This window comes from Ostrinia nubilalis, chromosome 9 (genome assembly GCF_963855985.1).
Source record: "Ostrinia nubilalis chromosome 9, ilOstNubi1.1, whole genome shotgun sequence".
Taxonomy (NCBI): Eukaryota; Metazoa; Arthropoda; class Insecta; order Lepidoptera; family Crambidae; genus Ostrinia; species Ostrinia nubilalis.
The window spans coordinates 15136604-15208692 of NC_087096.1; the positions used below are offsets into that span (position 1 = coordinate 15136604).

Genomic DNA, 72089 nt, shown 5'->3' on the forward strand with positions numbered 1-72089 from the left:
TATTGACGTGTTTACCGCGCGGTCAACCGTGCCACATGCATATGGACGGCGTGTACTATTGCGCCGGCAGCGACGGTTGCGTCGGACGGGACGGCGAATGGGCACGCGCCGGCTCCTCCGGTTCCTCTTGTTTCTTGTTTTGGACGAATCTGTAATTAAATTAGGATTAGGCCCAGTTTTATTACAAGCTTTTATTTACTTTCACATGTCTGGTGTAGGCAAATCATAGTCAAAATAACTAATTGTTAAATTTTGCTACTAATGGTTAAAAAATGTACTAAAGTCAAGCTAACCATTGTTTGAAAAACATTTTTCTCTGATATTTATCCACTTGTCATTTGACATCTGTCAGATTTGACTATTGGTTATTTTAACTATGATTAAAAAAACTGGGCCTAATGGTCTTGCCAGATCAGTGTTTTTCAACCTTTACCATGAGACGACCCTCCTAGTATGAAAAAATATTTTGCGACCCCCCGACCGTGTCTTGCGATCCCCCAGGAGGTCGCGACCCACAGGTTAAAAAACATTGATGTAGATGGAAGAGCAGTCACCCGCTATAAAAGGGTCATGGGTTCGATTCCCCACCTTAGGCAAAGATTTTTTAAGTTATGATGCGACTTTTAACGCTCAAAAAATTTAATAACTTGTATACATCGTCTGTGGACTCGGTGGTCTTTTAAGTACAAACGCGAGATGTAGCCCATTATCGATGGAAAGGGGCTACACTAGACGACCATATGGTCATCAAAACCCCTACATGCCTAGCGGCAGAGGCTACTGACTTAAAGACATTATGGGTGGTCTCTCAAGAGACCACGTCAAGGCCACACTGAGTGACACCAGTCGCCCTACGTATCTGTATTAAACTGACCTGTAAACATCGTCAGTAGTCTGCAAAGTCCCCAGCCCAAGATGTAGCCTTCGGCCAATAGGCGGCGGCGCGGCGCTGGGCGACCACCAGTCCACCACGCGGCCCACCACGGGCACGCGCCGAAGGAGCCCTTCCTGCCATAGCCGCTCGGCTCACAATTGAAGCATCCACCAACTAACCTCAAATATCCGTAGTCACCAAAGTACAATCGATCGATGGGGTGCAATACTGAGTAACCATCTTTTGACCAACCTCCTACTTAGGTACTTAGTGGTGTCGCAAAGTCGCAACAGTAACTAGAGTAATCTTCAAAATACACACTAAGTGAGCATATTTTGACCACGTTCTTACCTACTTACCACCAGTCGTTCTACCTGTCTCCTTTCGGAATATGTATGCAACTAGTCTGGTCCGTGAGCACGTAGAATTTTGTCCAATGACCCCAAGCTACCCATCCTTATCGCTCGCGCGTAATTATGTTGCTGTCGCGCTCGCACACTCACTGCGGGCGCCCGTCGCACAGTCGCGACAGCAATATAATTACGCGCGAGTGAGCTTGGGGTCATTGGACAAAATTCTACGTGCTCACAGATCGGGCTTTATCGACTGACCTGTATACATCGTCCGTAGTCTGCAAAGTCCCCAGCCCAAGGTGCAGTCTTCGGCCAATAGGCGGCGGCGCGGCGCTGGGCGACCACCAGTCCACCACGCGGCCCACCACGGGCACGCGCCGAAGGAGCCCTTCCTGCCATAGCCACTCGGCTCACAATTGAAGCACACTTTTTTTGAACAACTTGATACATCTGTAGGTTTCAAAATGCCGAGTGCGTGGTATAGCTTACTTGGCAGTACCATAATTGGACTACCCTCCTTGCTACTTAATGATTTCGCAACCAAACTGATGATTCGTAGTCTCCAAAAGACAAGCGCGAGATGTAGCCTATAATCGATGGGAGGGGGTCACACTAGGCGACCTTATTTTGAGTACCTATTTTATGGTGTAGCTATCAGCCTGAGACATCATCTGTGGTCTGTTTTGTCCCATTATTCAACATTGTGAAGGTATCTAACCTGTACACGTCGTCAGTAGTCTGCAAAGTCCCCAGCCCAAGGTGCAGTCTTCGGCCAATAGGCGGCGGCGCGGCGCTGGGCGACCACCAGTCCACCACGCGGCCCACCACGGGCACGCGCCGAAGGAGCCCTTCCTGCCATAGCCACTCGGCTCACAATTGAAGCACTCTCCTTATTTACTACATTACTTACTTTTTTTGAACAACTTGATACATCTGTAGGTTTCAAAATGTCGAGTGCGTGGTATAGCTTACTTGGCAGTACCATAACTTGCTACTTAATGGTTTCGCAACCAAACTGATCATTCGTAGTCTCCAAAAGACAAGCGCGAGATGTAGCCTATAATCGATGGGAGGGGGTCACACTAGGCGACCTTATTTTGAGTACCTACTTTGTGGTGTAGCTATCAGCCTGTAGACATCATCTGTGGTCTGTTTCGTCCCATTATTCAACATTGTGAAGGTAACTAACCTGTAAACATCGTCCGTAGTCTGCAAAGTCCCCAGCCCAAGATGTAGCATTCGGCCAATAGGCGGCGGCGCGGCGCTGGGCGACCACCAGTCCACCACGCGGCCCACCACGGGCCGCGCGCCGAAGGAGCCCTTCCCGCCATAGCCACTTGGCTCACAATTGAAGCATTCTTCTTACTACTTACTCAGTGTTCGCATTAAACCTCAAACATCCGTAGTGTCCAAAGTAAGAAAGAAGTGTGAACGGGACCAGGCAATCGATCAATAGCTTGATCTACTCACGCACTATGTATGCAACTAACCTGTATTCATCGTCAGTGGCCAGTAAAATATCAAGTTCGACGCCTGCAAATGTACCATCCTAGACTGCATCCCACTTAACATCAGGTGCGATTGTGGTCAAATACCTGCCTTGTTATGCATAAAAAAAATGATCAGAGGAGTAAAATACTGGGTGGCCATCTTTTGACCTTCTTACGTGTCGTAACGGTAATTAGTCTCCAAAATACAAAGGCGAAGCGTAGCCTATAATCGATGGGCGGGGGCCCACACAAGGCGACCATATTTTGACCACCTTCTACCTACTGTGGCGCAGTATACTGATCTGTCGATAGTCCGCAATGTTTCGAGCGCGAGGTGTAGCCTACAATCGATATTTTAGGTTGTACACTGGGCGACCACCAGTCGCCCTAATTATCTGTATTAAACTGACCTGTACACATCGTCAGTAGTCTGCAAAGTCCCCAGCCCAAGGTGTAGCCTCCGCCCAATAGGCGGCGGCGCGGCGCTGGGCGACCACCAGTCCACCACGCGGCCCACCACGGGCACGCGCCGAAGGAGCCCTTCTGCCATATCGGGACTATTCCCACCTCTCGTTCCCACCACTGCAACTCCTGTGTAGCCAGGATCTACAGCTTGACCGCCACAAAAACCCAACCAATGAAGGTCAAGTTTGTCCCGGGGGAAAGTTAAACTGTCATTGGACCCGCAACGAAATTAATCAGAAGAACATAGGAGGAGTTCGAAATTAAGGTTCGACTTCCCTCCATTGCAAAGCGGATGACAGGTGACAAACAAAGGTTTCTGCCATAGGCACTCGGCTCACAATTGAAGCATCCACCAACTAACCTCAAATATCCGTAGTCACCAAAGTACAATCGATCGATGGGGTGCAATACTGAGTAACCATCTTTTGACCAACCTCCTACTTAGGTACTTAGTGGTGTCGCAAAGTCGCAACAGTAACTAGAGTAATCTTCAAAATACATACTAAGTGAGCATATTTTGACCACGTTCTTACCTACTTACTGGTATAGCAATCAACCTGTGCGACCACCAGTCGTTCTACCTGTCTCCTTTCGGAATATGTATGCAACTATAGTCTGGTCTGTGAGCACGTAGAATTTTGTCCAATGACCCCAAGCTACTCATCCTTGTCGCTCGCGCGTAATCATGTTGCTGTCGCGCTCGCACACTCACTGCGGGCGCCCGTCGCACAGTCGCGACAGCAATATAATTACGCGCGAGCGATAAGGATGGGTAGCTAGGGGTCATTGGACAAAATTCTACGTGCTCACGGACCGGGCTTTAGAGTAGTCTTCAAAATACACACTAGGCGACCATATTTTGACCACGTTCCTACCTACTTACTGGAGGAGCAATCAACCTGTACACGAGACCAGCTCAAGGTTAAATTGGGCGACTACCAGTCGTTCTACCTGTCTCCTTTCGGAACATGTATGCTACTATTTATCAACTGACCTGTACACATCGTCAGTAGTCTGCAAAGTCCCCAGCCCAAGGTGTAGTCTTCGGCCAATAGGCGGCGGCGCGGCGCTGGGCGACCACCAGTCCACCACGCGGCCCACCACGGGCACGCGTCGAAGGAGCCCTTCCTGCCATAGCCTCTTGGCTGACAATTGAAGCACTCTCCTTTACTACTTAGTGTTTGCATCCAACCTCAAATATCCGTAGTGTCTTAAAAGTACAAGTGAGAGGTGTGAACTGTGAACGGTACCAGTAGTCTATTAAGCTTTATCTACTCACGTACGATCGACAGCACATTTAGCTAAACACAGTGGCGTCTTATCTCGTTGTAATACAGGCTATTTTGCAACAAAAATGATACAATGGAAGCGCCCACCTTACTGTTGTCGAACAACTTTATACATCTGTAGGTTACAAAATGTGGAGCGCGGGGTGTAGCTTACTGCCAGTGGGCGTTACCGAAATTGGACCATCCTCCTTTTTACTTAGTGGTCTTGCAATCAAATTGTATACATAAGTCTCTAAAATTCGAGCGCGAGGTGGTAATATCGATGGGGTATAATCGATGGGCCCCTGTCACACTAGACAGTACATGGTCGAAACCCCTACATGCCTAGAGGCGTAGGCTGCTGACCTTATATCGTCGATAGTCCGCAATGTGTCAACCACGATGTGTAGCCTACAATTGATGACTAAGGTGGTACACTGAGCGACCACCAGTTGTCCTATCTATCTAACCTCTTACTAAGTATACACTAACCTGTAAACATCGTCAGTAGTCTGCAAAGTCCCCAGCCCAAGGTGTAGTCTTCGGCCAATAGGCGGCGGCGCGGCGCTGGGCGACCACCAGTCCACCACGCGGCCCACCACGGGCACGCGCCGAAGGAGCCCTTCCTGCCATAGCCACTCGGCTCACAATTTACACCATCTACTTACTCAGTGTTCGCATGCATCCATAGTGTCCAAAGTAAGAAAGAAGTGTGAACGGGACCAGGCAATCGATCAATAGCTTGATCTACTCACGCACTATGTATGCAACTAACCTGTATTCATCGTTAGTGGCCAGTAAAATATCAAGTTCGACGCCTGCAAATGTACCATCCTAGACTGCATCCCACTTAACATCAGGTGCGATTGTGGTCAAATACCTGCCTTGTTATGCATAAAAAATGATCAGAGGAGTAAAATACTGGGTGGCCATCTTGTGACTACCTTCTTACGTGTCGTAACAGTAACTAGTCTTCAAAATACAAGGGCGAAGCGTAGCCTATAATCGATGGGCGGGGGCCCACACAAGGCGACCATATTTTGACCACCTTCTACCTACTGTGGCGCAGTATACTGATCTGTCGATAGTCCGCAATGTTTCGAGCGCGAGGTGTAGCCTACAATCGATATTTTAGGTGGTACACTGGGCGACCACCAGTCGCCCTACTTATCTGTATTAAACTGACCTGTAAACATCGTCAGTAGTCTGCAAAGTCCCCAGCCCAAGATGTAGTCTTCGGCCAATAGGCGGCGGCGCGGCGCTGGGCGACCACCAGTCCACCACGCGGCCCACCACGGGCACGCGTCGAAGAAGCCCTTCCTGCCATAGTCGTTCCGCACTTTCGCGCTCCAAATCCGCTTGCGCTGCTTCGATTCCTGGGGACAGTTTTGGATTGGATAAGAATGTTACTTTAAGAACGGTTGAAAGTAATGTTAGAGTCTGGTATGTTATGTGGCGCCATCTATAGCGCTACTTTGTATGTCCGAGTATTAAAATCAGTTTATTTGCAAATTCATTTTATTTAGTTTTTAGACTATACTTCACATTCAAAGCTTCGATATTCATCTTAGCACCACTTACACATATCTGGTGGACTCATCGTTTCAGAACTACGCATTCTCGCACTTATCATAATTATCATCTTGTGGAGAAGCAGCCTAAATTTTAACTCTATAAGAGATACATTGTTGATATAGGCACATCATGTTGATAATTCCATTGATTTTTACCTGTAAATAAAGTTGAAATTACAGTAAATTAAGACCTTATGATACGTGAATATGATAAGTCTGTGTCGGCCGACACCATGCTAAATGCGTCCTTAAGCTGAGGGGATAAGGTTAAAATCACCTTTCTTGACGACCTCGCTCATCTCGCGCCCGGCTGTCGTCTGTATCAGCCGTCAACATGCCGAATGCGTCATTATGCTAAGGGAATAAAGTTCAAATCACCTTGAATACCTCGCTCCAGTAGTTTCTCTACGTCCGTGTCAGCCATCACCATGCCGAATGCGTCCTTATGCTAAGTAAATAAGATTTAAATCACCTTTCTTGACCTTGCTCATCTCGTGCCCAGCCGTCGCTAAAGCTAGAGTAGTTCCTCTAAGTCCGTATCAGCCGTCACTATACTAAATGCGTCCTTATTCTAAGTAAATAAGTTTCAATTCACCTTTCTTGACGACTTCGCTCATGTCTGTGAGCACGCGCGACCTCTCCTCCACGTCGCGGCCGGCCGTCGCCACCAGCTCTAACAGCTCCTCTATGTATATCAGCTGGCATGCCGAATGCGTCCTTATACTGAGGGAACAAGGTTCATAATATCCTTAAAATCCTCGCTCCAGTAGTTACTCTAGGTCCGTGTCAGTTGTCACTATACTAAATTCGTCCTTATGCTAAGTGGATAAGGTTCTATTCACCTTTCTTGACGACCTCGCTATCTCGCGCGCGGCTGTCGCTACAAATTCCAGCAGTTCCTCTATGTCCGTATCAGCTTTAACCATGCTAAATGCGTCCTTATGCTAAGGGAATAAGGTTCAAATCACCTTGAATACCTCGCTCCAGTAGGTTCTCTGTCCGTATCAGCTGTTACCATGCCGAATGCGACTTCAAGCTAAAGAGATAAGGTTCAAATCACCTTTCTTGACCTTGCTCATTGCTCATCTCGTGCCCGGCCGTCGCTAGAAGTTTCTCTGTGTCCGTGTCATGCCGAAAGCGTCCTTATGCTAAGTAAATAAGGTTCAAATCACCTTTCTTGACGACCTCGCTATCTCGCGCGCGGCTGTCGCTACAAATTCCTCCTTCCTCTATGTCCGTATCAGCTGTCACCATGCCGAATTCATCCTTATACTGAGGGGATACGGTTCAATTTACCTTTCTTGACGACCTCGCTAATTTCGGTGAGCGCGCGCGAGCAGTGTCAGCCGTCACCATGCCAAAATCGTCCTTATGCTGAGTGAATAAGGTTCAATTCACCTTTCTTGACGACCTCGCATCTCGCGCGCGGCTGTCGCTTCAAGCTCCAATAGTTCCTCTATGTCCGTATATACTGTCACCATACTAAATTCATCCTTATGCTGAGTGAATAAGGTTCAATTCACCTTTCTTGACGACTTCGCTCATGTCTGTGAGCACGCGCGACCTCTCCTCCACGTCGCGGCCGGCCGTCGCCACCAGCTCTAGTAGTTCCTCTATGTCCGTATCAGCTGTGACCATGCCGAATCTGTAAATATAGAAAAACATATTTGTTTGTCAGTTACATTATAAAAAAGCAATTATACATATCGAATCTTTAGGCTGGGTTGCACCATCTTACATTAACTTTTACAAACTTCAAAAATCTGTCAAACTCCGTTTAAAAACACCGATTATTATTATAGTTACGGTTAAAGTTAGGTGATGCAAATCGGCCTTAGTCTTCACTACAAGAGAACCTCGCCAATTTACCAGATGGAAGTGGCGGGTTCAGTCTTAAATTTTTAGCATTTAAGAGAACAATCTTACTTTTTTTAACTTTAAAAAATCTACTGCTTCATGTGGTAATTGAACCCACGATCTTAGTAATGTATAGTGCATAAGTTAGTAATAAATAAGATTTGCAAAAAGTTGGTAAAACTGGGCAATACTATCGGGAATATTGGTGCCGTTTATCACCCGTAGAGTACATAACTGTCGGTTGAGGGAATTGAGGTCTGGAAACAATATTGACAATATTCCCGACAATATTCAGTTCACCTGACACAAGCCATTTTATTTTCTTTTTATTTAAAGCCATGCCATCCTCCCCGTCTCCACAAGAGAAGGCGCCGTCTGACTCCCGTAAAGTGTCAACCAAATGTCGGTTGAGGGCATTAAGGTCATAGCTTGGAGGCAATATTGGCAATATTCAGCTCACCTGACACAAGCCATGCCGTCTTCCCCGTCCCCACAAGAGAAGGCTCCGCCTGACTCCCGTAGAGTGTCAACCAACCGTCGGTTCCCTCAACCGTTGAGGTCCTAACTGGAGGCAATATTGCCAATATTGCAATATTCCTAGCAATATTGGCATATTCAGCTCACCTGACACACGCCATGCCATCCTCCCCGTCCCCACAAGAGAAGGCTCCGTCTGACTCCCGTAGAGTGTCAACCAGCTGTTGCTTAAGGGAATTAAGGTCCTAGCCTGAAGGCAATATTGGCAATATTCCCAGTAATATTGGCAATATTCCCAGCAATATTGGCAATATTCATCTCACCTGACACACGCCATGCCGTCTTCACCGTCCCCACAAGAGAAGGCTCCGTCTGACTCCCGTAGAGTGTCAACCAGCTGTCGGTTGAGGGCATTGAGGTCCTAGCCTGGAGGCAATATTGGCAATATTCATCTCACCTGACACACGCCATGCCGTCTTCCCCGTCCCCACAAGAGAAGGCTCCGTCTGACTCCCGTAGAGTGTCAACCAGCTGTCGTTTAAGGAAGTTGAGGTCCTAGTCTAGAGGCACTATTGCCAATATTCATCTCACCTGACACACGCCATGCCATCCTCACCGTCTCCACAAGAGAAGGCTCCGTCTGACTCCCGTAGAGTGTCAACCAGCTGTTGCTTAAGGGAATTAAGGTCCTAGCCTGAAGGCAATATTGGCAATATTCCCAGCAATATTGGCAATATTTCAAGCAATATTGGCAATATTCAGCTCACCTGACACACGCCATGCCGTCTTCCCCGTCCCCACAAGAGAAGGCTCCGTCTGACTCGCGTAGAGTGTCAACCAGGCATTGAGGTCATAGCCTGGAGGCAATATTGGCAATATTCCCAGCAATATTGGCAATATTTCAAGCAATATTGGCAATATTCAGCTCACCTGACACAAGCCATGCCGTCTTCCCCGTCCCCACAAGAGAAGGCGCCGTCTGACTCGCGTAGAGTGTCAACCAGCTGTCGTTTAAGGAAGTTGAGGTCCTAGCCTGGACACAATACTGGCAATATTCCCAGCAATATTGGCAATATTCATCTCACCTGACACACGCCATGCCGTCTTCCCCGTCCCCACAAGAGAAGGCTCCGTCTGACTCGCGTAGAGTGTCAACCAACTGTCGGTTGAGGGCATTGAGGTCATCTGGCGACGCTTCCTCCCAGCCTGGAGGCACGAACCGGACTCCGCCTAGACCTGGTACGAGAATATGGACGGTATTGTCACTGAATACAGTTCAAATTGATCTGACAATATGTGAATAGATAGACACCAGTGGTAAAAGGTTAAATTATTTTTATTAATCCTATGTTGAATGCATAAAGTTCAAATTGATGCAACATCAATTGTCCAGTCCAGTGTTTATTCAACCACAAAGAGATAATAATTGTAATAATAAAAACAATTTATTGTACACCACAAATACAAAACAAGAAATAATAAATACACAGTGACAGATAAGAAGATGACAGTAAGAATTAATTTATCGTCTAAAATCGATACAACACTACGATAAACTTTATCGTGGCACGTACCTGACCTACACTGGTTGAAGATCAAATATTTTTCCTTATTTTTTGACGACCTTAAGATGATAGCTAGATAAAACAAACTTGTAAAAAGTTAAAGATGAGGGCCGATGAGGCTTACGTCCACAACTGACTGTCATTAGCTAAAGGCCGCTACCAACCGGTCATTATACACTCGGCATCAAATAAACCGCACCTCCCGCGACAAGCACTTTCAATCGTATGCATCCCCACCAATATTGGCACCATTTAAAAGCCTAGTTCTAAACTTCATTTCATTAAAGGATAGGTTTTTACTTTACCCCAAAAATGTGTCTTTAGAAGGATCTAGAGTCACTTAATAAAAAAATAGGTAGTTACGCTTGAGCCAACTTTTATGGCTATAAAACTGTTAAGGTGCAATTAATCGCTATCCATCTGTTAAAGAGGACACGTGTGATGATTATTTGGTTTTATAACCATAAAATTTGGTCTAATTGATCCCAGAGGTAAGCCCAAAGTGAGGTCTTTTTTCAATTCACATTTATGGTATATGTTAATCATTTATTAAGAAATTAAATGTGTTCTTCTTTAAGGATATTTATTGGGCTTTCAAATAACACCAATATTGTTGGGGCACCATGAAGAAAATCTTTGAAGTTGGCGTCGTGGAAGGTGCGGTTTATTTGATGTTGAGTGTAGAAACCATGTTGTAGGCCTATGTTCAGCAGTGGACGTCTATTTTTGAAATGATGATAGCTAAAACAATTAACCACTTACCAGCCCAGCCGGGTACATGCACCAACTTCAAGTACGGATGCTCGTTAACCCTTTGGTGGAAGGGGTCTCTGAGGGACACGGTCGCGTGTAGCACGTGTAGTTGTGCTTCTAACTCGCCGGCCCAGGCTTCAACTTTGTCTTCTTCAAGCAAAGAGCCTTCTAAAGGACAGTACCGGAGGACTATGCCGTGGGATTCTGTTTCGCATACTTCTATGCTTAGCTGCGGAATAAGGGTTAATGTTTAGCTGTTGTACAGAAGCTTATGTTGAAGTTTGTATTTTGGTAAAATCTAAGTAAATAAAAATGTGGTGCAATTAATTTTTAGTTTATCATGTCTTCGTTTTTCTGGCATTAAAGTAAGTATTTAGTAGTAATTGCATGAGAGTTGAATACAAACTTTTATGAAAATTTGATTTATGACATTCTATGGCTGGGTTGCACCATCTTACTTTGAATTTAACAAACGTCAAAAATCTGTCCACATCCATACAAAAAATGACGGTTATCTTCAAAGTTACGGTCAAAGATATAGATAGGTGGTGCAATTCAGCCTAACTGGGCATAACGACACTGATACTAATTCAAATTAAAAAAAACTTTAATCTTAAAAAACTGCGTCAAAAACAGATGCGAAGCCCAGTTAATGTCGACGTCAAACTTACAATGCACCTCTTTTAATTTCGGGGGCTAAAATATACAACCCGTTCCAGTTAACTGCGCACCAGGCGGCTATGACGCCACATCAACGCTCTGGTACGGACAGTCGCGGCAGTAATATAATTACGCGCGAGCGATAAGGATAGGTAGCTTGGGGTCATTGGAAGAAATTCTACGTGCTCACAGACCGGACTTTAGGTATGTGGGTAAGTCGCATTCCAGCGAGGTGCGCAATTAACTCGATCGGATTGTAATTTAGAACAAGGTAATTTCATGTGTTGCCTGAAAAATATAATTGTAAGTGACATACCATCTCAGCCTCTCTCTGCAGCACTTGTCCAAGCCAGGAGTTGAGCTTGTCGTAGTACGGCGGCGGCTTCTCCACGTCTGGCGGCGCAAACTGGAAGGCTACACACGCGGACGCTTGGCTCACTGCTTCCTGGAATATGGTTGTTATTTACTATCACGTAAGGTACAAAGTGGATTGATGGATTTGCTTGCTGTTTATTATGGGAATGTGAATTCTATTTAGTATTGTGTAAGCAACAAAGTAGATAAGTGGATAGATGAAGCTTGGCTCATAGCTTCTTATTAAGGGTGGGTTGCACCATCCTACTTTAACTTTGGCAAACGTCAAATAACTGTCAAACTCTATACAAAAAGCACCGGTTATCGTCATAGTTACCGTTAAAGTTAGGCGGTGCAACTCAGCCTAAGTCCCAGAACAGACGGTGAAACGCAACTGCAACACATGACGCGCGTTTCAAACCGGTTTCAAACTGGTCGCGTCATAAATGTGGTATCTCAACGGACGCTATGGCAGAAACTTAGATGCAACTCAAAAGTAACTAGCAGTTGCAGTTTCGTTGCAGTTGCGTTTCACCGTCTGTTCTGGAGCTAAGAGTAAAAAATCTGAATGTTCTAATATTTTTGTCATCTATGGCCAATGGGCCGCAGTCCAATGCAAGGTTCCTAATGACAGGTGACAGTTCGGGAGTACAATAATGTCACGATAATCTTGCGATTTTATGGCATAAGTAATTTTGCTGTAAAATAATTACTGTGGAAATATTTTAAAATATCCAGTGTTTACTTACTACTATGTCTACATTTGGAGGCTCATCGCCGCCGGGTCGATCGCTCTGTAAAAAAACATAGTTAATTAAATTAAAAAATATTTTACGTCAATCTGCTGAAGGATCAAATTTAAAAATTTGGGCACATTTACAAATTAAAACTCGTATCATTTAATTCTTGAAACGGTGAGAGATTCATAGGTGATAAGAAAAAGAGAATATTTACAAACGTCATTTACCAATAGTCTTAACTATGCCTGCGGGGCAGACCGAAACGCGGCGTTCAAACGCTGCGACTTTTAGAGCCCCTACACAGTTGCATTTGTCTAGCGTAGGCGTTTAGCATAAAGCGGAACGCGATGTTTAAACACTGCGCCAAACATGACCTACAACTACTTACAAGCGTCCTCGAATAAGACAAAAATGACTATCACTTACCAATAGCCTAAGTTGCGCCTACACCACCGTATGTTCGGCGCGGGCCGATCTAAACGCGGCGTTCAACCGCTGCGACTTTTACAAGCGTCTTCAAACATGATATTACCAATAGCCTGCTCATGTGGCACATCCCTATCGAAACGCGGTGACAGATGATTTTAAGTGTACTTAAACAAGACATAAATGATTATTACTTACCAACAGCCTAAGCTGCGCCTACACCACCGTATGTTCGGCGCGGGCCGATCTAAACGCGGCGTTCAACCGCTGCGACTTTTACAAGCGTCTTCAAACATGATATTACCAATAGCCTGCTCATGTGGCACATCCCTATCGAAACGCGGTGACAGATGATTTTAAGTGTACTTAAACAAGACATAAATGATTATTACTTACCAACAGCCTAAGCTGCGCCTACACCACCGTATGTTCGGCGCGGGCCGATCTAAACGCGGCGTTCAACCGCTGCGACTTTTACAAGCGTCTTCAAACATGATATTACCAATAGCCTGCTCCTGTGACACAGCCCTATCGAAACGCGGTGACAGATGATTTTAAGTGTACTCAAACAAGACATAAATGATTATTACTTACCAACAGCCTCAGCTGCGCCTACACCACCGTATGCGCGGCGCGGGCGGATCTAAACGCGGCGTTCAACCGCTGCGTCAGCCGGCACTTACCAAAGACAGAGTAATACTCTGCTTTCAAACGCTGTGACGTATAGGAGCGTGCTCTAAAGAATATAGATGACCTAAACTGAACTGTCCCACCAAAGTCATTGACAGAGGGGCGCCACCATCGTTCACCTTTATAGTTTCCAACATAGCAAAAATCGGAACCAGCGACCCGGTATTGACGGTGGCGCCCCGCTGTTAATGTCACGCATAGGACAGTTCAGTATATTGGGTCTATACAATAAACGTCACTTACCAATAGCCTAAGCTGCGCCTGCGACACCACCGTATGCGCGGCGCGTGCGGATCTAAACGCGGCGTTCAAACGCTGCGTGAGCCGGCGCGCGCCCGCCGCTCGGATGCACGTCCATAACGGTAGCGCCGGCAGACGCCCGCCGCCGCCTGACAGCCCTGCCAGGGCTGCTAGCGCGCCTTCCCTGCTGCCCACCTGGGATATAAAGGATGTTAGAACAGTTTTCCACCAAAAGCAAAAATGTGTGTAAAGCCTGGTCCGTGAGCACGTAGAATCCCGTCCAATGCTAACTGCAATATCGCTCGCGCGTAATTATACAGGGTGTTAGGTAAATGGGTATATGAGCCGACACTAGCCCATGTTAACATGGGCATATAAATGGTATGGTGAAGTCAGAAAATTGATACCTTCATTTAAATTATTTTAATTTTCATAAAAATCTGATTTTATAAAATTCATTTTGTATGAAAATTTAAAAAATTAAAATGGTGATATCAAATTCCTGACTTCACCATACCATTTATATGCCCATGTTAACATGGGCTAGTGTCGGCTCATATACCCATTTACCTAACACCCTGTATTGCTGTCGCGACTGTGCGACGCGCGCCCGCAGTGAGTGTGCGAGCGCGGCAGCAACATAATTACGTGCGAGCGACAAGGATGGGTAGCTTGGGGTCATTGGACGGGATTCTACGTGCTCACGGACCAGGCTTTAGTACATCTATCAACTCGCCACTACACACTGCGCCCAACAATAAACAAATATCCTTGGACATTTTTACACTGCGCCGCTAGCCCCAAACTAAGCAATGCTTGTACTATGGGTACTAGACAACGGATATAAACATACTTACATACTTTTTTTTTGTAAATACATACTTAATATACATAGGAAACGCCCAGACCCGTCACATATATTAAAATTCATCATTTAAATTTCTGCCCGGCCGGGAATCGAACCCGGGACCTCTCGGCATAGTCGTCCGTTCTGAACCACTACACTAAACGGCCGACAGATGGCGCTGATACGGCATCCTCGACTGCATCTTTAATTCCGCATCGCGGTATCGGAGTTTTCTACCCTGCCTATAGTCTGGTCCGTGAGCACGTAGAATTTTGTCCAATGACCCCAAGCTACCCATCGTTATTGCTCGCGCGTAATTATATTGCTGTCGCGACTGTGCGACGGGCGCCCGCAGTGAGTGTGCGAGCGCGATAGCAACATAATTACGCGCGAGCAATAAGGATGGGTAGCTTTAAAATTCTACGTGCTCACGGACCGGGCTTTAGTATAAATAGAAAAACCAAGATAGTAACACTGGATCTAGGTGAACCACCACACCTTAGAAATAAAATACAGTCCAATAAATAAGTGTGCAAAAACTTACCGAACTAACAGCTTTTGAGTGATCGTTGGCAGTGATCGCTTCTGGTATTTTGTAAAATGTCTGTGTAAGATTTGTTAAGGAATATTATATGATATAACAACATCATTGTCGATTATACAATCCTGCTTTAAAACATTTACATGCAAATATTCGGGTTTTTCGTGAATTAAAACTTAGCTTGATTTCTAATAAGTGATTTATTATAAAGGATACAACAGTAGGCAGTCCAGGTATTCCAAACCAAGGCCCTGGAGTTAGTGTGACTGAATCTGCTATGCTGAAACTCTGTGAAGAAAATCACGTACTTTTCATTAGTATTCGTTTAGTAAACAATTTATATTGTTTATAATAGGTGTTTTGCTCTTTATTTTGCCTTTATAGGCAAAATAAATATTGAGTGAAAAAAAAAATGTTTTTTTTTACTATCGCGACTCGGTTACTATAAAACTTGCTAAGATTTTAAAGAATATAAGAACTTCTTATAAAACAACCGCAAAAACATTCAAAAAGAAAGATTACTACTTTACTTAGTACCCAATAATTTTTATTACTGCAATGTTTTTTTTTTATAAGGATTTTATAAACGTTTATTGAATGAAACGTGCAATGAATTGGTGAAAACAGTAAAATAAAAGTAGGTAGAGTTAGTCATAAAAACTCTGTCGATTATTATAACAGATTCTACTATGATCAAGACACAGCATCAATATTTTTATTTGAATTACAATAGATGTGTTAACACCATTAATCAATTGACGTACTTTTTAAAACTGTCAAAACGATACTCCCATAGATTTTGTATGGCAATACAAGCAAGGGACGTCACTATTTTGTCAACTCAATTAAACTACTTTTTTCAATAACTACTAGTAGAGTATTTTAAAGTTAATTTTTAAGGTTAGAAAATCTTTTTAAAAAAGTTGTGATTTCGAATTATTGGGGAATGGTGTCAAATAGTCTATTAAATAACATTAAAAAGTTCTTCCTCACCTGATCTCTTCCACTAGCAGCGGGCAAAGCCAAAGCATGGCCCCTCACATGCAAATGCAGGTTCCTCCTAGTGCAAATGGCCCCCAAAGTGGCGAGCGGTGACCCCCAGCCTAACGGGGGGGCACCCACCTCGCCCAGCACTAGTAGGGGCGTCTTGTTGGCCGCTACATCTTCGTCGCATAGGCGCTCTAGAGCTTCGATGTCCATGCCCTTGCCTGAATAAAAAAAATAGTTTTTTTAAGCATGACAAGGCCCGCAATGGCGCAATGGCGCAATCGCACCTGGTGTTAATTGAGATTAAAGTTAATGTCAAAGACGGTAGACTGTTTTTGTAAAAACTTTAGAGCTGTCTATGTCTCTAGTCATTTATAACAAAATTACAAAACAGAAAGTAAACTGATAATTTGAACTAAAATAGAGAAACACGGGTCTCAACGCAACATTTTTTTATATGACACTTTTTATGTAACATTAACATAAACTCATAAAAATGTTGCGTTGAGACCCGTGTTTCTCTATTTTAGTTGAAATGGATCTTAAATTAAACCTATACATATTTGGTTTAGAAGATCTAAATTTATGAATTCCCTAGGAATTTTATATTAAACTGAGATAATATCCATTACTTTTTTATTCATCTTACGCCATTTATGTAAGGAAGAAAACTAAAAAGTCAGTACAGCGATTATAATTTTTTTGTTCAAAACTCTATTACAACTACACAAGAAGCCACAATGTTTTTCTAATCATATCCACATAAAATTAACAAGAAGCTATTGTTTTGTCGAACAGCCGAGTGGCGAGCGCGATAAACGAATGAGGTCATAGCGAAAATGCCAATTTGTTCTAAATGTACAGTCACTGGTAAAATTATGTAAGCCACTTATGGTGACTACTCTCATGATTGTGTGACTACCTCAAAAATGGCGCCAACAACCAGATATTTTATTGCTGAAATAAATTAGGATTGATCTGCCCATAAAAACCGGATAAGTGCGAGTCGGACTGATAGACAAAGGGTTTTGATGTTGAAACCCTTCGCCTATGAATTTGACTCGAGAGTTGAAATGGTTCTTCATGGTTGAATTAATTCGATCGACTGTACTTACACAAATCAGCGTCATGAATTTATGCTTGCCCATAATAGGTTTTAATCAAACTATTAACTATGAGTTCATTTTAAAAGTACTAACAATAAAACGAAATTTTTAAATATCAAGTTCAACAGTCTATAAATTACACTAGATGAAAGTGAAAAAGTCTTTCTGCTTTGTATTGTGAACATCAAGATCATTATTGTAAACATACTCCTGACAGGCAAGTCTTGATGCAAAATGATTGCCAATGAAGATTCAACTTTGTCTTAAATGTTATTAAAAATGTTCAAAATCAAATACGTAAGCCTAAGACCAATTTATAAACAAGTTTTCTATCTACATACCATCAGCATTGACCGGCACAGGCCTGACACAGGCTAGCGGCAGGCCCAGTTGCCTGCAGAGGTGCTGCACTATGCCCAGTGGACTGGCCACACAGCTGTATATGCAGGGCAGCCGGTTTGTGAACGCCAGCGCTGAAATAAATAGTTTTTATTATTATGTGTTTTATTACTACTGAGAAAAGTAGAGGTATACTGCAGTCTGCTTAGCCTGAGATAAGGTATAGGTACTGCTTATTATAGTCTGAGGTTGTGTATGGATTGGGTAGTCTATTCTTTGATTATATCATTTTTATTTGGCTATTGGAGTAGATATAAACATACATAAGGCCCAGTCTCAACCAAGGAAGAGCAAAGTGGAGAAATGACGTGGAATTGTGTAAAACCTCTGGTTTTCAATAACCAATCAGATTTCATTCTGTCAATTTAATTCAATCTCAATGACATCTGATTGGTTATACAATTACATTTCTCGAAACTCCGGAAACGAATTCGAATCTCGAAACCGGGCCATATAGTAAATTAAGAGCTTGATTCAATTATTTTATCTATTTAATGAGCAAGAGAAAAAAATCAAAATATTTTGAAATAACAACAAAACAATTTATGTAATTAAAAAAATTCAAATATTATCCAATAGCATACCTCCGTCCTCCAAATAGCGAGGGTATCTGTGGTGCAGGAGCATCCGTGTGACTCGAACCAGGCCCTCCAAGTGCTCGTGGTGATAGAACGCATTGTAATCCGCCAGTCTGTAATGCAAGTACAAAAAATAATAATAATAATAATAAAATGTTTTATTTGACAAAAAGGGCGACATCACATTAAAATTGAACAAAAAACAAACAAAAAACATGATTAAAACTATTTTTTAAATACTGTTGAATGAGAAACCAAGTATGAATTACATAATATTGCTATTTAGTTAGCACAAAATGTAATTATGTACTAACAAAATCTGAAATGACTTGGTTCAGAGACCATTATAGTCTTGGCAAAGAGATGTTATAATGTTATTGCAAAAATAACATTTATTTGGTATCAAATGATACATGACATTGTTTATCCTACTATCCTACTAATATTATAAATGCGAAAGTTTGGATGTTATGATGTCTGGATGTTTGGATGTCTGGATGTCTGGATGTTTGTTACTTTTTCACACAAAAACTACTGAACGGATTTTGTTAAAACTTTACAGTATTACTGTTTATAACCCAGATTAACATATAGGCTATAATTTATGACAATCTGTGACAAACTAAATTTCACGCGGGTGAAACCGTGGGCAAAAGCTAGTAACAAAATAATGCAAAAAGTACTTTTTCTCGCTATAACAACAGTTAGTTAATTATTTACCTACTTTAAATTATCTATTTTATTGCTTCATGCAGGCTTGTAGAAGATAAATTCAAACAATTTGTGCATTCACACATTTATGTTGTTAATAGTGTAAGAAATCATCAACTAGATCAATCATTTTCAAAACCAATTTATGTTAACTAATGATATAATATCACACATGTAAACATGTGAAAAATGCAGAATTATACTTAAATGTCTTGGTTCAGTCACATTTGTAAATATTTACAGAAAACATGATGTGAAAACTTCAAAGGAATGGTAAACAGACAAAACACATATTATAGCAAACAAAATTTACAGTCCACATAATGAGCCTTACAACTATAGTAATAAAGGCCATACAATTAAATGTTTATCTGAGAATTCATCAATTATAGCTAGTAATGTTAATGAAATTAATTTTATCATAGAAATGTGATGTGAACAGTGTTTTAGAAACATTCCAATACAATTTGCTATAGTTTTACAACAATTAGCTGTACCTAATAGTCACACTCATAAATAGTGAGTCCATAATCACTAATCTTATCCACTTAATTAAAACTCAAGGTAAACTGATTACGGACACCAATAAAAGTGAATGCATCATATCTATGGCTATAAAAGCTACATACAACATTTATTACCTGAACATGTGCGCCATCCAGCGAGTGGTCTCACTCGCTATGTGTGCGCCGAGTCTCGCTGCGTGAGACCGATCCAGCCTCCCAAACAACGCGGATATACTATGAGACAGAATCGTCGCTCTCGTCACAGCATCCGTAGGCAGCAACGGAGGCTCCATAGTCTCACAATTAGTGTCAGTCTTCAACACCAGATCCTCTAAAACCTTCAAAATCTCATCCATTGGCATTTCATCGGGCTCGAAGAACCCCGCACTGATTTTACGCGGTTCCGGCTTTTTTTCCTCTTCCGCCACATCTTGGGCGTTCACGCCGGCCTCGAGCCGGCCTACCACTTCTGAAACCTGGAATTCTAGCCCGCCAAACGGACGCCGGCCCTAAAATACAAGCGCAGAATTAGTATCGCAAAAGTACACATTATAACAGTTGGAAACTTAGGTTTTTACCTCTTCAGGGGAAGCCTCGCTTTTCGGGCTTTGTTTGTTGGATTCGGAATCTGAAGCTGGTGTATCTCCCATGCTGCGTGGCGAATTTATTGCAATTTTATTACACCAACATGAAAATCTGTAAACGTCACTTTTTCAATGTTTTGACGTGGGTGGCTGAACTGAAGGAATGAAACCATAGAGAAAAGCATAGAGAAAAGTAATACATAGGAAATAGAGAACCCTCTCTGTCAAATTTTTGAACCTACTAATTGACAGCCTGGTGTTAAATTCCCTGTACTTAACCTACGTACGTAACGCTCACATACATACATAGTACACGCACACATACATACATAAAGTCCACGCACACATACACACAGTTCACGCACACATAGGCCCTCATAACCTTCAAAGAATTATTGTTTTTATGATGTACAATGTAGAATTTTTTCAAATCCATTATTTTGAAAATATTTATCTTTATGGTGTACGTATTGTATTATTTTCAAAACAATGGATTTGGAAAAATTCTACATTGCACATGGAAATGCAAATAAGTAAACAAAAACTTTTGAATTTAATAATTTTACTTTATTTATGAACACACATAATATTATACACCAAAAGCGTCTTTTCGCAAAGTTTTCAACAACACTAAAAAGCATTTGCACATTGAGAAAACTCAGATCACTTGTGAACATAACAGAAAGTTTCTTCGCGATTCACGAAGGAACGAACAAAACTCCGATGAACCAGAACAGCAGCAGGTACGAAGGAATGAACTTGAATTTGACTCGACGACTCTTCAATACTTTAATAGGGCCACAGAACACTTAAATGATGGCTAAGAAAACAAGAATGCATTTAACATAACAAAAACAACACCGGCCATTTTGGAGGAAAAACAAAGTTGCCATATGTTAAATAGTAATTTCTACTACTCTATTATGTAAATTGTAACAAAAAATGTCACCGTTCAGTTTTAAATTAAAACAAATTAATTTCATTTAAAAAAAGTTTTCAAATTGTAATTAACAATATTCTCAAATATATTTTAATTAAGAAAAAAATGAAAATATGAAGGAAACAGGAGCAGCGACATCTAGAGCGTTTTAGGGTAGTTAAAAAGTATTTGAATTTATTCACCGATGTCGCTGTTTGGAAGCAAGTTTCACTTCGATGACCGTTGTATGGAAGTTTCCGCACCCTGGAGAAAAGTAATATAGTTCCAAAATACTGGACTGTCCTGTCGATGACATTGACAGTGGGGCGCCACCGTCAATACCGGATCGCTGTTTCAGATTTTTGCCATGTTGGAAACAATATAGTTGAACGATGGTAGCGCCCCCCTGTCATTGAGTTTGGTGGGACAGTTCAGCGTGGGTCATCTATACATAATGAAACGAATGAAAGGAAGGAAGGGATGCTCCGAACTCCGAATGAAGGGAATTATTGCTTCCAAAGATAATGTAAAATAATGTAGCCGTCGTCACACTCAACAAAAACATGTCAACATTCAACAAAATTGTCTACAAAAAAATGTTGAATGTTGACTTTTAGCGATTGTAGAATAAAACACGCATTGGAGACCCGACTTTTTTTTGTGTATGTTCCGAGACTGGTTCCAGTTTGTAACCATCAACAAACCCTATCAAAACGCTCTCTCCGCTGAGCTCCGATTACGGTAATTTTTAACGTCAACAATCCAGACACGCTTCTCGATTCTGCGATACGATTGGTCAAAACAGCTGACGTACGCTTTTGAACGACCAATCGTATCGCAGAATCGAGAAGCGTGTCTGGATTGTAGACGTTAAAAGTTACCGTAATCGGAGCTCTGGAATATCCGAATGAAATAATCCATAGACTAGAGAGAGAAGACTTTCAGTGACATTGACAGATTAGCAAGTGGCGTCGATCTGTCCACAGATTAGAGAGTATGTCTAAAGACAGATAGGAAACGGCCCTAGTATTGGATAAACGATAAACAAACTGGTACCGAGCTAGATTGTCCAGTAGGTGGCGCTGAATACAATATGGCGTCTGCCGCCCACAGATTAAATATACCTGTCATACTTTTTTATGATCCGTTCCTTTTCATGTATTGCGGTTAAAAATAAAACTATTGAAGTATCAAATGAAACTTTATTGATGAAATATAACATGAAATATTTTGTTTACGAAAATCAATAAGCATTAAAACTATTGGATTTTAAAAGATTACAGTTACTGTTGTGATTACAGTAGGTACATTGTTTTAGTTTTTACATAATGTACTCACGGCTTGACATTTGTATGTATTTCATACAAAATAAGTTGCGTTATGACTTATAGTAAAATAGTTTTTAATGTTCTCCATAAATTCACACGTTCACTCTCACTTTGGTTCTGTCCAATCCAATAGCCACTGTAAGCAGGCCAGATCTACACGTTTCTCACCACCTGTAAAATATATGAAATATTTGTAAATTAAGAGCAAAAAGATGCGCATGTCACCGTAAGACTGTAATCTCCTACATCATCTACATTCTACACTAATATTATAAAGAGTACAGCAGATGAACAAGTGATCTGTCTTATCTACCATACCTATCTTACTGTCTGTTTTGTTTCTAGATTTGCACTACTTTGTTAAATAAAATTAATTTACCTTGTCAAATGTGTACTTGTCAATCAATTACATGTACATTCACAGAATCTGGATTCCACCAATCTGTAATTAAATAATTAACTTTTATTTGATCCTAGTCGAAAAGCGTCAGAGGATAGTGTTAGAATCATTTTGAGGGTGTTTTAAATTTTAAAGGTACTTACCAAATGTTCTTATCAACAGAAGTTAATATTCATTTAATACAAATCTTCCTAATTTAATGCATTTATGTCATGGCATAACTTGCAAATGAAATGAGTTCATCGTTTGTAATCAAGCATTCTTGGTCTGGTTTTATTGCTTATATAGGTTTCTTCTAAACTTATTTGAATAGGAAGTAAAGGTTGGTTCATCTGGATTTTAAGTAACAGTTGACAATAATGATCAGCACCGGTGATTCCATAGCAAGCACTGTTATTGTAATTGCAGCTTAACACCTTATAAGTTCGATATTAACCTGAAACAAATAGGTACTTAGATTCACTGTATAAAACACGTATCATCATTCACTGTGTCCTGCAATCTATGCCTGCAATGTACCTACGTGTATTGTATTTTGGGTCCAAACTCCAAAGTATGTTGTTACTCCATGAAACGATCCATATTTAGTTTCCATTGATTTAAATGGAGTTATGAATGATATTGTAATGAAGATTTAATCCTTTGTGTGGTTCAATACTTGATAAAACATGATGTTGCTGCAAGCTGCAATAACCTTTCTCGAGTGGATATCTTACTTGAGAGAAATTTCTTCTTAAAACAAACATCAATCCAACTGGCAATCCATGCACATGTAGTTCTTATTAATATTGATTGAGAAATTATTGATTTTAGAAAAAAATTGTTTAAAGAAAAACACGTTTTTTCGATGAAAATTTTTGACGTTTTTTTTTTTAATAATGTCACAGTTGTAGACTTGAGACGGAACTAAATTGATTAAAGTGAAAATTACGACTTTGAATTAATATACTTTTAAATAAACATTTCATTTATAGAATGCAAATAGATTCAATAAAATAATTTATAAATAAAAGTTGAAGTTGTAATTCGAAAATGTTTACTAACTTGATTCCAGACACGCAAAAGACCATTGCCATTGTCGCATAAAGGACAACTATAAAAAAAGTCACTTCCTCTCGGAACTGTCAAAAAAATTCACTCTTTATGGAGCTGTCAAACTCTATGGCGTTTCCACCCCGTGGATCTGTCATTTTCAGTCGATCGAAGATCGGTCACTGAAACCGAATTATAACATTAAAACTTAGCGAAAATGTCGTTAGTGAAAATATTTTCTCTTTCCACTCGAGGTATTTTTTTAATTTATGTTGTATTTACTGTTTCTAGTGATATCATTGATTAGAAACCGCAAAATCATTGTTACGCAACCCGTTGTTTATAACCTAAACTGCGTATTTACCAGCTGATTTCATATTTATTAAAAGAATATGAATAAAATATTCTTTAATCTACAATTCCTACTATACATTAACGTCTAATAAACTGTTCAAATTCTTTTAAATGAGAAATAAGTTGCTACTTTCTATGATTGTCAAAACCTATCTCATAACTCCAAAAATGTTTTAGCTCGTGTAGCTTGCACTAGCAACATACTGGCCCGCCATGCCAGCTCAGGAGAGGGCCGTGTAGAGAAGGTATACCCACAAGAACTGCCGGGCTACAAATATGTGAATGCCGAGGATCCCAACATGAATTTCAAAGAGATGACTGACAGAGCTGCCCAGACTATGTTTTGGACTGAGCTGGTCAGAGGGTTTGCTGTAACTCTAGCCCATATATTCAAGGTAAAGTTAGTTTATAAGTTTCAACCAAGACCTTTATAACTCTGGACAATAAATCAAAATCTGTACCACATAGGTTACAAAACCTATGTGGTACAGATAAGAATTACCTAAACCTTACTAAAGGTTTAGGTAATTCTTATTTAGACTGGTCAGTGCATAGTAAATGAATAATACAAGACAAGATCATAACACTGGTCCTAAAAACCAATTTGACATTGTTTTTTTTTTTATTCTTGTAAGAGGTCAGACATCCAAGGGAATCTTTCTATGGAGCTAATACACAGTGATTAAAGATTATGTTCTCCTTTTTAATTACTATCACTTTGTTACTCAGAAATAGATTTCATGAGTGTCTTGAGATTATTCAAAGTTAATTTAATGAATTTTCAGGAACCAGCAACAATCAACTACCCATTTGAGAAGGGACCCTTGTCACCCCGTTTCCGTGGCGAGCATGCCCTCCGTCGATACCCCTCTGGGGAGGAGAGGTGCATTGCTTGCAAACTCTGTGAAGCTATTTGCCCTGCTCAGGTAAGATTGACAATTTTTTTTTCTAATTTAATCGTCCAAACTGAGGATAATTCTGACAAGAAAGTTTATTAGGTATTAGTCTCTTACAAAAGTTATTCAGTATAGTTCTTGCAACTCACGAAGGCGAGTGAGCTTTACTTGTGTGTGTATGTGTACATGCACGTAATGATAGTGTAATGTCTGTGGTAATGTCATGTAAAGTCTATCAAAACTTTTGAAAAATGAACTGTAGTGAGCTACCACACTCATGTAAAGCTCACTCACCTTTGTGAATTGCAAAAACTAAGTTTGTTACAGTATTGAATAAGATAAGAACCCCTCAGCTAAGTAAGCTCTTATGCTTGTTTTGGGAGTAGTAGTAATGAGTTAGAGTAACTTAACATTGTGTTAGGAGTAAAAGGAATGAGTTGACAGGGATCTACATGATCATTGTTTCTTTCTTCTGAGTTCTTTTGTTTATTGTAATTTGTCCATTCTAGGCTATCACAATCGAAGCTGAAGAGAGAAAAGATGGCTCACGACGAACAACACGCTACGACATTGATATGACTAAGTGCATCTACTGTGGATTCTGTCAGGTAAAGGACATTGGGAACTTTAATATGAGAAAATGCCCCACGGCGGACAAAGATGAAACATATTTTATTTCAAAGCTTTATACTTGTAGGTATATTCACTTAAAGCGCTATGTTGTGAGAAATGGGAATTCTGAGATATGACGAGTCTAAGTTGAAAATATATTTGTCTAAAATGATTTGATATTTTTACATGTTATGTTGTTTGGCATTGCAGAGTAACCAATAAAAGTAAATAAAATAATATAAATAAATAAACAATATAAATAAAATAATATAAATAAATAAAATATTATAAATACTTAAATTAATATTAGACAACATCTCATAATATTACTCCAACCCAAAATAAGTAGCTAAGGCATTTGTGTTATGGAAATCGGGAACGACGAACCACAACACACCCAAACCAGAGACAATGTGAAAAGATCGTTTTCTATATTGTCCCGGCCGGGAACCGAACCCGGGACCTCAGGATTGGCCCGGCACACCTTGAAAACCGGTGTGTGCGGCTCTCCGCCACGGAGGTCGTCAAAAATGTTATCTAAATGTAAAATAAAATAAAATATTAAAACTTCATTTTCTCAATATTCCCATATAAGAGAGAAAAAAAAAATGCACGGAAATTCATTGGATATTAGTATGTATCATCTGTGATAGGTTTCGTTTGTGTCCGCTACTTTTCGAAAAGTGGGGCAAAAAGTTCCCAATGTCAATTGTCGTGAGAATTACTATTAAACATGAATTGCTTTATTCCTTGTTCAATAGTATGACAGTCGCGCGTCCTTTCATTGGCCTATGATCGCCATCGCTGACGCGATCTGCAAGCGTTGGTTTGGCAGTAGCTTAAATAATCTTGGTTTGTTATACAGCATCACAGTCAATCATTGGGAGGTTGACTTGTAGTTTCTGACTGTTTCTTCTCATCTTTGCCCCTTACCGAACTAAAAAGAAAACTTATTAGGAAGTAATTAATTTTCTTTTGAGTTCTGCAACATGGCAATTTGTGTTTTCATTCAGATGAGGTATCTTGATTCTTGTCTTGTCACCAGAAGGAATTCCTATGATTTCTCCTTTCATCTGGTAGTAAGTAATTAAATATAATTCTTCTCTTTCCATTGTAGGAGGCTTGCCCTGTCGACGCGATTGTCGAAGGACCCAACTTTGAGTTCTCCACCGAGACCCACGAAGAACTCCTATACAACAAGGAGAAACTTCTGTCCAACGGTGACAAGTGGGAAAGTGAAATCGCTACCAACATCAGAGCAGACCATCTTTACCGCTAAATCCTCTTCAATTGTTAGTGTAAATAACATTTCGAGACCTATTTTGGGGACAGAAATTGATGCAATCGATGTAAATAATACTAAGCTGTCTGGATACAGTCACTAACTATGAAATGTTCACAAAATAGATCTCGAAATTAGGAATAAATAAATTATTATCATTTGTGATAAAATATATAAATACCATCTCAGTTAGTAGTAGTTTTAGTTGATCTGTAATAAAATCCTGTAAATGATCATAAAAATTGCTTTATTATTAATTTGAAATATAAATGAGGTAGTTAATAATACATAATTTAATTTATGACAAATCAATAAATTAATGCTAAGAAAGATTGATTTATATGTTGAATTGCATAGATCAAAGAAAATTAACATAGCAAATAAAATTTTCTTTTTTATAAATACAATACATTTATTCAGTCTTTAATACATACACAAGTCATAAAAGTACTAACATAGATAAATATCTTTTCAATAAAATATTACTGTAACCAGGATTCCAGCTGGATATATGATAAAACTTAAGTGCATCTGCTGGGCTTTGTCTGTTTGTCTGCACTTTTTATTTGATTGTTGATTACATACAATAGACGTCATATTCCGCAATGTGCGACGTTGCCTTAATTTATGTAAAGTAGTTTATTACGTCCAATAATGGAAACAAGTTATTCGTCGTTTGTTACGTCACGATCTCTAAAAATAATAAGCAGCAGATTCACTACGTCTAAAAGGCAACAATAAATATCACCAGTCTACTTAATTATATGACATACAAATACATAAGTCTTAAAGGAGACCTCATCTGAGTGGCGGTAGCAGTTTTTAGTCATTAACGCCATAGAATCGTTAAAATTACGTGATAAACAGAATGTAAGGGATAAGTTGGCAATAACTTTAAATTAAATTTATGGTGCCCCTCACAAAAATAAAATAAAATAGAAGAATTTTGTAGAATATTTCAAAATAGTAATGGTAATTTGCACCTAATTTAAATTTGAAACCTCGCCTAATTAATGTAGTTTTTTAAATCTCAGAATTTATGCCAATTTGTCCTTTACACCCTGTATGCAATAATCAAGCTGTTAAATACTATCATTGGTTTCACAGAAGATCTTATAAATGGTCTAATAATTAATGTAAAATTGAGCTGCATTAGTTTGTATGGTTTCCTCCGAGTATTTTGTAGCTGTATCTCTCTAAGTCTTCCATCACACAGTCTATGCTTCGGTCGGCATCTATGGTCAGCACTTCACAGCCAATGTCTGGAGAACTCAGCCAACTTTCGTATGCATCATGGACCTATGTAAGGATATTTTAATTAAATAATAATAATTATTTGTTTACTTACAATTTCATTGCACACAATATCAAAGTACAAAATTCAAACTAATATGGCATTCTCTTCCAGTCAACATTATATTAGTATATCTACAGGTATACCTGTAGGATTACAAGATAATTTTAAAGACTGGCCATAGAGTATATACTCGTACTTGGATAAACATTAAATTATTTATTCTTAGATGGCAGGCATTGTTTTAGGTAGAGTTAGGATGTTTTATACTACTGGTGAAGGTCGCGGGAGGCGCCTGGATGCGAGCGGCGCAGGACCGGTCTTTGTGGAAATCCTTGGGAGAGGCCTTTGTCCAGCAGTGGACGTCTTTCGGCTGAAACGAACGAACGAACGATACTACAGATCTTACCCTACATGTGTCAGTCCCTTGATAGATGACTCCAAGCTTAATAATTATTGTGAAGGTGCCTATCCAATGTAAATAAGAAATAAAAAGGTAGCAAACCTGTTGTAGATAATCCAGGGGCACTTCCGATTCCTCTGCTCTGCCTCGTCTCATCATTCTCTCCCAGACCACTTGTGGTGAACTCTTCAGATACACTGGAAAATGGTAAGCATAAACATAAAATTTTTAAGGAAGTACTAAAATGGAACTGTTCTGAATCTTACTTTAACAGGTATCAGGTCTCTGTCAAACTCCATAAAAACACTGGTTGTGATTATAGTTACTATTAAGGTTCGGTTAAACCAACGCGATCAGCCGGCGTGCAGCGATGGCGATCAATGCATTTTAGTCTGGACGCCATCACTGCACGCCGACTGATCGCGTTGGTTTGAACCTTTAAGATGGTGTAACTCAGCCTTAAATGCTTTGGACTTGACTTAAGCAATAAAGTCTCGGGGCAATAATAGAAATAGTTTTCTTGTTAACCAACTTCTAGGTTAAATCATCAACACATATGGAAATCTTTTTAGAATAGTTACCTATCAGATCCAAGCTAATATCCAGATTCTTCTCTACGTATGTGTACCACTCGTTTAGAACCTGGAATTCCGCATCATGGAGAATGTCGTGCCTTCTTGCATTCTCGACGAAACAAAACCTACTATTCTGAACAGATCTGAAATTTTGGAATTAAAATGTTATTAGATACAGTCAAATTAGCAGCCTTGAGGGAAACCTATCAGACTCAGTATTTATCTGCTAGTATTGAGATGGTAAATAGTTAAGAATGGCATCTACAGTTATAAAATGAACTTCTATGGTCCAATATGATGTCAATAAAAATAATTTGTAGAACATTAAACATATTATGATGATGAGTTTGATAACGAGTCTACTTTTTGTATAAAATTTCATTATTTCAGGGAGAAACATCACTAAAGTCTATAAATGCAATCAAAAGTATTATTTTACCTTTCAAACATCTTGACAGTAATATTAGGGCTGGCCGGGGGGCTGGTCTGGATCTTGAGCCTGGAGAGATGGACATAGTGTTGGAACGGGAAGGTCCACTTCTGCAGATCGCTGTACACGAGGCCCAGTAAGTTGTGGCCGCTGACGTCTCGCCACTCGTTCAGAGGTTCCTGAAATTCAGTTATTGCTACTGAATAAAAAGTAGAATATATTCATAAATATTTCGATAGGTCAATTTGTTACAAAACATTACTGCTCAAAGTAGAATGAGAAGAAAAACAATATGAATAAGAGGAAAGTCGTGACCTAGGCCTTAACTTTCTGTAATAACCCTCCTTTTGCTTTGCCGTACTAGGGTAAAAATAGATGTCAACTGAGGGTATTAGACAAATTGACCATTAAAATAGGCAACAGGTTATTAAGGTTTAATGCTAGATTCGGTGCCAGCATTCGTTTGTAATTATCAATGTTATTTAGCTAACCTTCCTAGCAAGTCCTAGTACAAGTCATTCAAAAACGTGTATGTTGGAAGAGTTAAAGTACTGTGATGCGTAGAAAGGTCAGGTGTCTCAATAAACCAGCAAATACCTGGCACGTCTATTTATAAAAGGGAAATAATGCTGAAAGTTGGTTACTTACCGCATGTTTTTCAACATTAGGATACTTGTCGAAAAACTTGATGCACGTCGACTTTCCAGAGCCTATATTGCCTTCTATGGATACTCTGAACGGTCGTTTAGTCAGGACACGGGCTGCGTTCGTCATACCCCTCATATTAGACATTTTTGCTGACTTGAAAAAAAACAACCCAAGTCGAAGTTCACAAACAGGTGATCACAATCACTGAATTTGATTCTTACAGATAAACTTATTGCGAAAATCCTCTTGTGATTATTTTTAACACATTTTTAACCTCTTGCTGTTTTAAAAATTGAAATTATTATTGAAACGAAAATATTTTTTGAGGTGAAATTGCGCGAATAATTACCGCCAAAAATATGGTTACGTCAATGCACAGATTAGAGAGTATGTCTAAACGTCAATGTCAGTCATTTGTCTGTCACTGTCACTACTGTCAAAACTTTGTTTTTTTTAATTGATCAATGGATTTGATTATTAGGCCTTTAGATCTATAAAATATAAATAATTATTTTTTGAAAAACTGGACCGCAATTTTTGATGATGAAATAATGGTTTAATTATCATCATTGCAGTTGTCACTGTGTCTCTCTAGGTCTTTCTAATTTACCAGAGGCAAATGAAGGATTTGGTATAAAAATAATATTGTGTACAATTCCAAAATAGGTCCCAGTAAGAATATTATAATTTATTAAAATATTTTGCAATTACTATAGTTAGCGAGTAAGTGAATTTGTTTAAGTTTAAAAAGGCGTTTGCGCCTGAAAACCCTCCTCGACAGACACTCTGGCTAAACGGATTGAGAAAGCCTGATACGGCCTGATTATGATGTTCGTGTATTGAATTTTGTCGGACAATCGCCTTTTACGACATAAATTCTACTCTGCAGGAACCAAAAATGCATAAAAGAAAATAATGATCATTAGTTAAGTAAGGTGATTCGGGCAAAATGGTGCGCGACGATATTCAGCTCCCATGGGCTGGAGACATTTAGCTGAAGAAATGGTTTTTCAAAGAAATTCTTTGGATAGAAGATAGAATCGGGCGTAAGTAAGTAGGTATCAAACCTATCATTGGATATCTCTAAACTGAAGCACTTACAGGGCAGATATGTACCATCCTAGACTGCATCCCACTTAACATCAGGTGCGATTGTGGTCAAATACCTGCCTTGTTATGAATAAAAAAAAAAATAATAATAATAATATCATTGGATATTTTTAACCGTCTCTGTGGTCTAGGGGTAAGACCACCTGCTTCAGACGCAGAGGTCCCGGGTTCGATTCCCAGTGGGGGCAGATTTTTCTGTTCAGTTTGGTTGGTGGTAGGGCTTGTTCTAAGTCCGCCTGGCTAGCTACCAGAAGAATAATCCAATCCACACTACCGGCTTTCAGAAATATCCGGCAGTTTTCACGCGGTTAGTGATGCGCCGTATAAATGACAACTGTCGGCGGGACTCGAACACCAATTACTGGGACACGGCGATCCGGAATCACGCTTCAATTTAAATGAACCTGCCAGTCCCAACACTCCCAACCAATGACGTGCCGTCTGCCTTAATGAATCTTATTTATTTCAGCTATGGCGGATAAATTTGCGCGATGTCTTTTAATCTCAGTGATGTTGGTGGATTTTTGAACCACTTTAGTAGTTTAGACGTGACTGTAAAACAAAACTTAGAGGATCCATTCGATACGCATCTGCTTTAGACAAAACATTATGACGAATTCAATTTTGTGACTGTTTCGCTTTAATATATTTAATTTTAATAAAATTAGATTCGAGATCACTTCACTTCACTACATTTCAAAGAATCGGTTACTTAGTATGCACGAGTGTGCATTATCAGAAGATGTGTTATGTATGGTGTAGGTAAGTAAGTATGTACTTTTGAAATTTTATTTCATTTTTTATTGGAATCTTTTTGCAATTTAAAGCTACAATACTCATATACACTACGCTATTCTAAAACTCCACGAGTAGGTAAATAATCATCATAATTGGCCTCGGAGTTAAAAGTAAGATTGAATAATTATGTAAACGTAACGTAAACGAACTAAAGTCGCTGACATAGCCCAACGGATTAACAAACTGAAGTGCCAATGGGCAGGGCATATAGTACGCAGAACTGACGGCCGATAGGGCATCAAGTTTCTGGAGTGGAAGTTACGTAGGTATCGGAAAGCGCAGCGTAGGACCTCCAACCACAAGGTGGACCGACGATCTCATAAATGTAGCGGGAAGGCGCTGGATGCAAGTCGTTACCAACCGGCCATTGTGGATTTTTTTTATGCATAACAAGGAAATCATTGGGGGAGGCCTATGTTCAGCAGTAGACATCCTATGGCTGAATCTGAAATGATGATGATGAATAAATAGGTCTAAGCTTTACCTACATAAGTAATTTGCGGGAAAACCAAAAATTCAGAAACGCATTCAATCCCGACGTCATCGCTTCCGCCACATGGTTATATTTAAGTTATGCCTGGCCTCGCTACTCTGCTATTCAGCCTTTTTATTTTACACGCCACAATGCAATTTCCATATTAATATTTTCCTCGTTCCCTCATTAAATAATGGAATAATGAGTGCATTGTATTTGTCATTGCCGCGGCAGCTTCCGAAGCCCGCAGGTTGCTATTGTCTGGAGTTTGCCTCGTTGGGAGAGCTAACTTTGCGGGGTTCTGCGGACAACGGGAATAATCCCATGTCTAGTTCGCGTCTCTACTGCAACTCCTGCACCTATAGCCAAGATCTAGTTAAATCAATCCAAGTTCCATTACATCGACTCTAAACTCCTGTACCTACACACACAGAGACAGTCTACAGATTGGCTGCCAATTAAACCCCAGTAAGTAGTGAAAGTTGACGTGAGTACCTATATCGCGAAGCTTCCCGAACGCTACCCAGCTGAGTTAGATTCGACGATTGACCTATTTCTCGAAGTTGGCCCTACCTAACTGGACTGTTTGTCCCAGGTATACATAATTGTCAACAACTTCGAGTGTAGTCTCCAACCTTCGAATATTTAATTCAATTTCTCGTTCCTGCTGCTGCAACTTCTGTGTAACCAGGATCTACTTACAGAAGGATGATTAATTCCGGAGAATCTTGGGATAAAGGAAGAGTTCGTATAGTATCGACTTAACTTTTCCTTGCCTCCTGGGTTCTTTGCTCAGTTAGACGTTAGTAACACTTCGGATAGACTCTCCCCAAAGAATTTTATATTGATTGACCACGTCGTTATTGTTGTGGGTTGCACACAGTTGACTACGAAACTTATGTCCACAGAGCACGTAATATACTCATGTCTTTGATTAAAAAAGCTATCAATCGTAATTGTTAAGTAAGTAATTGAATTTCTATAGTCAAATCATAACTTGCAAAATCGCAACAGATTTTACAGAAGGCTATTCCTGTAAAGCCAGGATCTACTAATTAATCTACTATATAAAAATAAGTCGGGTTTTCCTCCCTGACGCTATAACTCCAGAACGCACGAACCGATTTCCACGGTTTTGCATTCGTTGGAAAGGTCTCGGGCTCCGTGAGGTTAAAGGGGGTAAAACGGGATCCACGCGTACGAAGTCGCGGGCGGCCGCTAGTTATTATTATAACTTTAGACGTTTTTGATTTTGAGTTTTGTTACCTTTATTTGAGGGTCTTGTTTGTATCGCTGATTTAGTTAAGTCTTCGTTAAAATATATCTCAGCACAAAGATACCGCGTGCCAGACATTCACAGCGAATATTGTTTAATTAAAAACATCGCAGACGGAACACTCCTAACAAAAGCTCTCTTTTCATAAAAACCTTGGAAATAGTATTCTGGTACAAAGCCCGTGGCAATGTTTTCGGATGAATGGCCGTTGACACCGCATTGTGCGAAAGAGACAATGCGAGTGAATGATTGTCGTACTCGCGTTTGTGTTGTTCCAATTAGTAGTTGGTGTTTTCGCATATTTGCCGGTTTTAGTGCGAAATACGAATCGCGGATATAACTGGATATTTGGGACGTAACAACGTAACGTTTACCTACCATTGTTTTGATGGAAACAAAGGAATGGTGCTTTGTGCGAGTATTATTGCGAGCATTGAGGGAAGAATAAGCTTTTGTGACTTATTTTGATTATACGGCGCCTAAAAAGAAAGACAAATGTGCTTAAGCACGAACGTAGGGACTGATGTCCTGAAAATTTTTCTTTTTCATACTAGCATACCATGCGAATTAGAGGTCAAAATCTGAGTTTTAGCGACATTACGTTACTCCGCGACACCATTTACCTAATTGAATTGACTATGGTGAGATTTGTACCTACATTTAAACACCATAGCAAACAAGCACATTACACAAGACAGCTAGATACATAAATACTACGTGTATGTGTATTCGTTTTGAGGTGCAAACCCATCGGAGTGCAGGCATATGATCGCGTTAGTTTCGTCCGCGTTATCCCAATTAGCTCGTGGCTGCTCTGCGAAGCTGATTGTCGGCTGTGTGACTGGGCTCTCTATTTATTACATAATTGCAATTATACCTACCTACATCATGATGACTTTCCAAGTGTACGTAATACCATACACTATTTTTTCATCAATGTTGGGTAGTTACGTGGTAGAGTCACCCACGCACGATTTTCGCCTTGAGCAATTTGATTTTTTCTATTTAATTATTTTTTTTGAGACGCGACTTGCGAACTAGTGACTTTTGTTTCTAAATAACGATTCGTATTCTGCCCCCCTTTGACAAGGTAAGATACGTGACTGATTTATTCGCAATCGCTTCAAGAAGTAAAAAACTAAAAAGTCGAATTTCTGAACTAAACGTTATTATGAAAGTTTTTTGTCGCAGGCTAATTGACGAAAGAAAACCGTATCTACACTAATACACTAATATTATAAAGAGGAAAACTTTGTTTGTTTGGTTGTAATGAATAGGCTCAAAAACTACTGGACCGTTTTTAAAAATTCCTTCACCATTCGATAGCTACATTATCCACGAGTAACATAGGCTAAATTTTATTTTGGAAAAAATAGGGTTCGTAAAATATGTAGATAATGTAGTCCACGCGCGCGAAGCCGCGGGCGGAAAGCTATCTTTAATAAATGTGGGAAGAGTTCAGTACGGTACCAATAGATGGCGTTAGCTGTAAAGTTACGTCTCGGTGGCATGGTAGTAATTCAATAAAAAGTATCATGTGTTCTCGCGACGTAAAGTTAGAGTTAGCACAAAAGGTTAAAGGTAAATTCGTACAGAAGGGTAGGAATCCTTGATTTTTTGTTTCCGACAGCTCTTGCTCTGCATGATCAAAGCATGATCCATATTTGAGTTAATAACTCTCCATAAATTATCATGTTTGAAAATTCACAAAAGTTACCGGAGGCAAATTTTTCACGCCCTTTTATGTTCGGAGTTGGAAAGTACTTTTTTTCCTCGTTTTTTCCGCATGGATAAATCAATTTGTATGCCAGACATCAGGAACGAACGATATTCTAATGATCGGTGTTTTAATTTAATACACACATAATAATATTTAATAAACAATATTGGGCTGTAAAGAATATTATTTTAAAATTAGCAGGTAGGTATTAACGACAGCATCTTGACTAGAACTTTTATAATGGTTTTAATTTAAATTTGTACACTATTTTTTACCTAAGTATCCGTACCCTTACCATAAGTAAATACGATACAGTAGTACAGTTCTTGTAGTTCTCTTTGAAAAGGTAGGTAGTAGCTAGGGCCCTTGCGCTTCACCTACTCATCTTGGCGGGGAGTGCCCCCAAGATATTGAGCCATAAAAAAGTAGGAACCCAACAAATAGAAAAACAAGCTCTTTCTTTTAAACGAATGCAGATAGTCTGACGGCCGCATTCGTTCACATTGTGGCTTTCTAAATTCTATTAAAAATACGTTTACCCGGCACTTTCCGCCAAGTCACCGCTGAAATGGGATTGTAAAAAATTCATAACGCTCCTTGCTAGTCCAACCTTCGTCCTTCTGGACAGGTACTGAGCGCTATTTTTGTTTTGTTAGTGACGTGTCAGATGCATTTTTATCGATATTGACATTTTAGGAGTGCATCTCGAGGAAAAGCATGACCAAACTCGAAGAGATTCGAGTAAGTGGGTTATGGGGACTGAATTAGTGTGAAACTATTTAACTTTGATGATAGGCAATATACATAATTATGTAATAGCACAGAATAAGTAATAGTACAGGTACAGAAGGATTACTCCGCAAGACGATTTAAATAAATGCGAGTCTTGCTACGACTAGAGATGGGTAGTGGGTAAAAACCCATTTCACCCGATTGGGTTAAAACTGGGTGATTTGGGTAAAAACCCGGTTTTTACCCATTATCACCCATTCGGGTGGGTGAAAACAAAAATAGCGTTTTTTTAAGTGAGAAGTTGTATTTGTTGCTAAGGGGGCGTTCTAGTGTTACGTAATGCAATCGGGAGGGAGAGGAGGTCTTGAAAAACGTTACAATGCGTTACAGTGACGGAAGGGCGGTTCGATTTCAAGTTTTTAAGCAGAAGTACTTTGTAGTTGGTGTTGTTATTTGTAACTTTATACCGTAATGTCATCAAAGAGAGAGTTTGGCATCTTTGGCACCCCCCCCCCCCCCAGTGGACGTCATTAATTGGCTGAAACGAACGAACGCATTCTGAGCAGTAGTCATGGTAGGTTAGGTTCCTATACTATCCTAAGAATATTATTGATTACCTACATGGCCAACATACCTTTCAGCATCTTTGGGAAGCGAAAAAAGAGATAAATCCGGTAGATTTCTTTTCGAATTTAAACACCCGAACGCCGCACAATAATATTTCTTTCTCTTTATGTCCATTTTTAAATAATACTTCGAATCATAGAATTAGGTACTACAGCGCACGCCAGCGTCCTGACGGGCGCGCGCGTGACACTCGACTGATATAATACCCGCCGGCGGGGCGCTTCGCTGTAGGTAATTATCGGATGTACCGCGCGGAGTGAGCCAGGCCTGGTAATAGTAACAGTAATTTTCAAATAAAAATTCACAATTGTCGAAACCCTGGTAACTTGAACTGTACTTGTCCCCCTATAGATAAAGTCAGTTGGTACACACCCTCTTAATCAATAGAACCAGAAAGCTCACTTGGGTCTTTAAGTCTCTGAGACAGGTCATGACAAATAAATTAAACAACAAAATCTACATAGCCCTAGCTCAGTCAGTACTTACATATTGTATCCCAATCTGGGGTGGTGCAGGCAAAACCCACGCTCTTGAATTAGAAAGAGCTCAGAGATCCCTCATCAAGGTCATGTATTCTAAACCTTACCGTTTTCCTACGGATAAATTATATCAAATTAGCGGTCTACTTACAATTAGGAAACTTTATATTTTGAACCTTGTACTGAAATGCCATAAATCTTTAACTCATGTCGACCTTACCCACAAGAGAAGGAAAGATGCTGTTGCGCCTGCCCCCACAATACGTACAGTTTTTGCCACAAGGCAATATTTGAGCCAGTCTGCCTTTGTTTACAATAAAATTAATAAATTACTGAATATTTACCCAATGATAACTCATACTTGCAAGGAAACCTTAACTAAATGGTTATATTCACTTAATTATGAGGAGGTTGAAAACCTACTAGTACGAATTATTTAAACAAATTTCACCACTAAAACCTGACTGTAAAACTCACCATCACGATCCCTGTATGCAGTACATACATTTATACTGATCCCAAGGAACCCACTCCGTAGGGCATACAGGACAGACTCGTGACAAGACACATAGTATTTGAACATGTTCATATTATTCATGCTTTAACGAATACATATACTACACATTCACACCTTCACACTCACATTTACACATTCACACTTACACACTCACACTCACACTCCTACACACAACCACACATAACGAGCATTATCCTATTCTTTTCTTTTTTAATATACTATCATTAAGCGTAAATCTTTCTATGTCAATGAAAGAGAGTCAGTAATCAACCATAACTTATTACAATATACTGCTGTAATTTTCTTACATACCAAAGTAAATGCTTACTTAGTGAACTAATACTCCTAGAATTAATTAGAGATATCCTAATGGGAAGTAGCGAGTTATTCCCAATACAAGTGTCTCTGACTACTTACCGGGAAGAATAGGTAGGTAATAACTCTGTATACAAGTATATTTGGAAATAAATGAATTTTTATTATTTTTATTAGGGTAGTATTTAAACGAGTGACTGTAAATTTATGTTGTAAGTGTCAAAAATAATTAATGTGGGCTAAAGAATTACTAATCACGAATTACTAATTACTAATTATCGAATCACGCTTGAGATATAGTATTAAGTTTTGGGGAAATAGCTATAGATACAATATAAAAAAAGCTTTCATTATTCAAAAAAGGGCAATTAGAACAATGGTGCGCATAAGTCAGCAGCAGTCGTGTCGAGAATATTTCAAAAATCTTAACATTTTAACAGTGCCATGTCTGTATATACTAGTCCTTCTTACTGACCTTGTCAAGCATCCAGACAGATATGAATCCGTGGAGGAGAGAGTCACGCGTCATGACACTAGGCGAGGGAATATTTTAAATCACTTACACCCAAAATTAGAGATAGTCAAGCACAGTGTAAGCTACCAAGCGGTTAGACTCTTCAACAAATTGCCAAATAATTTAAAGAAAATAAATAATGTTAATATATTTAAAAAAGGATTGAGGGCTTACCTGCTGGATAATAGTTTTTATAGTGTGGAGGATTTTTGTAAAATGGTGTAACTTTAATTTGACTTATTTTATTAATTTATTGTTGTGACATTATTGAAATTAATTTGAATTTAATGTGAACTAGATTTAACTAAAAAACAAAATGTGACATGTATAAGATAATATTTTTGATTGTTTTTTTTTATTTGCAAGTATAATATTGCTATTAATTATTGACATGGTTAATTTTGACATTGGTATAGATTCTGATTAATTGTAATTTTGCATGCTTATTTATTATGCTTATTTTATTATTGTACCTATTTCCAACACAATGTAATATTGTTTTTAAATGGAATAAACTTATGACTTATGACTTATGACTAAGTGAGCGACTGAGTGCGAGTAACGAAAAATCAAAAGAATAGCAACTTACAAAAAAAAATTGAGTTCATTAAAATACAAAATGAGAAGCTTCATATTTGAGCGACCTAATATTTGATTGAGTGTCAACGTTAGGTCCTGCATTTTTTTCAATATTTGGCAAATGCTTTTTTTATACTGAGCGGTATTTTGAACTTTAATGAAGTGTTTCGAATGCAAAAACTACTTTGAAAAATACTATTATGAGCAGCGTATTATGAGCTCACATTTAAATAAAAAACGATCTTATGAAATAAATATCTGACGGAACACTATTCTAGTAGCGAAAAAAATAAATCATTAAAATTTAAGGGTAGGTAATCAAATGAAACAATGTATTACGAAAAATGAAATAAATTTGTATTTTCTTAAATCGAATCAACAAAAAAAAAACAAAATAAAATAAGTCGCTTCTGTCGACCCAAAAAAAAGTAATCTTATTAATAAGGTTCATTGGTACCTATGAGGATTGAGGAGCTCTACCTACTCATCGTCACTGTATGATAAGTGCTGGCTTGGACTTAGCGGGCCGGCCTCGTTTTCTTTTTTGTCCAATAGGTATCAGTTTTGCTTCCAGTGGCGGTGTTGTTAGTTTGAGCCGAATTGCTAGACCCAAAACGTGTTTGCATACATATTTTGTTAAGGCGATTAGAGTCCTCAATGACCTTGGGCGTTTGACCTTCACGCCGCGAGCAACACCCGCGTACCCCGCACCAAAAACTCCGATTTGACACCGATCAAAAATACACGGGCATAGGTAGATACAGAATAGAAGCTCTTTCTTCATACATTACTGCCTATTATTTTAAACTTAAATTGATGAACCTTGATGTCGGTGTCATTTAACTCAGGCGTAAAGGTATTTAATAAAAATAACAAAATCCATGAACATTTTGTACGGGATAAAATTTTATTTTATTTTTTGTAAATTTTCTAATGCTTTTGTCGGTTCAGTCGTTCTCGAAATTTGAACAAACCCGACTTTATTACAAGCTTTTATTTAGCTTGCAATTTATGATGTATGTAGGTAATTACATAAATGTTTGTTCGGGTGGAATCTTGCAAGCTGAATTAGTTAGACCAACTTCCTGACGACAACTAGGCTAGATGACAAAATTTCAATTATTTGTCCGTCAGACAGATAATTAGAAAATATTTGACTCATATTTTTTATTTTCTTTCATAATTAAATAATAACAGTGCTACATCGAGTTGAAATGGCGCGATACGTAACGCTTGAGTAGAATTTTTACTCAAATGTGACGTCACGCGACATTTCAACTCGCCCTTTCAGGACGACCTAACACAATCGTGCACGTTATTTCAAAAAATTCCCGCGACTTTTCTAACCAACTTTTCGGGCCCAATACGCTAGCCAACGATCGTGCAACAGTCTGTTTATGAATTAAACGCATAGGTGCGAGAGAGAAGGCAGTCTGTGTTCTTTGACACCGAGGTAAAGATGTCGACCTCTTTTGTTGAGCGGAGTGGTCAGCGTTAGTACTAATTATTTCGTGATTAATTCAACTATTTTACTAGAATTTTGGTTTTAATATTTTGTTTAGTTAGTAATGTAATTCGGTAAATAATATTTTTGGCATTATTTATTTTGCAGTGGGAAATATTACATCTCAAAATTTTGTTTGCACGATAGTGATGATCCGACTCAAACCCAACATTCGGTGCCATACTTTGTATGGCGGTGAACTATTATATTTTAATGCTTTTAATTAAATTTCGGCTTTTAGGAACAGAATTAACGGGTGAATTGTTGTTTGAATTTGAATTTGAATTTGAAAAAAAATTCAGCTTATTGGGTATGTCAATTATTCCGAAATTGAAGAGATGGAACATGATGAAGGCAATGTAGAACTCTTGGTTTGCCATTGATGCCTACTGATGAGCCTCAATTACCTCCAAGACCAGGTCCATTGTCAGTTACTGTGCCAATAGCTCTCTAAAAGTCGTCGGAAAGCCATGTGACTGGCCAAAGGGTCTTGATACAGATGCCATTGAACCAGAGGGATAATTACTATCCAGAACTATTGTCAGTAGTAGTAGTCTCCTTTGACCTACAGTGAAGGCTTTTGACGATATGTTTTTTGAACATGCAGCTGTTTCTACCAATAATTATCCGCAAAACGGGAAAAGTATTGAATACCCCAGTAAAAAAGTTCAAAAAGTAGTTTGAATTAATTTCTTCATGGGATGTATTCCGTCCCCATGCATTCACGTGTATTGGCGTCGAATAGAATGAGATAAGCTTTAGTTGATGACAAATTTTTCAGAGATCTTTTTTCAGTTTTAGTGTGGCTTTTCATGTAGTAAACAGTGATGAAGCTCCTGCAGTAGGAAAACCAGAATTGAGTTTTGGAAGGAAGGGCATGCTGTGCTTACTCAAGTCTAGAATGCTTGAGACAAAGTAGAAAGCCAACATTGTTTTTTATTCCGTAGACGAGCAAATGGATTTCATTCTCTGGGACATGTTCACATGGTATTTGACATTAAAAAAAACAAAGCCACATTCACAGCAAGAAAAATAAGGACATCAAGCAAGAATCCCAAATATTCATTAGTAATGACATTGTTATTGTAAAATGTATGGATAATGGATAACAAACCCGTCTTAGTAGCATCCAATTTTACATCAGGAGAGGATTTTTTCCTCATCAAGAGATGTAATAAAAATCTACTAGTGCCTACCGTTTTAGCTATTTTAAAATGATTTGCAATTTAAATCAGATATATTACTTAAAGTTCCTTCTCCTTTTAAGAGTATTAACAATATATGTTTCTAAATACTTTATTGTTTTTTAGGTTTTTAACTTCAAAACCTGACACCGTCACTTTTGTGCAGTAAATTAATTTAAGCCTGAGCGTCACGATCGTGCTGGGTCCCCCCACGCAGAGGGGGGCGAGGGGGATTTTTAAAATTATTTTTTTGGAGTACCTTAATACAATAATACAACATGTTATGTAGTCAAAAATGTTAATTTTAAAAAATCTGAAATCCGGCCTGAAAGGGTACTGTAATTATTCGATTATGGAAAAAATTAAAAATTACAGGTGTTATTTTTAATTGTGGTATTTTCGCGAAGAAACATATTGAAAATCTAATAAAATTCTAATAAGTATGAAAAATATAAATTGCTTTCTTCACGTAAATCGATTAAGTTACAGATTCTGACTAGCTCCTAATTTGGATACTGATTGCAAAGGCCTAGTAAATAAATAACGTAATAATTTTTCTACTTGTATTTATCTAGTGCAGTTGTTTTGGAGTCAATTATAGTTTTTTTACACTAATAGATTCTATTCAGGTAGAAAATAGCGTCTGAGCGCGTCATAATTCAATTGTATCATCTGACTGCACGTACTCTATGAACAATTCTGACATAAAATCTATTGTCGAACAAAAGCTGGGTTGCACCATCTTATTTCAACTTTGACAAGCGTCAAAAGTCTGTCTAACTCCATACAAAAAACACCGGTTTTCGCCAAAGCTACGGTCAAAGTTAGGTCACGTCAGGTGGTGCAACTCAGCCAAAGAAAAAATTCATTTTGATCGCTAATGTCAGTTTGCAGCGAGTGACACAACCTCCGCGTCTGAAGGCCAGCGGCCGACCATAGATAAGAATAAGTACTACGTATAGATAGCCGTCTCAAGGTTTTGATAGAAAGAGGCGCCATCTAGTTCTCAAGCTCCGTACTCGCTTCTGCTTGTAACACGGTGCTTTCGTCGTTCATGGTTCGTATCCAGATATTATTCCAAATATTATTTTGAGGCGCAGTTTTATTTCGGTAGATTTTTTTCCAAAACAATGCAACAGTGCATTAATTTGGAAAAAAAATCTACCAAAATAAAACTGCACATAACCAATTGCTAAACAAGGTAAAAGAAATAAAAAACAAATATGTAAATCATTTAAAACTTTTATTTTTACTTTTATGTGATACAAAATATCTGTGCGCTAACATTTTCATAGGACAATTTTCATCAAAAACTATATTTTTACCATTTAATATATTATTTATTTCTTTACACCAGTCATTTATCATCAAGGAAATTCCTTTACATATTATAAGTTCTTTAACTTTTTCTTTATGACTTTCGCATGTCACAAAATTTAATGTTACAAGAGAAGTGGTTACCAATTTTATATATTCGGATATTTGATCCGATTCACACTGTGTTGATAAAATTAACAATGTGATTTCTTCTATATGCAATAGGCATTCCAGCAAATGTTTATTGGGATAGTGAAGATTGCATTTTTCTGAATATTTTTTCATAGTTATAAATTTTGAATAGATTTCTTCACCATCCCCTTCTAAATCACTTTTACACATTTCACAATAACCAATATTTTTATAAATTGTTTTAATAACCCAACCACTACAATAAGCAGCTGCTGCGCATTTTTCGATGTTTAACGGATTTTGGCTTTTTATTAAATTATCAATGTTGGTTAGATCCATGTTTATGTGATCAAAATTTATTATTATATTTTTAGGTAAGGGCCTAACAATGTTTTCATAAAAAAGGTATTTGAGATTTTGTAAACAATAGCCATCATCACTTTCGCAATTAGCCCCAATTGATTTAGGCGACACCATATTATTTATTAAAAGCGCTTTATAAGAAGCCTCAAATGCCGGCACTGTAGGCATTATATTTCGATGCCCATGAGCCCTTATTGCACCAAAAAAATTTTCTAAAGGGTCTTGATTGAAATTGCGCAGCAGTAACGATTTGAGCCCAATGGAATGTAATTTTTTTGTTATTTGCTGGAATGCTTCTATAGTTTTAATCCAACTTCTTAAAGATGGAACCACCCCTGAGCGTGCTCCACCAACAAATTGCATGGATTTTAATATTGGTAGACTTTTATACCACAACTTATGATGTGGTGACTTTGGCGAGACCGCAGATCGGTAAACTTTACCCTTTTCAATTCTGTTGTAACTACCGTTTACGGAATCGAACAAATTGTCGAAAAATAATAAAATTTCTGCAGTATCTTGAGCTTCTTTTGGGATTCTGCCAGTTCCTATAAACAAACACATTATATAGTTACATACAAGTATAAAATATATTTACATACTTGTTTTAAATAAAATTATTATAAGGTAGTCCAGATAGTGTCGTGCACCAAATTAATTTTAATTTATTAATTCGTTAATCAAATTAATTGTAGTCAAGTCCAATGTATTCAATGCATTTTTGTAAAATTAAATCCTTATGTTAAAGTCAGTTAAAAACGAATCTAGACATTATGAAATCATGGAATATTTCCAAGCAGATGACATGAAACTCTTGCAGTAGAAACTAAGTTATAAATTATAATATTCGTGACTATGATGACTGGCATAAAAGGCAAGTACAAATAAATGTTTACCTGCTGTAAATCCCATGGCAACGCTGACAGTTTTACTAAAAAGTTCCGTGCAGTATTTAACCTTCATTTTAGGTATTAAATTAGGAATTACATGGCGCGCGGTAAGTTTAGGAATTAAGCGCATGCCTTTATAGCTTGGGCCCTTTTTGTATAGAGCTTCTAAATGGGCCCATTTTGCCGTGCGCTTTTTCCCATTCAGAGTAAATTCCAAATTTTTTGTAATCAGATTGTTTCTTATTCCTTTTAAAAGATGAGGGGGGTCGTATAGTGGGTAAATTTTGTGTTCGTTGATTTCAAAAAACCCCCCTTTAAATTCTTGATTCTGCCTTATATAATGACCTTTGGTGTCATTTATTAGTGAATTTATGGCAGCCATATTAGTGGATCCCTGGTCGCACGTTGTCGAAATGACTTTGAGTCCGGTTGCTAAAACGTTTTCAATTACTGTTTTTAATTGCCTTTTGAGCTTCTCCGTTTTTGTGGATCCAGTACAAAAGCTATAAGCGACAGGCTGCTTAAATTTTTTGAATACTCCTCTGACCATAAATACCAACACGTGATCAGCAAATTTTCTTTCGCGTTCGAATCCGTCGTCCTCAAAACCTTTTATTTTATCGGTATGTTTATCAAATGCAACATGGGCAGCAATGGCCATTTCGTCAAATATTATAGAGCAATATCTATGCTTACTAGGCATTTTTTCTACCCTTTTCTTTAAATTATTAAAGATAATATCATTTATCCCAGGCATTAAATATGTTTTCGTCATTAATTTGTTCAAGGTAGTTTTTTTCGGCAGAACACATATTTGGCTCAGCAAGCGATATGCCTTTGGACTAGGTTTATATAATGATAATGCCAATATCTTTTCATCTAATGTGAAACGATGTCCTTTGGGGTGTTTTGTAGATTGTCTTATTTGCATATCAAAAAATGTTTTTGCTGCTGGTGACAAGTCTTTTGTAACATATTGATAAGCTTTGGAACGGGTCAATTTCTTGGCTATTTGTAACTTCTCTATTAGTCCCGCTTTTGCTTTTTTGCATCGTCTGAGTTCCGCTTGTGTTTTGGCGACTGCTTTATATAGATCTTGTTCAAATTGGTTCTTGAACATATGGCCTAAAATTAAGAAATGGTAAGAGTTAGTTTAATATAACCACATTATTATGTATAAAAAGAAAAATATATATTTTCCTTACTTCTAATAACACCACTGTGAGTCCTTGTGCTTGGCTGCTTGCTTGCTGCTTGCTGGTCATCCATTGTCATGGGCGGAGGCCTTTTAGAAGTTGGTTGTGGTGCACCTGAAAAGAAACACATTTTATAATTTACTTCATTCTGGTTCAAATGAGCATGGTATCTTGAAAGATAATAAGAACCTCTTCTTCTCTAATTAATTCTGGTGCTCAAATTCACAAAATTTCATACAAATAATCCGGCCAGATATTTGATTATGAGATTAGAGTTATGCAATAAAGATTTTGAATTTGAGTTTAACTAAGATTAAAACAAAGAGGCAAGATACGGCTTATGCGTCTCGTAAATGTCGAGTTCGAATGGCGTCCCAGGATGGCATTTTTGACAGGTAACAATCGGCCTTACCTACACATTACACGCACGGAGAGCCTTTTTGTAATGTTTTTACCCGACTGCGCCAGAAGTATGGTTATGTTTTTTTTAAATAAGCTCATACATGTGTCGTCTAAAATCATCCATAAGAGTTTATCCCGGCTCAGCGGCTGGGCATCAGTTTTCATTTATAAAATAAAACAAAACTTACTTCTAGTAACACCAGTGTAAATCATAGTGCTTGTGCTTGGCTGCTGGTCATCCATTGTCATGGGCTGAGGCCTTTTAGAAGTTGGTTGTGGTGCACCTGAAAAGAAATACATTTTATAATTTACTTCCTTCTGGTTCAAATGAGCATGGTATTTTGAAAGATTATAATAACCTCTTAAGACCTGATTCTGGTGCTCAAATTCACAAAATTTCATACAAATAAACCGGCCAGATATTGAGATTATGGGATTAGAATTACGCAATAAATATTTTTAATTTAAATTTGAGTTTTACCCAAGATTAAAACAAAGAGGTAAGATACGGCTTATGCTTCTTGTAAATGTGAAACTCGAATGGCATCCCAGGATGCCATTTTTGACAGGTAACAATCGGTGTTTTAGATGACCTAAACTGAACTGGCCCACCAAACTCATTGACAGGGGGACGCCACCATCGTTCAACTTTATAGTTTCCTGCTGCTTTTACACTGCGCGGAAATTAGAAAAGTCAAGTTAATGTGAACACACACCAAACAGCGGGGTGGGGATGAAAATCATTTATTTTTCATCCCCACCTCACTGTTCGGTGTGTGTTCACATTGACTTGACTAATTTCCGCGTAGTGTAAAAGCATCATCCAGCATGGAAAAAGTCGGAACCAGCTATCCGGTATTGACGGTGGCGCCCCGCTGTCAATGTCACGGATAGGACAGTTAAGTATATTGGGTCTATACCTACGCATTACACGCACGGAGAGCCTTTTTGTAATGTTTTTACCCGACTACGCCAGAAGGAGGGTTATGTTTTTTTTTAAATAATAATAACTCATACATGTGTCGTCTAAAATGAGTTTATCACGACGCGCATCCTAGCCCGGCTGGGCATCAGTTTTCATTTATAAAATAAAACAAAACTTACTTCTAGTAACACCAGTGTAAGTCATAGTGCTCGTGCTTGGCTGCTGGTCATCCATTGTCATGGGCTGAGGCCTTTTAGAAGTTGGTTGTGGTGCACCTGAAAAGAAATAAATTTTATAATTTACTTCATTCTGGTTCAAATGAGCATGGTATTTTGAAAGATTATAATAACCTCTTAAGACCTGATTCTGGTGCTCAAATTCACAAAATTTCATACAAATAATCCGGCCAGATATTTGATTATGGCATTAGTTTTACATAAGATTAAAACAAGGGAAGATACACTTATACGTCTCGTCACGCTCGAATGGCGTCCCAGGATAGCATTTTTGACAGGTAACAATCAATCTTACCCACACATTACACGCCTTTTTGTATTGTTTAAATATGAACAATTTAAGAACTAAAAAGAAAGACCACGGCATCACTTTTCATTTTAATACAATGAAAAAAAAACATGATGTCAGTGCCTTGTTTTCACGTCCACTGCTGGACAAAGCCCTCCTCCAAGGTCCAGCATAATTTTTTATATTATGCAATATAAAATTTCAGTGTCCTAGTTACAATAGGCTCAATCAATGCTGGGTTATTATTTATTCCGATTTTTGCCACTTGACATTTTGTCCATTGTTTCATTTTTGTTATAATCTTACCCCCTTATTAATAAAAAGTTACACAGTTGTTGAACACTGTTTTAAAATGATATTTCCATACTAAACGTCACTTTAAAAAACTGTTCAACGAGCGTGTAAGTTTTATTAGTAAGGGGGTTAATAATTAAAAGTTCTGTAAACTCTTATAACTGTTTATGAACTCATACTGATTTGTAAATAAACTATAGGTACAATACCATTTAATGTTTTGCTGTTTTATAAAAGAGAACACTAATCATATTTACTTACTAGTATTAGGACCACAATAGATCTCTTTATATGTGGGTGGCTGCTGCTCACACACGTCCATAGGCTCTGCTGTGTAACTGGATGGGACATCTAAAAAATAAAGACAAATTTAATATTTCATCCGTCATAAGAATAAAAAATTGCTCGACTTGGAGATATGTAGAACAACATACATGGTGACATTGCAAGATGTTGCCTTAGTATATTAGGAATGTCAGGACTTAATTTATGCGAAAGAAGAAAACCACGCTCCAGTCTACAGTGGTTGCGGGTTCCAATCCTGCAAGGCCATAATTTTGGTACAAATGTCAATCCATAATTATTATGGCTTTTATACATTATAAACATAGTAGGAACTTATTTATGTTAGTAGTTAGTGTCACAAAATTTATGTACCCTATTTTTATAGGGAACTTAGGTAAATGTGTTAGGTACAACTAGTTTATTACAAAATTAACAACTAAGATTTTGGAAGAATGGTGTATAATGTAGGTAATGATAACCTGTGTCTTAGTTTAATTACAAGTAATTAATTAAAAGTTAATAATTACGGATGTATTTTTACACAAATTCACATGCCAGCTGCGCTGGTGAGATAAATTGCACATCTCTTTAACATAAGACCACTTTTAAATTTAGTACCACACTATCTCGGTGAATAAAATTTTAGAATGTGTGAAAAAATTATTACATAGGTAATAATTATTATTGTCCTATATGTATATGTATAACTAACTAAAATACCTGGAAGATGCAGTGTTGGAATTGCCAGTTTGCTCAATCTGTTTTTCGGGTAATGATATATTTTATTAAAATGAAGATGGCAAATTCTTCTGTTGGCAAATATATGTTTGTCATCCTCTCCATCAATACCAGCATTTTTCACCCATGTGCGAAACTTTTCCAACTCTTTCAATGGATTCGGAAAGCTATGAAGAATGGCACCTGCAAAATGAGATTTAAGTTAATGTCAAATTGTAATCTTTCTCAGTTATAGTTTGTTGTAACACCTGAAGCTTGGCGCAAATGGGCTATTGACCAAAGCCACCGGTGGCCATCAACATATTAAAATACAAGTTATTTTTAAATTGAATTTTCTTTTATTATGTCTCCGTAACAATTTGTGCACTCCATTAGTTTAGAGTATTATATTATTGAGTGGCATTGTAAACTAATAGTGGGTTAGGTAAGATTACAAATTGTAGTCTAACTGCGCCAGATTATAATCTGGCATGAGTTCACAATTTATTTTTTGGTGGCATAAACATTTTTTTTAATTTTATCATCACGGATTGCAATAAATTTATACTCTCACAAGTTTGAAGGTTGTTTGTTGTTAAGACTTTAGTTGTACTTTATTTAGATACCTATTCATTCTACATCATCAGATTAAGATGAGATTGAATAGTAGGTAGGTACAAGTTTTATTAAAGTAATAAATTTTTATGGCACTTGGCAGCTAAGTAAAGCATAAGGTTGGTTATTTGTAGGTAACCATTTATTACTGTTACAAGTATTTATTTACTAACCATTTTGAAGTGATGATTTGCATGAAGAAACACAGCAGATCTTCTGAGGCATGGTTGTGGTCACACAAGCACATAAACAAAAGTAAAAGTTCACTTTCTCAGAGTCACTATCTCAACACGACACGTAGGTATAACAGAGTCACTATCTCAGTCACTTTCTCAACACACACAAGACCTGAAGTTAGAACGGAGGAGCATTAGCTCGACTCAACGTTTTACTATCAAGGATCGCGAATGCAAAGAGAAAGAAATCCAATAAGAAAACGGAGCGCGCAACAGCAACGATCAAGTTTTCAAATTAGAATGTCAGATTTGACGTTCAAGTGGTTAACCGACATATTATGGAAGCGTTCACACGATTCAAGACTTTTTAAAACCAATTTTAATTTTTCTTGATTATAAAGTTTTAAGAGACTATAAAATATTTTATAGAGTTCTATTTCAATTAAATAACTTTTAATAATAAAACATTGTATAACAAATTAATATTTTTATAAACGTAAACGCATTTTAAGGTCAAAAAAGTACGGGGTCAGGCGGATAGATGGCGCTTGCGAGCCTCGATTTGATACGTATTAAGAAAGACGAACTAGCATGCGGCCGACTGCCGCCCGCACCCCGCGAAGGCCCCCTCAACAGCAAAACGTTCGGAATTTATCAAAAGTAAAATTTATGAATGAAAGTAATGTTCGATTGAAAAATGCAACGTGTCATTTAAAGATTAAAGAATTCCTAATCTATTCGTGCAAAAATCTTTTAAATTAACATAGCCGTTTTGGAGGAGTAGGGAATTTAAGTAAAAAATCGATGTCCCGTATTTATTTTTTTAATCCAAAACAAAGAGACGTAGCGAAAATTCAAACGTCACAAATGTAGTCCTTGAACTGTTGTATAACATATATTTTTTTCAACTATTTCTATCCAGCAGTAAAAGAGGAGTAGGCTTTACAAAATGCCCATTTGGCGCGGATTGAGGACTCTAATCGCCTTAAAAATTCGGGACAGTCGCCCCGCCCCCATTCGAATTCGCGCGCTGTAACAATCTGTAGTTTTCATTAATAAAGCGTATCAAAATAAAAAACATGAGACCTCAAATATAATATCAGTAACCAATAATCATTAATAAAGCAGCTCACAAAACTTTGCTTAGAATTAACTTTTTTGTAGTTCGTTCAGTAAAACCTTAATTAGAAAAATCTAATGTATCTTCATATTAAAGTTGCCCTCTCTGTATTTCTAGTCGCTCACTTAGTAATTTAGTCGCCCGGATAGTATTTTTATGTCTGAAATGTAATAATCAAAACCCACATTTTGTAAGCTCGTTCTGGATTTTATTATTGATCAATATTCGTCGTTAGTTTGGTAAATTTTTCGCTTACTCAAATTCATACCGCTCAAGGTATTAAAACAGTATGCCATCATCAGTCGCAAAGTTTTTTTTTAGTCGCTCGTTTTATAATTCCCCTTTTTATTATTATTATGTAATAATGAAATAAGGAAATATTGTTTTCTAGAGTATGCTAGTCGATGATTTACTTACTCTACATTTTTTTAAATAACTACAGGCTGATTTAGTAGGCATACCATAACTTAAACTGCTGTTTTTGTAATTAATTCTTAATGAACATTGATTATTACTTTACCTACAGTTCCGCTTTGACAGTATTCCATAAATTTTTCATCCATTAATTGTTTGTTTTATGTTTCTTGGTTCTCATTTACCCTGAATGAAAATAAGTTGGACAGTTTTGACATCGATATAATGTGATGAGTCCCATCTCTACTTATTTTCTTCTTACGCATTATTTACGGAACGAATGGCGGCGCAACGAAAGTTCAGCCATAGATTAAAAACGGAAAATCATTCTGATACAAAAGTGTCGGTCTATACCTTCCATTAAATTAATTGAATTTTTAATTCAATTAAATAAATAGGTAGTATGCATTCAATGCTACATACAATACCTTTATTTTACACAGCACAGCACTGCAGAGATTTTTTAAAGGACCTAATCATGTTTAAAAAGATTTCTTTAAAGAATGAAATGCTACTATGTATTTTATAAGTTTGTACTTATTAGTTTTCCAACTGTACCTTTACTTGACTTTGTGAAACTTTCGTAACAGAATAGTTTCATTTCTAAAGGCAATCATCATGTTGCTGGCAAACTGGAAATCACATTGGAAAAAGTATTCCGGCTTTCCCGCCAAAATGACTTTTTTTATTAGCCACAGGTGGCACAGACATCAATGTTTATAATGCCGCGTTGTTAAGATTGGCGCGGACTCGTTCACGTTTCGAACCGCAAACATTAAGCATTTGAAACGTACGGAACGTAATCGGCAGCGCGGGTGCCATAAAGGCAATGTTGCGGCCGATTTTCAATAATCCCTGTACGGTCACGGGGCCAATCGGCCGGGAAACGAATGTACACCACACATTTAATAGCTCTAGGACAATGCCACAAATGTCAAAGAATACAAGCAGTTTAAAGGTACATTGCAGTAAAATATAATGCGCACAAATAATACACCTGAAGATATTAAGGTGAGAGTAGAAAAACTAAGAAATCAGAGATTAAGTAGGTACTGTCAAAATTCTATAGGCATTCAAAAGCTGTAATATGAGTGAGAGGCTTATTAATAGTTAAGTATTACGACACATCTTGTTGTGTCCGATGGAATGGTTGAAATGGTTCCCTTCATAGCTTCAGGCTGATTTTGATCACTTTAATTTAGAGAGCTTTTCAATAAGCCCCCATAAGTGGTGAGGGTGCACTTGTACAATTAATAATATCATGTTTATTGCAGAACAGCAGCTTTTACCAAAGCACACGTCATGCCAGTTGGCCTTGATAATAGCTGTCGTCTTTTTCTCCACATCGTGGCCAACCTACCCGGGCCCACCAGCAATTGCTGCGAACCGATCGTTTTATTTTCACATCGCTTGTTATCCGCTTTGACTAGGTAAAGGTGGATGTTTGGAATGGCTTCCGTAACGGTTTTTGTCAGTTACGACCAAAAACTGGTTTTAACAATGTGGAATTCAAAAAGGTTTCAGTGAGTTGTGGTTAAGCATTAAACGCTTGTTCCTATAATAGCAAAAGCTGAAAAAGAATCGAGTTGATGGAAAAAATGCTGTGCTCATGATCAAACGTGTCGCTGTGCTTTGATTGTTATTAAGTAGTAATAGTTGTGGTAGGTGCTATTTTAACTAGAGTAACATTTTCAAGGAAAAAAAAGGTTAAAAAATACTCAAAGATAGATGCTGTAAAGAAGTAAAATAGAGGACATAAAAATATTACAAAGAATTGAAAAGTATTACTTACAGGACCTCATGCCTCTCGCCGAGTTAAAATTTCAATTTCTTCGTTTCCAGTAGAAAAGTGACGACTGCAATCTGGAGTTAATCTTCATCGTTTCTACATCTGTAAAAGAATAAAAATTACCATCTACAAATCTTTTCATCAAAACGCGAAGGTCCAAGCAATCAATGAGTTAAATTTTATTTTTCGCGCGCCCGCATTTCTCGCCGGCGCGGGCGGCCATATTTTTCGTTCGGAAACCGATTTACGTCGTCGTTTCCGACCGTTTATTTGTCCGGTCGCCGGGCGCGTGATTAACTTGTAAAAAACCGGCCGATACCGATCTTACCGGTTTATTTGCCGGAATTGTGCCGGAATGTCCATTTCGTTTGCTACAATGATTGTTAAGGGACTGTGGCAGTGTTTTAACGACTTTATCAAGTTTCTAACACAAAAAATCAATACTGAAGCGCTGCTATGCGTAATACATAATACTAACAGAACCGTTAATGGTTTTGTCCTACTCTGTGGTGTTTAGCATTTCCAGCCATTTTGCTCGTCAAGTCTGTCAGCTGTCCATTCCAGGTGATCCACCTACGTATACGGTACGGCCATTGCAGGTGATCCTTCTGCATTGTAGGTATTCCTACGATGAATTTCTGCCAATAACAAGATTAAATTCTATTCCATTGTCTTTATGTGTCAAATAGATGTTTCTTACAGTTTGTACTTAATATTAATTTAACAAAGTAATGTTAATTACGCTAAAATCATCTCAAAATTACACTACCTTATTTTGTACATAATTTAATAGGAACAGGCAGCTACTACCCATCACGGCGTCGAACCGCCATAAGCCTTCCACAGGGTCTCGATAATTAAATATACTCTAATGGAGGGTCCTAAGTAGATTTCAATGGGAACGATACGTTGATAATCTAATAGACTTCACATCAGCTACCCGTTTTAATGCGCCGTCTTGTAAGCACCGCTGACATGTGGTGTTGCGCAAGGAGGTATTTTATGCCCTTACGTATTAATCATTCAAATTTGATGTACTATCGGCAAAAGTGTTAACTACCCATTGCCGGTCATGTCGTCTCTTTCTATCGCATTTGATGAGGCGAGAGCAAAAACGGAAATGGATAGTTAACACTGTGGCCGATAGTACTGTAACTGGAATGTGTAATTCGTAATTACCAAGCATCATAAAATGCAACCTGAAAAACGAGGGTACCTATGTCATCATAAGCTGAAACCATTTTAGAGATAAATTTTTAAATAGCAATACCTACTTCATCATCATCATGTCAACCACAGGACGTCTACTGCTGAAAATAGGCCTCCCCCAAAAAACACAAAAATAAATGACAGAAGTTAACTTTCACCTCATATCTTTGGATAAGTTGAAAACTCTTTTGGAAGTAATTTCATCTTCGTGGAAGCGACTAACAAATTTAAGTTTCCTACTTTGCATTTTTGGTGGGATAGTTGATTAGATCGCATGTAAAATAAATGTAGACCCAATATGACGGTGCTCGGCGCTGGATTTACATATTAATGCTGTTACAAAGGCCCGTGAGTCGTTCAAACAACATATGGTTAATGCAAAACGGTTGAATTTCCCATCAATAGTTTATTGATGTTGTTACATCTCAATATCCAGTAATGAACGACTATTTGGGTACCTACGAGTGTTGATCTTCCGTAGAACCTAGAATTTTACTCAAAATTATTATGTTCTGATTATGGAGGAACTGATGATGAACTAACATCACATCTGTTTTGGTTTTAGCTCAAAGTTCTTTGATAGCATAAGCTACATGACGTATTGTGCCTTTCTCTTAATTTCTACTCGGCCGTCCGCGACTTCGTACGCGTGGATCCCGTTTTACCCCCTTAGGAGTGGAGTTTCGAAAAATCCTTTCTTAGCAGATGCCTACGTCATAACATCTACCTGCATGCCAAATTTCAGTCAGATCCGTTCAGTGGATTGGGCTGTGCGTTGATAGATCTTTTCTCTAGATAATTTTAGATTGTGTAATATGCCACTAAGTTTATAGTTATTGCAATAAACTGACTTTTGAGCAAATAATCAGAAGGCGTCGTAATATCTTAAGATCCCTTCCTCAATGGGTGTGACTATGTATAATATTTATGTATTTAAAAAAAAAAGTATATAAGTAGTATATCCGTTAAGCTAGCACCCATAACACAAGCATTAAGTTGCTTACTTTGGGGCTAGCTGGCGCTGTGTGAAATTGTCCAAAGATTTATTTATTTATTTATTTATAATGGAGGGGAAACGATTATGGCTATTTGTCTCAACAGCCAACAAAAACTCAGCAAATCTTTGTTGACGATATCACCCCATCTGTTCATCTTAATATCCCTCACTCAATATGGAGCGATATTCGCCGTAATATCGTGGCCAATATCGCGCGTGTCGATTTCACGCCGGTGCGGAGTCGGCCGCCCGTGAACCTCACGGCCAGTGGGCACTCACCCTATATGATATGGTGAGGAATTCACTCATAACACTATTAGATAGTTATTCTTTTTCGTCCTCGTATATTCCTCACCAAAAGTATGTTATAATTTTGAGTTAGGTACTCATGCCCGTTTTCACCATCAATCCCTAATTTTTAAGTGATTCCTATGGTAACACATAACAGGAATTTTGTTTTCATAGGGGTCACTTATTAGAGATTGACGGTGTAATCGGGAATACTAATGTCGCGTTCGTCGCGGAGTTTCATAATTAAGTAAAGGTGACCGGAAAATATAGAACCTAGTTGATTTGTCGACGTAAAAAGGGAGTTCATTACAACCGACGACGAATTAAAAAATGTGTGTCTCTCTTAGGAGTTGATTCGAAAACTTTCAAAATAGAGCCATAATACTAAAGTCCAAGCCAAGGGGCGATAAGGACACACCACCAACATTTTAAATATTAATTTATTATGCACCTTTGTTTTTCATATTTCACCGTCACCAATAACATGTCCCTACCCAACACCCTTATTAATTTAGCTCCCGCAAAATGCTAAAAACAAAGCCGACCTAAAATAATAACACCATTAACACCATGTTTATTTCAAGTTCAAACAACTTCGGAGGCGTTTTTTTTGTCAAAAATAAACATAGCCCTTGAAGTAAATAACTTTTAATTAGGTATTCATACACATAAACCCAGTGGCACGTTTTTTAACACATTCGCACGCCAATGTCCTTAGCTAAATTTGGTCACGTACAACATATGTAATTGTCGACCCGGAAAACGCGGTGATTCGGGAACCTTGGCTGGATTACGAATTATGAAGGGGACTAAGGGCTTACTCATTATTTAGTCCCTGACAGGCTTTTAAGGAAATACCTCTATTCGTTTTTACTGTAAATTTTTGTCTCAGGGGCCTCTTTCTTCTTTGATTTTAGTAATTTGCATTCCATGTCGAAAGGGCATTTATCAGCAGGGTAAATGGGCATAAGATATGGAATGGAAAATATCTGACAGAAGACTAATCTGAAACTTTCAGGTATCGGAATAACTGGCCGTAAGGCTATTCTCTTTACCACTAAGCACCTCTATAAAGCTAGCATCGACAGTTTTCTCGTCAATGGAATCCCATAGAAGTCAAGGTTCAAGTCAATGTCATAATTATTTTACGCAATGAAGCGCATGTCAGTTGTAGCAACTTTTATTAAAACTATATTTCGGTGACAAGGGTTTTAAGACAGTAATCCTGCGGTGGTAGACCACCAGTCTCAATAGCATATTATTATACGTAATAAGCACCTCTGTTGCTGAATCGGCCTTCTACCCTGCCCGTAGCCCCGGGAGTGTAGTCAATTTTGTATTTAATCAGGCTAAGTTTGTTTACATGCCCAAATAATACAAGTTGAATAATATGGAAACTTGACAACTTAATGTGGAAAGCGGACGCTTGGATTTTAAGAAAATGTTGACCTTTTCCTTGTTTCGGGTGGAGAGAGTATTATATGTCGCAACTTGACCTTTTGATTTGGCTTCTTCGTGCACGTGTGCACACGAATAAAATATCCAATTTGAAATCATATGACCCCAAAGATAGGGTCATGTAGAGAAATGAAATTGGGCACATAGTACGCAAACTGGCGGTCGATGATGGGGCAGCAAGGTTCTGGAGTGGAGGCCACGTAACGGTAAGCGCAGTGTGTGACGTCCACACACAACGAACTCATAAAGGTAGAACGGGACTATTCCCACGGCTGCAACTCCTGTGTAGCCAGGATCTACACCTTGGCCGCCAATAAAAACCCAACCAGTGAAGGTCAAGTTTGTCCCGGGGGAAAGTTAAACTGTCATTGGACCCGCAACGGAATTAATCAGAATAACATAGGAGGAGTTCGAACTTAAGGTTCGTTCGACTTCCCTCCATTGCAAAGCGGAATAAAGGTAGCAGGAAGGTGCTGGATGCAGGCCGCTACCAACCAGTTAATGTGGATATCATTGGGGGAGGCTTAAGTTCAGCAGTGGACGTCAATGGCTGAAATGAAATGATGAGCCTCTCGCTTAGGGTTGCCAGGTCCAAAAACACAAAAGCCGGACTCTGTGCGTCATTTGGCCGGACATTTTACCCTAAAAGCCGGACATGTGACTGGGGGGGGGGGGGTGCAATTAGTGTCATAGCACATATGTGAGTACTATCATCGTACATACATCGTGATGCGTGTGCTTCATATTGGCATTGAAGTATAAATAAATATTATTCTGTGGCTCAACACTTTCGCCTGGCGCGACGCACCAAATAAAAAAGCCTAACAAAAGCCGGACAGGCCGGACAAGACCGTAAAAAGCCAAACATGTCCGGCTAAAGCCGGACGCCTGGCAACCCTACAGTCTCGCTACGTCTTAAAGGACATTGTCAGAAACCGCCTAAAAACCGCCCAAAAACATTAACCCATCATAATTATTTTCTATTTTTTTTAATACATTAAGCACCCTTTCATTCTAATGGACACTTAAGCATTGAAAAATTAAATAGGTAAATAAGTCTTTTAACGTTTATTCTATAATACTATTACAACTTCCGGACGTTTTGGTGCGTGGCATGGTCTAAAACCTATCAAGTTCCATAATTTTTGCCGATAAAATCTGTACGAGGCATTACCGTACTTTATTGCTGGGAGTCCATGTATAGTGATGTTCCTGCGGCCATCATAGACAATAAAATATCGATTTTGAAAATAAAATAAATCGATTAAACTGCTTTGAAGACTAGATTTGCGTTAAAAGCTAAAAAGATATTGACACTATTACAAGAAGCTATCTAAAGTGTCCAACTGGTCGAAGGTCGTAAATAAAATAAAAATAATTAGGACCATAAACTGATATTCATGGTATCATAACTGTAAAAGTGTCAGAATCCGATGTTGAATCCAATGCCATTTGAAGTGAGAGAAACATATATCAACCTAGTATAGTTGCCAGTCTCTCATAATCTATGACAATGAGGGTTTTCGCGATTGAAAAATCCGCCAGATGGCAATACGTAGACGTGAGGTCCAAATGCTGCATGATTGGTTATTTTTGACATGACATTGACAGATATGTCAAAATCCACCAATCATGCAGCATTTGGACCTCGCGTCTACGTATTGCCATCTCGCGGGTTTTTCAATCGCGAAAACCCTCATTCATAGCACATGTATAATAATAGACCAAATGAACTTTTATAGATTGCGAAAGAGAAGATAAAGATTTTATTATTTTATTAAAATCTTGCCACGAGGTAGTTTTTCAGTAGAAACCAGGATTGGATAATCGCTACAGGCAAGTATCAGAACATTTTATAAATATTTTTAATCGATTATATCCTTGTGAATCGTTTTAATAAATTGTCATTTTACTTTTTCAATTAAAACTTTTTCAATCCCTAGTCTTGTCAAACTGTCATAATGTCAACAAATTATAAATGTCACGTCAGTTGACTCAATTTCAGTCTTCTGTGCGTTTATTGTATTTTTATTTCAATAAAATAGTGCTAAAGGGTTAGTACTGAAAGTGAAAGCCTTTTTTCAGAAAGAAAACCAATGTGGTGCCCTTATTATTCATACTGTTTGAAAGTTACAAGTCAGTGATACAGAGTTGCCGCCATTATAACTCCGTGGTGATACCATACCAAAGAAGAATTTTTCCTAAACACTTGTGTTATTTTTGTATGTGATCAAATAAAAAGGATTAATTCTACTGCTCAAATGGAATAACTTATCCCAAGAGACTGAATATAAAAAAAAAACCTCTCCATAGAAATTATCACCATCACGAGGATGTGATTTTTTTTGAGAACTTGATATTGGTCCTGTAAGAAAAGTAGTTGTATTTCAGTAGTAGAATCAACCCTTCTTGTTTCATCAGCAAGAGTAACTATAAAAACGCCCTGTAGGTACCTAGGTATTATTAAGCTGAAGAGTTTGTTTAGTGTTAAAGATTGTCACACAGTGTAACTTAAATTGGCATATTATGATAATGAACGTAAAAACTTAAATAAATATTTATGTTAATATTTTTTCTATTTATTTATTTTCCCAAAGCTTCACAGTGACAGCTGAAACAGCAATATCTACTGTTGTAAAACTAAACTTAGAACAAACTGTTACAAATATTTTACAAATTAAAATAAAACCGCATGTTGCTTTACTTTCTCGTATAGGTAATAAATGTAATTAATGGCTAGATTATTAATGTTACTTTGTTACCCTCAAATAGTGAGGAGATCTTATAAAATGGTAACCCTGATTTTCATTGTCATTCAAGTGCTCTTTCTTCGCATAGGCTTCTGTGATTTGGCCAAGGGCCACACACATTGCGATAACATTATGCGACATTGATTTGACAGCAGCGGAGTGAAGTCTTGCGACTATGCAAAATGATACCCTGTAATCGTAGCGCATATAGACATAGACGGGGCGGGGCACATAGCTCGTAGAGCTGATAGCCGCTGGGGCAGGAAAGTTCTTGAGTGGCGACCACGAGCCGAAAGACGTAGCGTGGGCAGGCCTCCCACTAGGTGGACCGACGATCTGGTGAAGGTCGCGGGAGGTGCCTGTATGCGAGCGGTGCAGGATCGGTCTTCGTGGAAATCCTTGGGGGAGGCCTTTGTCCAGCAGTGGACGTCTTTTCGGCTGAAACGAACGAACTAACGATACGTATTACCAGTATTTACCAGACATTACTATTTATTGTATACTCGCCGGATTACACGTAGGAGCACGCGCGTTACAGCTTCGGCCTTGCATTATTATAAGATCTTGTTCCGCCATTTTTCGAACTTCCTCCGTGAGGATATCCCCGCCGAATTCTATGATAAACCTATCAAAAGTCATATTCTGCAATGTCAAAATTAATTTGCCGAAATTCGCCGAGCCAGCTATGTCAAATAATATTATTAGGTGTCAAACAGGATACGTTCAGAAATTAATATTACGATTTTAAAGATAAGACAACTTTTTATTGACGAAGTTGCTGGGACAGCTAGAAACTATTTTTTTTCCGGCACTTTAAGAAAATAATAAATGAATGAAAACGCAGCGTGGGACGTCCACCCACAAGGTGGACCGACGACCTGATAAAGGTAGCGGGAAGGCGCTGGATGCAGGCCGCTACCAACCGTGCGATGTGGAAGTCATTGGGGGAGGCCTATGTTCAGTAGTGGACGCCCTGTGGCTGAAATGATGATGATGATGATGAAATGAATGAAAATGACAAATCTTCGAACGTGTATAATACCGTGCCAAAGTAATCATATAAGTTTGGCACCTTAATAACTATTGCCGTTTTTGTTGTAAAGATCATGCAGCGCTACTTGCGGATATTATTGGAAAGAAAACTATGTAGGCTCTAGATCTGAAGCCGCTTTAATGAACACGAAGTGCTCATACAATGCGGCGTATTTTCTTCCAGTCTTTAGTCAGGACTTTAGTCGAATTAAAACCCCGGTTGAACGTGATATAGCCGCACTAGAATACGGTGCTTTTTTGCATAAACGCAAGACTTCGTTCCGGTGTCAACCGAATGTTATCACGATGTATGTGGCCCAGGGGTTACTGTAGCCGCTAAGGTTTGAAACTTCTTGCTTAAAATATTGTAGTCTTTGGCATAGACTACGACGGTAGTCATGGAGATAGGAGTTTGTTATCTCGTGTCAGATGTAAATGGTGAAAAGAAAACTCATGATTCGTGTTATTTTTATGCAATATGTAGGTATTTTATAAAAGTGGAACCCCGAGTGATCTCCAAAACCCATTCTATTATTATATACGATTCGGCTTCGATATCTATAATACAATAGGAGTTTATTTCATGTGTCAGATGACAAGGGTGGAAACAACCTACGATTCATGTTGTTTATTTACGTGCAATATGTGGGCATATTATAAAAGTGGAATGCCGAGTTGTATTTCTAAAACTTGTTCTATTATTTTATACTATTTGGCTGCGACTCGGCGTGACGACAATACAAAACATTTTTCGCGAATCGGTGTTCATACATTCACACAATACATTAGACGCCATGTTGTCATAAACGACATATTATAAAATCGCTGTGATTTAATATTCTTAATCATTAATTTTATGACAAGTGTCCATCAGGAATCATTGTTCTTACACACAGAATCGTATTATTTCGCTTTCGGGTAGTAATATGTCAAAATTGTTGGTTCTTAGGCGAACAATGTATGGAGAACGAACATTGTCCTTTGTTTCTCTACAGTGTGTGCTCTTTACACTATCTGTAAGTTCTTCTAAGCCACAAACCAATGTATCGTATGAAACGTATCGCGGTCTAGCTGCTCTGCGGTTGAGCCAGGCACAGCTGTCGCCAGTTCAGCTCAGCTCGTAACTTGAGCACGGATGCGGCATAGTATTCACTGGAGGGCTTCACCGGTAAATCTAAATGAGATTTCTGAAAGCTTTGGTCTAATAATTTAGTGTCTGGAATTTTTAGTTGGTCAAACTTTGTTATCTACTTTTGATTACCATGGTCCAGTGTACTCGCGACGCCTCTAACCGTCAGAAATGGAAGCACATCGCCAGGAGAGCTACCCTCGGAGATGACATCACCCCACCATGTACCTCGTTAGCGCAACCACGACCACTCTGACAAGAGTGCCCGACTAAGAAGAAGAGAAGAAGAGACTTTTGATTAAAAAAAAATCTGAATTAGATAAGCGATTATAAACTTAAGTCAATGTTACTACCTATTTTCTCTTTAAAGAGAGGAAAAACATCCCATATCGCAATAATATTATAAAGGCGAAAGTTTGTGAGTGTGTAGGTTTGTTACTTCTTTACGTCTAAACGGCTAGAGCGATAACAATAAAATTTGATATGGAGTTAGCTGACACCCTGAATAAACACATAGGCTACGATTTACCGCGGGTAACACCGCGGGGCACAGCTAGTCTATAATAATAGTTACCTTACACCGCAACGAAGGTCGCAAAGCGGATAGGTTTAATCAAAACACCAGTTTGACCATCGTTTATTTTACGACGGAGAGTTTTGACAATTAACCATGCAAAACACATTGGAACAATGTTTGGGGTCGTTTAACGAAGCTTTAGTTAAAATAGGTAGAAGGAGAACCACTTTTCATGGTAACAGATAAAACAACATGTCAAATTGTTCAAAATTTAACTCTACCTACATGTCACAAATGAGGAGATCCGCAGGAGAACTAAAGTGACTGACCACGTGCCGAAAGACGTAGTGTGGGCAGGCCTCCTACTAGGTGGACCGACGATCTGGTGAAGGTCGCGGGAGGTGCCTAGATGCGGGCGGCGCAGGACCGGTCTTTGTGGAAATCCTTGGGGGAGGCCTTTATCCAGCAGTGGACGTCACTCGGCTGAAACGAACGAGTCTTGAAGTTACATTTTTTTGTATGAATTCTGATTAAGATGAGGGAAACGGATCGAGCCAATATTGAAGTCGTAAGCTAAGCTAACTGTCAAGTCTAAGCCTACTGTCTTAACCTTTAGCGTCTAAAGTTCGCTGCAAAGATACAGTTTAGAGCAAATTAAACATAAACATCTATTTGGCTCGGCCGTCCATTCCCTAAAGTGTTTTAAATCCATTGTTACGGAATTTGTGGGGTTCCTTTATTTAAATTTCTACGTAATCTTGCTTCGTAATAAGTTTATCTTGTCAGGTTCCTTATAATGTAGCGTTGAAGGTTGAATTAAATATTTCTGGTCCGCTGTTTATTTTGCGGTGTAATTTATTTGTCGGCCCAGTTTGCGGCGCTCAGACAGTTTCTGGTTCAATTTATAACTAAGCTCGACAAATGAGTAAAATACTTAAAATACACCGGAATATTAGGCAAGAGGTCATCTCTTGTACCGCCACTCTGATAACAAAGCTTCTATCACTTTAGACGCTCGAAGATTCTTCGCTTCAATGAATTATTTTAATCAAAACCAACGAATAGCAAGCCGGAGTCAAAAGAAAAACCACTTTCCAAAAACAAATATAATTAACCGAACTCAATTTATAAGTCTTACGAAACGTAACGTCGACATTCCAAGACATCGGCTGTAAAACAGAATATAACAAAACCAGATTAGCAGATTCCAAGTTCAGCTGAACATCTTTATTACAACGCGGTTAAAGTTTCGTTTCAGCCAAGTTTCAGTCCGACACATTCCTTACATTATTAGAAAAGTTCTAGCGACGAAATTTAAATGTACCCTTTATTAAATTCGAGATCGAAACAGTCAAGTTTAAAATTCATATTAATCTTCAGCTTCATTGGGAGCTGTAATTTATCAATATTGGTTAAGTTGGCTTCGCAAAGTTACTGTAATATTTTATCCTGAATATTGATCAAGGGCACTGAAACGTTTTTCAAATGTTCTAAGTAAGGTCGAACTTACTAAGTTAAAGTCGTAATTTAGATTTTTCATTTCACTGGGTGATCTACTCGTGTATGAATGACTCTTTTTTAATATTCTCAAATACCGTAATCTGATGGCTGCTGAGTGCTTGGGCAGAAAAGTTCTCGAGTGGCGACCACGGGCCGGAAGACGTAGTGTAGACAGGTGTGATGTATGCACTAACAATGTGTATGCTTATTTATCCTATAGATATTTAAGTCGCTTCATTGTATTTTATCGTGCATTCAATAAACGGGATTGACTCAGTTCGGGTGTTTGATTATGAACTCCTCATACAGGCCTCCCACTAGGTGGATCAACGATCTGGTGAAGATCGCGGGAAGTACCTGGATGCGGGCAGCGCAGGACCGGTTATTATGGAAATCTTTGGGGGGCCTTTGTCCAGCAGTGGACGTCATTTGGCTGAAACGAAAGAACTAACCATCATCGCTAGCCTGCTAGCAGTCCACTCCTGGACATAGGCCTCCTCTATTAAGGATTGTTTAACCCAGTCCTCTGCTTGTGTCACATGTAGGTTGTTATATTTCAATGTACTTTACACTAAAAAACCCAGCTTATACCACTAGACAAACTTGACCTTCACTGGTCGGATTTTTATTGGCGGTCAAGCTGTAGATCTTGGCTACACAGGAGTTAGGAACGAGAGGTGGGAATAGTCCTGTTTTATAACAAACCCAGCTCATAACATCGTCAGTTGCAGGTTCACTTGGGGTAACTGACAAAATACGGTTTTTGAGTTAAATATACAGTTTTCTTAGTTTTTTCTGCTCTTTCGAATGGTATACGTAAAAAAATTCTAGCTTTAAAAAAAATACAATTACACGGACATTTTCAGGTGTGAACTTTTCAGATTTCCTTCACAATTTTGGTGTAACTGACATTGTAATAATTTTACCAGGTTGAATTGGTGTATCTGTAATAATGTAAAAATTTTGCTACAAAACTTTGCAATTACACTGATTTGCTAAGGTTTATAACATGAAATAAAATAGGAATTTAGAAAGTTTTAAGGCATATTACATTATTATTATACCAGCAGTATCAGTTAAAGAAGTTAAAGTTAGCTCAACAAAAAAAAAAATGAAATTGAGCAACTATCCAGCCAACTAGGCGTCACTGCGCGTTGCTATCATTAACCTGTTGTTACTCTGTTACTTTTACTGTTGTAGTACTCATGACCTTAATTCAACATTGCTATAAAGAGGTAGGAAATTAAATCCATTTTGTTTTCAGTTTAAGTTGCCCCGTAGAGCTAAATACGGTATTGGTAAGTCAAAGCTTAAAAAAATATTGAAATTACTTAGTTTCACAGTAATACTTTAGTTATTTCAATATTTCTGTCTTAAAAAAATTAACTACACATATTTTCTTGATTCCCATGGCTTTTTTAACATTTTTTAAAGAATGAAATAAAAGTTACTTCTAATAAAATTAAAAAAAAAAAAAACAAAGAAAACGACAAAATGTTATTTTTTTCATGAATTGTCTTATTTTTTTATACTTTTACATAAATTATACAGCAACTAAGTAAACAAAACCCAGCAAAAAAATCAAATTATTTTAATTTGGGCAGTACTTACACCAATTTGACCTATGTTTTTTCCAAAAGTATGGTGTAAAATTAGTGTAACTGTCAAAAGTACAAAAATACATTGGTGTAACTGCAATTTATTTCCTTAACTAAGACATATTAGATAATTCTTTTTATTTAATCTAAAACCGCGTAGAATTCTAAGCATTTCTGTAAAAACAGATCCAAAAAAGGTTAAATAGGAAAATATTATGTGAGTACAATTGGACATGAGACTATTCAGAGGGTGTGTAATTTATTTATAGGTGATCAAAGGAAACTAAAATATTTATTAAACTGTGGAGTCCACTTTGATCACCCAGGTCATCTTATCCATGGGTGATCAAAGGACACCAAATTGTCGCTTGAAGTCCACTATGATCACCTGGGTGATCAAAGCCAGGTGATAAAAGTAGAATAGACCCAATAAATGAGTCAATGTTCCTTCCAAGGATCTAATATCGACACGCGATATCGATATTCATTTCACATCACTATAAAAAAAAAGTACGTAGTATTAAAATGTGTCCGTTTTACAAAGGGAATGTATTCAAGGGGAGTTGTTAGTAGTTAGCATTGATAATTCAAAAGTAGATGCGAGCTCGATGTTTGCCTCTGATTTTACAATGAATATGGATTACTGAATCGATATGTCTGTCTAAATGGTATTTGAAACGTTTGAATCGAATATAATTAATGATTAAACGAACTTAAAAAGTGAAGTTCTATCATAATTATGCGAGGGCTTTGTCCGAAGAGATTAGAAATAAGAACTATGTAGTATCACGTACGGTGATGCCAGTTTACGCACTGTTAGTTGAGGATATTTTTTTTTTTTTTTTTTTTTTTTTGTGGGTATCTCACTTTACATCTTATTTGACATTGGTATCCGTCGTCAGTTAGTTTGGAGTAGTAATTTGTATTTTTTATCATTTCACTAATATGGGGGTTTGTGTTTTTAATAATATACATAATTATTATGATTGTTAAAGACGGGTGGGAGGGTTTCTAATCTCTTCGGACAAAGCCCTCGCATAATTATGATAGAACTTCACTTTTTAAGTTCGTTTAATCATTAATTATGCTCGTGCTTTGTCCTCGAGATTAGAAATAAGAACTATGTAGATTTTGAGAGAACTGATGTGAAATGATAATAAAAACAAAGCTGTTTATTACTTTGCAAAAATAATAAATCATTAGTAAGAATACAATGCTTGTTTTATAATTACTATTAAGTGTGACATAACTGTCGTAGTTACCCGAGTGAATACTTTCGTATAATTGATAATTATTATTAAGGGTAAGTAATTAAAGGCAAGTATAATTAGCTGTTATATTAGCCATAATGTAAGTGGGAAAGTTAATTATTGTTTCCCAAATCAATTGTCAGTATTAGGTTTTTCTGGCAATTAAATGTTGATTGTTATTTCTGGACGCAATAGGCATTCTATTAAAGAATTTGCCCAAAGTAGCTATTTGAAATAACGCTCCAACCGGGGGTAATTCTGATAGTCAAGATTAATTCCTAATGTATGTGCTCTAGACGAGGCAGCATGCCTCGTGCTGTGAGTGGTGAATATCAAGGTGTCAATATCACAAGCCTGCAATGTTAATTGAACTAAACTTGTGACTAAACTAAGTGCTCGGTGTTAGAGCGGTAAACAATTTCGTAAGCAACACTTTGCACAAAATGCTTGTACATGACATAAATTGTCAAAACAATACCAAGATTGATTGTTGTGAACTTGGGCGCGATGTCGTGATTAAATTGAATATTTGTATGTATAATATTTGAATGCTTATAAGGAAGGTTTGAACAATGTGTGTAATAATTACACTAACTAATGACAGTAAAATGGCTAATTTCTCAATATTTTAAATTTTTCGGAAACCATAATATCTGATTATGTTTCCAATATGACAGCCAAATTAAAAGACAAGCTTATTACAGCTATCGAAATTCACAATTTTTATTAAAATAGTGGAATCTAATACCTCAATGAATGATAGTTATGGTAAAAGTAAAACAATTTCCTTGAACAATTATTGTACTGCTTGATCATCAGACAATGATGAAGATATAATATCCATAGATAGATGAAGATGTAATCTTCGTTTTATATGAGACATTTAGACACATGTAGCGTTTTTATTTTTATCCAATTAAAGAAACAAAGCTAGACTACATTATAAGGGTACTGCCAGTATACCCGTCGCTTGATCACGTCATGTGATTTTTCGCAATGTATGTGTAATACAAAAAATGAAGGAAACCGCAGAAATAAGCTTGACCTTGTTGTCTTAAAATTTTAATTGCGTATGCATCAGGGTACCTATCTAATTTAGGGTATATAACGATAACGAATTTAGCAAAATTAACGATGCCACGTTCTCCAAATGTAAAAATGATAAAATGGTGAATTTGGTAATGTCGAGTCCATACTAATATTGAATGGACTCTTCAAGATTCGGTATCTACCATGCTATTATCTAGATAAGATAGATCATAGATAGGACACATCATTGTGTATTGATGATTATAATGATTTTTCTAGTTTCGCATCATTGCCACAATTATTTTTATTTGTGTTAAGTGGGGGGAAACTGCACGCCACCTATGCGGTGTACAAAACTGAATTTCATTCTGAGAAACTGAAAATTTTGAAGATCCTTAGTAAATACTTTTAGGCCAAGAAAGGTCAATGTTTGGAATCTTTGCAGATTAATTCTTATATTATGTTTTTAATATTAGATAATATTAATAAAATAAAATAGATGTTGGACCATGGGTCCCCAGAAGCTTCCCCGTAACACGCCCCCCATCCCGTAGTTGAGACATCGGAGTACTATATTTCATGACACTTAATATAAGTTTATGAATAGCCTGATATAATTGCAATTTTTCTATGTCCGAATATAATCATGTATTATGTGATTTATACTGACATTTATTATTGGTTGTGAGATTGAAATCACATAACTCTATCCTAGTACAACAGAGTCACTTATTACTAGTGACCACTGATGGTAAAAATTTAAAAGCCAACCGACATATTTTACGAGATTCAACTGTTGCGGTTCTGAGCTGGATGCGGCTGGTGCGCTCACGAGCATGACACGTGATGACTGTTTTGAAAGTCAGGAGGTCAAGTCCTCTGTTTTCATCGGTTGTCTGCCTTTCGGGGAAGTCCCTTCAAGTTTAAATTCGTATAAGAAAGGACTTTTTGGTGGCTGCTGATTTGATTTTGGGATTCAATTCCAGATCAGCCCCAAACTTTGAAGTTCGCTAGGCAGTTTTTAGTCTTTTGGAAAGTTTTTATCAAAAGACATGGCGTCAATCTTCGGTGTTTGTAATAAATAAATAAATAGATAAGTCTTTTAACAATTTCACACAGCGCCAGCTGGCCCCAAAGTAGGTAATAATTGATCTTATCTTTAATGAGTCTAAGTAGAATTACGTTTTTTCTGATAATGAATTCTTAGTAGACAGTCGAAAAAATGCGATTGGCATCGATAAGAAATTCATATTAAGGTAATTGTGTTGAGGCTTGTCCTACACAGGATCATCACCAATATTACAATCTCATCATGAAGGGGCGCAGCTGTTTCAGACCAACAGCGTTGCAGGTGTCGAATCTAATTGATTTCTAGTTTCAGCAGCAGCGGAAGCGGCGCAGATGTCAACGAGAGCAGCAGCGTCGGCGGCGGCAGGGTTCGAGGCTAAGGGTTCTGAGTCCAATGTTTCGATAGCCACTAATGGTTTTTCACCTGCTAACGATTTGGCGTGTATCATATCACCGCCCGGTAGTGTGGATATAAACCCATCAAATTATGTCTTATTAAGACAACTCCCAATTTTTAAACAAGTAGGTATGCATTATTGCATTATTATTATTATTTTTTTTTTTTTTTTTTTAATGTGATTTATGTACTTTTACAAGTATGGAACAGCCCTTTTGACTGCCTGCTAAAATATGTAGCGGGTAGGTAACAACTTAACACGAATTATCTGCATGCCTAGTAATATTAACGTTTATATCAATTTAAAATTAAATATCGCCAATATTGACTTGAAGAATTAAGTAGGTCAGTAAAATTACAACCCGTTGTAGTTGCCCGCAATACCGTAAGTATCGTAATATTTTTAGGATTCTGCGTCTGATTTAGAGGGTAGGTATTGTTGATAATACCGCAAACCATCATATTATAAAAATCACACAGCTCCGCAGTATGGTAGTATGGGTAATTATTATTTTAAAAAATAATTAACTTCGAACATCTGATTTAGAAGTAGGTTATTAATGCAAAGTTTTTAGTGCCGCAAACCCTTAGATATAGATAAATCATTACATTACGAACGTCTGATTTGGAGGCAAGTATATAGATATTAATATCGCAAACTGTCAGACAAAAATAACCACACAAATTAAATAACGTGACAACCCGTGTACGGTTGCCCGCAATATGGTAGTATGTGTAATGATAATATTGTATTAAGTAAATATGATTTACTGTATTCGTCTGAATTAGAGGTAGGTAATAACTCAAACGTTAAAACGCAAATCGTCAGACAAAAACCACAACTAGCATAACGTGACAACCTGGTATGGTTGCCCGCAATATGGTAGTATGTGTAATGATAATATTATAATAAAAATAATTTACTGTATTCGTCTGAATTAGAGGTAGGAGTAGAACTCGAACGTTAAACCGCAAACCCTCAGACAAAAAACACAACTAGCATAAAAAGACAACCCGGTATGGTTGCCCGCACCATGGTAGTATGTGTAATAATGGATAGAACTTACTGCATCTGTCTTCTTCTTCGTTTGGTTGAAGGCGATGAACTTGCGTTTTTTCTAATTGTCTGAATTAGAGGTAGGAGTAGAACTCAAACGTTAAACCGCAAACCCTCAGACAAAAAACACAACTGGCATAAGGAGACAACCCGGGATGGTAGTATGTGTAATGATGATCTTCTTCTTCTTCTTTTGGTTGAAGGCGATGAACTTGCGATTTTTCCAATTGTCTGAATTAGGGGTAGGAGTAGAACTCAAACGTTAAACCGCAAACCCTCAGACAAAAAACACAACTGGCATAAAGAGACAACCCGGGATGGTTGTTCGCATTATGGTAATGTGTAATGATGATGTTCTTCTTCTTCTTCTTTTGGTTGAAGGCGATGAACTTGCGATTTTTCCCAATTGTCTGAATTAGGGGTAGGAGTAGAACTCAAACGTTAAACCGCAAACCCTCAGACAAAAAACACAACTGGCATAAAGAGACAACCCGGGATGGTTGTTCGCATTATGGTAATGTGTAATGATGATGTTCTTCTTCTTCTTCTTTTGGTTGAAGGCGATGAACTTGCGATTTTTCCAATTGTCTGAATTAGGGGTAGGAGTAGAACTCAAACGTTAAACCGCAAACCCTCAGACAAAAAACACAACTGGCATAAAGAGACAACCCGGGATGGTTGTTCGCATTATGGTAATGTGTAACGATGATCTTCTGTTGAACCGCTTGAACGACGTTCAGCACCCCATATCTTCTGCTCCAATTTATTTATTTTCTTCAGCAAATGTTCCTTATCCTCATTTGACGTTTTTCGTTCGGCATTTTGACGACACAAAAACACTATTTTTAACACTGGGTACGTATTTAAGTAGAAGAAGTGCGAACTGGCAGAGCACTGAATCGTGACTGACGACGGATACCAATGTCAAATAAGATGTAAAGTGAGATACCCACAAAAAAAAAAAAAAAAAAAAAAAAAAATATCCTCAACTAACAGTGCGTAAACTGGCATCACCGTACGTGATACTACATAGTTCTTATTTCTAATCTCGAGGACAAAGCACGAGCATAATTGGACGTAGTTATGCTACAACGTTCCAACCCACACGCAAGTCGAACTGAGAAAATCGCGTTTTTGTAAATTTATGGTACGCTTTTTTTTGGTAGCGAGTAGAACTGAGTAGTATGTATCACTTCAACTAAATAAATAAACGTTATTTTATTACATACTTGTCATTAAAATTGACTAATATTTCTCATACAAATTTTGAAAAAAATGTACTTGGAACGTTTTTGCAAAAAGGCTTTTTGTATGAAAGTAGTTTTTACCTTATTTTGCAAAAACGTTCCAAGTACATTTTTTCAAAATTTGTATGAGAAATATTAGTAAATTTTAATGACAGGTATGTAATAAAGTAACGTTTATTTATTTAGTTTAAGTGATACATACTACTCAGTTCTACTCGCTACCAAAAAAAAAGCGTACCACTTTTTTTCCGCTAACTAGTGGTACGCTTTTTCCCGCTAACTCCCGTTCCCGTGGTAATTTTGCAATATCCTGTTGTAACTAAGCTTTAAGTTTACTAAGGTACTTGCATGC

General features: G+C 38.0%; 4 protein-coding genes and 1 long non-coding RNA gene across 6 annotated transcripts; 1 reads left to right on the forward strand and 4 right to left on the reverse strand.

Annotated features, from left to right (window-relative positions):
* Window positions 1-4160: 4160 nt before the first annotated feature.
* Window positions 4161-20194, reverse strand: LOC135074775 (pyridoxal-dependent decarboxylase domain-containing protein 1). The gene is made up of 21 exons (XM_063969158.1): window positions 20040-20194; window positions 19597-19970; window positions 18251-18357; window positions 17609-17740; window positions 16168-16382; window positions 15391-15462; window positions 15178-15237; window positions 13790-13981; window positions 12440-12484; window positions 11653-11781; window positions 10686-10905; window positions 9449-9594; window positions 9289-9362; window positions 8975-9029; window positions 8816-8889; window positions 8682-8755; window positions 8342-8426; window positions 7548-7669; window positions 5637-5826; window positions 4943-5076; window positions 4161-4327 (listed from the first exon to the last, which is right to left on the reverse strand). Exons 1-21 carry the CDS (start codon window positions 20109-20111, stop codon window positions 4161-4163), a joined length of 2739 nt encoding a protein of 912 aa, XP_063825228.1. The 5' UTR covers window positions 20112-20194.
* A 1958-nt stretch (window positions 20195-22152) lies between these two features.
* Window positions 22153-23546, reverse strand: LOC135074716 (uncharacterized). The gene is made up of 4 exons (XR_010257883.1): window positions 23216-23546; window positions 22836-23128; window positions 22672-22734; window positions 22153-22463 (listed from the first exon to the last, which is right to left on the reverse strand). It is a non-coding gene; the product is annotated as an uncharacterized LOC135074716 (long non-coding RNA).
* A 328-nt stretch (window positions 23547-23874) lies between these two features.
* Window positions 23875-27060, forward strand: LOC135074715 (NADH-ubiquinone oxidoreductase subunit 8-like). The gene is made up of 5 exons (XM_063969082.1): window positions 23875-23978; window positions 24256-24473; window positions 24864-25004; window positions 25484-25582; window positions 26704-27060. Exons 1-5 carry the CDS (start codon window positions 23942-23944, stop codon window positions 26863-26865), a joined length of 657 nt encoding a protein of 218 aa, XP_063825152.1. The 5' UTR covers window positions 23875-23941; the 3' UTR covers window positions 26866-27060.
* A 38-nt stretch (window positions 27061-27098) lies between these two features.
* Window positions 27099-30571, reverse strand: LOC135074714 (deoxynucleoside kinase-like). The gene is made up of 5 exons (XM_063969081.1): window positions 30219-30571; window positions 29580-29749; window positions 29147-29283; window positions 28668-28762; window positions 27099-28167 (listed from the first exon to the last, which is right to left on the reverse strand). The coding sequence occupies exons 1-5, from the start codon at window positions 30360-30362 to the stop codon at window positions 28021-28023; spliced, it is 693 nt and encodes a 230-aa protein (XP_063825151.1). The 5' UTR covers window positions 30363-30571; the 3' UTR covers window positions 27099-28020.
* A 12655-nt stretch (window positions 30572-43226) lies between these two features.
* Window positions 43227-50226, reverse strand: LOC135075053 (uncharacterized). 2 transcript variants are annotated; one of them, XM_063969421.1, is made up of 8 exons: window positions 49883-50226; window positions 49098-49298; window positions 48354-48443; window positions 47453-47548; window positions 46537-46632; window positions 45956-46060; window positions 44757-45875; window positions 43227-44408 (listed from the first exon to the last, which is right to left on the reverse strand). In XM_063969421.1, the coding sequence occupies exons 1-8, from the start codon at window positions 49932-49934 to the stop codon at window positions 43279-43281; spliced, it is 2889 nt and encodes a 962-aa protein (XP_063825491.1). In that variant the 5' UTR covers window positions 49935-50226; the 3' UTR covers window positions 43227-43278. The 2 variants fall into 2 exon arrangements, with proteins under 2 accessions (XP_063825491.1, XP_063825492.1); XM_063969422.1 differs by lacking the exon at window positions 43227-44408 and having other exon boundaries at window positions 44626-45875.
* Between the last annotated feature and the right edge of the window lie 21863 nt (window positions 50227-72089).

Excerpts from the sequence above, each read along its gene's own strand:
- LOC135074775 (XM_063969158.1), bottom strand. The coding sequence starts at position 20,111 with ATGGGAGATACACCAGCTTCAGATTCCGAATCCAACAAACAAAGCCCG. Across the intron at positions 12,485-13,789 it reads AGGCGCAGCTTAGGCTATTG|AGCGATCGACCCGGCGGCGA; the intron begins GTAAGTGACGTT and ends GTTTTTTTACAG. Across the intron at positions 9,595-10,685 it reads GCATGTACCCGGCTGGGCTG|GTCTAGGCGGAGTCCGGTTC; the intron begins GTAAGTGGTTAA and ends TTCTCGTACCAG.
- LOC135075053 (XM_063969421.1), bottom strand. The coding sequence starts at position 49,934 with ATGCCTCAGAAGATCTGCTGTGTTTCTTCATGCAAATCATCACTTCAA. Across the intron at positions 46,061-46,536 it reads TTACACTGGTGTTACTAGAA|GTGCACCACAACCAACTTCT; the intron begins GTAAGTTTTGTT and ends GTTTCTTTTCAG. Across the intron at positions 45,876-45,955 it reads TCACAGTGGTGTTATTAGAA|GCCATATGTTCAAGAACCAA; the intron begins GTAAGGAAAATA and ends TCTTAATTTTAG.
- LOC135074715 (XM_063969082.1), top strand. The coding sequence starts at position 23,942 with ATGTCGTTAGTGAAAATATTTTCTCTTTCCACTCGAG. Across the intron at positions 23,979-24,255 it reads ATTTTCTCTTTCCACTCGAG|CTCGTGTAGCTTGCACTAGC; the intron begins GTATTTTTTTAA and ends AAAATGTTTTAG. Across the intron at positions 25,583-26,703 it reads TCTACTGTGGATTCTGTCAG|GAGGCTTGCCCTGTCGACGC; the intron begins GTAAAGGACATT and ends TTTCCATTGTAG.
- LOC135074714 (XM_063969081.1), bottom strand. The coding sequence starts at position 30,362 with ATGTCTAATATGAGGGGTATGACGAACGCAGCCCGTGTCCTGACTAAA. Across the intron at positions 29,750-30,218 it reads CTAATGTTGAAAAACATGCG|GAACCTCTGAACGAGTGGCG; the intron begins GTAAGTAACCAA and ends ACTGAATTTCAG. Across the intron at positions 29,284-29,579 it reads ACTGTCAAGATGTTTGAAAG|ATCTGTTCAGAATAGTAGGT; the intron begins GTAAAATAATAC and ends CCAAAATTTCAG.